At 41.6% G+C, this 51,532-nt stretch overlaps 2 protein-coding genes across 2 annotated transcripts; both read right to left on the bottom strand.

Annotated features, from left to right (window-relative positions):
* Nucleotides 1–3,787: 3,787 nt before the first annotated feature.
* On the bottom strand, nucleotides 3,788–23,125 carry gabrr3.L (gamma-aminobutyric acid (GABA) A receptor, rho 3 L homeolog). Its single transcript, XM_018245970.2, has 9 exons — nucleotides 22,602–23,125; nucleotides 14,193–14,293; nucleotides 12,688–12,755; nucleotides 9,375–9,598; nucleotides 6,562–6,644; nucleotides 5,584–5,724; nucleotides 4,720–4,872; nucleotides 4,332–4,528; nucleotides 3,788–4,174 (listed from the first exon to the last, which is right to left on the bottom strand). Exons 1-9 carry the CDS (start codon nucleotides 22,787–22,789, stop codon nucleotides 3,881–3,883), a joined length of 1,449 nt encoding a protein of 482 aa, XP_018101459.2. The 5' UTR covers nucleotides 22,790–23,125; the 3' UTR covers nucleotides 3,788–3,880.
* Nucleotides 23,126–24,810: 1,685 nt separating this feature from the next.
* cpox.L (coproporphyrinogen oxidase L homeolog) lies at nucleotides 24,811–33,938 on the bottom strand. Its single transcript, XM_041581588.1, has 7 exons — nucleotides 33,478–33,938; nucleotides 33,167–33,310; nucleotides 30,930–31,040; nucleotides 29,888–30,029; nucleotides 27,856–28,074; nucleotides 26,467–26,571; nucleotides 24,811–26,324 (listed from the first exon to the last, which is right to left on the bottom strand). Exons 1-7 carry the CDS (start codon nucleotides 33,884–33,886, stop codon nucleotides 26,237–26,239), a joined length of 1,218 nt encoding a protein of 405 aa, XP_041437522.1. The 5' UTR covers nucleotides 33,887–33,938; the 3' UTR covers nucleotides 24,811–26,236.
* Nucleotides 33,939–51,532: the final 17,594 nt, after the last annotated feature.

Below are 51,532 nucleotides of genomic sequence, written 5' to 3'. Positions count from 1 at the left end.
TCCGAAGTTGCGCACAGGGGTAGCATAAGGTTGCATAAGGTTGCGAAGTTGCGCTAGCGTTGTTTCGCTATATAAAGCGAAGTTGCGCTAGCGAAGGCTAATTTGCATACGGCGCGAAATTCAAATTTCAATGGAGGAACACGTATCTGCACTACAAATGCCTAGAAAACCTTCAAATCAGCCAATAAAAATTTTATTTTGCCCTACACATGTGCCCACTGTCTAGGTAAGTTGCCATGAGTTAGGAAATGTAGGGGGGAGGAAGGGGAGCCCCAAAAAATTTTCGATCTTTTTCAGCCTATCAGCCATCATGTAGAAAACACATGAAACAATCCCTATCTACTCTATTGCGCTTCGCCAGGTCTGAGGTGGCGAAGGAAGTCTAGCGTAAAAGGTAGCGTTCAGTACACTGCGCAAGTTAGTGAATTTGCGTAGTTTGGTCGCTAGCGAAAATTCGCCTGGCGTAAGGTTGCGAAGTAACACTAGCGAAACTACGCCAGCGTTCGTTCGTGAATTTGCGCAGTAGCGAAAATGCCAAACGCTAGCGAATTAACGCTAGCGTTCGGCGCTTCGCGCGTTAGTGAATTTGCCCCATGAAGTGAAACGGGGATGGGGGGGTATAAGTGCAGGTAAAGGGGCAACACTGCAACTAGTGGATTTATTTAGGTGAATAATAGAGGCAGCAATGGGGGTGAAGGATTGGTACTTGGACCCTGTAGTTACCATTCTTATGCTTTGTACAGGGGAAGGATGGGAGCTGCCATATTGCTTCTCTTTGCTCAGGAACTAAGCCAAAAAGAGATGAGACGCATGACATTGACATTTAATAGGGTTATCACATTATAAATTACCTTTTCTAAGATTCAGGCAAAAGCATTGGGAGAGACAGTGTCAGACTGGGACGCCAGGGGCTCACCAGTAAACCTTAGACGGTGGGCCCAAACTACCTTTCCACACTATTATTCCTCCTCACTCAAACTCTCTATTCTCCTAGTCTTTCATTTCTACTTATTATACTATATTATTTCATTATTAAGCCCTTTAAAGAAATAGGCCAAATGTTTAGAAGCAAGAGGCCCCACTGGTATCTCGGTAGGCCAGTCCGACACCGGAGAGAGATAGTAGAGCTCAAGTATGCATTCACTTTTTGCCTTGGAGCTGACTCGACCTGGACTTGAACTTTGTAGCTGGTTTCTAGGTTCCCACTGACCCTAGCAACAGGTGCTGCTGGTTTAAAAGACAGATGAGGAATAGGCCTGAATCAAAAGATAAATGATAACAAATAATAGTTCTAGTACCAGGATGATACCGACTCCCAGTATGAACACGTCGAGATTACCAAGGAAAACTGATGGAATAATTTTGTAATGATTCTTATAAAAACGCAACCAATTACTCACCGACCCCTTGGATGTTGCTCCCAGTGGCCTCAAAGCAGGAGCTTATTTTGAATTCCAGGCTTGGAGGCAAGTTTTGGTTGTATAAAAACCAGGTGTACTGCCAAATAGAGCCTCCTGTAGGCTGCCAGTCCAAATAGGGGCTACCAAATAACCAATCACAGCCCTTATTTGTCATCACTAGATCATTTTCCCTCTCTGTCACTCCCTATCTGCCCCCAGTCACGATAAAGCACAGGAAAAAGGTAGCAAGGGGGCGGCTGTCGTCAGAGAGTACTTTGTGGCCCGGGGATGGTTTGGGGGTCCCCTGAGGCTGCAGGCCCAGTCTGAAGCTGCACATGGGTAAAAAAGGTTGGGGACCCCTGGAGGATGGCTGTGCTAATTGTGCTTCTGTGGTCACTGCTGGGCCGGCTGCTTTGATTGGCTGTGCTTGGTGCAGGCAATTACAATTACTTTTAAGGGGTGCAGGTTCCTGATTTGTAGTTCTGGTTGACAGGGATGCATTTGTATATCTGTGCAAGAAAAAACCCACAATTTTACTGTTATTGGTAAGAATGCCCAATTTACTAGTTTCCATTCTAGAAGGACTGCATTGTGGAACAATAGGATTTCACTGCAGTCCTTGCTTCTGCCAGTCAATCAGATATCCATTAGCTAAAATAGTGTAATGATCTAAGATAAGGAAACCAGTCAACATCTGTCTTGCCAGTTTGGTATTCATACAATGACTCCAGTTTTAAAGTGGGTTGTTCACCTGTGAGTTAACTTTTAGTATGATGCAGTATTCTGAGACATTTTGCAATTGTTTTTTGTTTTTTTTATATAATTTGTGGTTTTTGAGGTATATAACTTTTTATTCAGCATTTTATTCAGGGTCCAAATAACTCTAGCAACCATGCACTGATTTGAACAATTGACTGGGATATGAATAGGAGAGGCCTGAATAGAAATAAAAAGTAATAAAAAGTAGCAATAACTATACATGTGTAGCCTTACAGAGCATTTGTTTTTTAGATGGGGTCAGTGACCCTCATTTGAAAACTGGAAAGAGCCAGAAGACAGCAAATAATTAAAAAACGATAAAAAAAAGAAATATTGAAGACCAATGGAAAAGTTGCTTTGAATCTGCCATTCTATAACATACGAAATGTTAACATAAAGGTGAGCCACCACATTCTAGGCACTTATCGTGTGTATCTTGTTCCTATGCTCATTTTACTGTAGTCTCACTCTAAAGCTGAGCAAATATACTAAGGTTTGGCAAGGTCTCCCATTGAGCTGATCTTTGACTTGACCACCCTCATTCTAGGACATTCTGGAGCATTGAAATATTACCTGATTATGGGTCCACGAGAGCAAGCAAGGCCGTTGTTCTATATCCTATCCCCAAGATCGTCTGGATCCCTATACAAGCAGGACATTGCTGGGCCAATGACTTGGGTTCCTTGCTTTGGCAATAGCTTATAGAGTTAAATGCAACAATTTATTTTAATGTGGGCAGCAATTTTACATCTCATTAGATGCCCGGGGATTAGATCCCCCAGTGTTTCTTGTTCATCTACTCATTAGGGCCCTAAAGGTTACATAGCTCAAGGATATATGAACCTTCTCCGTTGATGGACCCTGTGCCAGGGTAGATGTAACACAGGAGAAGCTCCTGGACCCTTATACAAAACACAACACCAGCCTGTATCCTCTGTGACTTGCATCAAGGTTTCATCAACATTTTCTCGAGGGTCCGACATTTTGTTGGGAAATTGTATCTGTCTTGTTACTTCCTATTCTAATAAAATATTTATTTTATTCAGGAGATATTCTTGACCTACTCTAAAGAGCATGTGGACCCATTATTAGGACTTGACCCCAGAGAGACACATTTTACAGCAATTTAGAGCACTTTACAGCCTTTGGGACTCAGACACCCTAGACATTGCTAAGTCACTAACAGCGCATTTCTCAACTATGCAGGAGTGCCAACCACTATAGCATTCTATAATATAATTAATAAAAATAAAAGAGAATTATGAACTGTAATAGGACTCTTTATCAAATTGCCTGTTACAGGTATGGGTATCCGTTATCCGGAAACCCATTATCCAGAAAGCTACAAATTACAGAATGGCCGTCTCCTATAGACTCCATTATAATGAAATAATCCACATTTTTGAAAATGATTTCCTTTACTCTGTAAAAATAAGTACCTTGTACTTGATCCTAACTAAAATATAATTAATCTTTATTGGAAGCAAAACCAGCTCTTTGGGTGTATTTAATGTTAACTTGATTTTCTAGTAGACAAATATACATAATACAGAAAGATCCACTATCTGGAAAACCCCAGGTCCCATACCTGTATAAATAAAAGAAATTGACTTTTTTTGGTGGCTCCATTGACCCTTTTGCATGAATGTTTATTATTCCTGTTTACAGGGAAAAAAAAATAAGATTGTATGTACATCTTGATATACAAGAGTCTATTATTTTTATAAGTACACGCCCCAGTAGAAAAAGTTAAACACTATATACACAGTGGGGAATATGATCCTGGAATAGGTGTCGATGACGTGGTTGTTCTCCAGGATTATTCTGCCAACGTTTCCCCTGATGGACTTCTTCCTCCTCATGCGCATGGCGTCTAAGGTGACCACGCTGGCGGCACGTCCCCGCGAGGAACTCTCCTCTGAGTGCACAGAAAAATTCAAATCTGCATCGCTGTCGTGGTAGCAGCCATCGAACGCCATGGCTTGTACCGCTTCGAGGTTCATCGTTGCTGAAGACTGAAAAGAAACGCAAAAAGGTTACAATGCTTTCAGCTGAATTGGTGGAATCTCAATCTGTTTGGGGAGCTTAGCTCAGTATATTTTGTTTAACAGAGCCTTCCTTCTAGAACTATGAACACTACAGATCTTGATTCCCTCTCCAAAAAAAACCCACCTTCCCTCTGCGTTTGAGCTGCTTCCTTTCTTCAACGGTGGTTAGATAATTCACAGCGGCGTATTCGATGACGGAGAGGAAAACAAAAAGGAAACTGATCCACAAGTAGACGTCCACGGCTTTAACGTAAGACACCTGAGGCATTGAGGCACTCACTCCTGTGATGATGGTGGACATGGTCAGCACGGTGGTAATACCTGGCAAAGCATCAGAAGGTATAACGCCAAATTAACCTCAAAAGACAAACTCAGTTTGAATTATTTTGTGCCTTTCCAGAAGCTTCATGTAATCTACTTCTTGGCAGCAACTGTTCTTTTTTAGTTTTCACAAATGTATAGGGAGACATGAAGGACATTTGACCCCAATGGTCGTGGTAGTTGAGTCTTACCAAGTGATACTCGCGCTGGTACCGCTCTTCGGTCAATCCAAAAAGAAACCCAGGACAGCATGACCATGAGCATGGCAGGAAAGTAAGACTGAAGCAAAAAGAAGAAAATGTGCCGTCTTAGGATGAAATTGATGAATAGTCTGTTGTACCAACCTGCAGATACAGAATTGGTTGCAGTTAATTGATTTTTTGTATAATTTAAAGCAAATAACTAAATATCAGAGCAGTCTAAACATATTTGTTAATGGAGAACTAACCCTCCTCCACCTTTTAAACCACATAGGCCTAGCCTCAGCTCCATCAACCCAACTCCTCATAGCTGCCCCATTCCCATGGAGCAGCTATAAGGAAGCCATAGGCTCCATGGAAATGATTGCTGACCAGGAGCATACACTCTAAAACAGTGATCTCCAACCAGTGGCTTGGGAGCAACATGTTGCTCACCAACCTCTTGGATTTTGCCCCCACTGGCCACAAACCAGGTGCATATTTTTGAATTCCAGGCTTGGAGGCAAGTTTTGGTAGCATAAAAACCATGTGTAGTGCCAAACAGAGCCTCCTGTAGGATGTCAGTCAAATAGCCAAAACCCTCTGAAATCTCCAGGAAAAAAAATTGGATTTGGCTCACTGGTAAGAAAGGTTGGGACCCCTGCTCTAAAAGCCAGGACACGGTCTGCTTCCAGTGCCCATTCTCATGCCTTCTGATGGCCATCAAGTCTTCTGCTGTAATCTGCATTTGCCAAACAGGTATGTTGGTTAAATTTTCTTTACTGCACCACAAAAAAAGTAAAAAGATGTGTCTCTACTTTGTAATTGTAATATGCTCCCTACAGATAGATGGGTAGGTAGACGCTGGATTTTTACCTGTGCTGCTGTAAAAAGCCAGCCCATTGGATGCACTGAACTCTTCAATGAAGAACTGCGAGAGTGCGATGTGTTCATCGGTTTTCAGTGACTCGTTCCCCTGCTTCCAGTACAGCATTAGATCCTCTTCATTGTAAGCATCTTTAAAAGAAGAGCAGATCATTCATCAAGACTACATAGATGCCTCTACATGCTAGTGATGTGCGGATCAGGAAAAACTAAACCCACACCCGACCCTAACCCGTAAAACCTTTACCCACACCCAGTTCTAACCCACAATATTTTGCCATTGTAGGACCCGCACCCGACCGTACCCACAGCATCTTGCTCTTTACTCTACTTCTGTGTGCACCTCTGGATCCAAGAAAGGGAATCTTTGGGAGCTGTGTTGAGGTTTACTTCTCCAGTCTGACCCAACCCTAACCCACAATGGTCACCAGTACTAATATCCCCAACTACTCAGGGCATCACTTTAATGCCACTTGTTCCTGCTTCTACCAATGCCTATCATGGTCCAGTCTGACCCAACCCTAACCCACAATGGTTGGCCAAATTTGAACCCGACTAACCGGTGATCAACCCACAATTCACTACCCATACTAAACAGTGCTGGTGCCATCAGCCCCTGGGTCAATGCCGGGCCAAGTCAGCTGGGCACCCTAGATCAACCTGGCCGACCATGCCGCACCTCCTTTTTTTTTACTATTTTCCATTTCATATTTTACAGAGAGGACATGACAGCAAATGTCAGTGCAGCATAAGACCAACTTGTGTTGAAAAATGACCAAATGAGACTTCCAACAGCTATGATTTAGCAATGTTCTGGTGTCAATAAAGGGGCTGATATGTATAAGCGGGCAGCTTACCACCCTGTGCATTTACCAGTACTAATATCCCCAACTACTCAGGGCATCACTTTAATTCCACTTGTTCCTGCTTCTACCAATGCCTATCATGGTCACACATAGGGATGCTTACAGCTTTCCAGTTCGAGGGAACAGTTCTGTGTGTCCAGAGGAAACCTGCTGAAATCCATAAAGCACATGGCCGACACGGTTATCCTGCAACATGAAGTAAAAAAAAAAAATGTTGTATACAATGTTATTGTCCGTAGCACAATACCCATACAATTAAACCAATCATCCAAGCATGGCATGGCCAGCCAACACAAAGTCATTGTGACCTTTAATTCATTTCTGGTGAGAAGCAGAAGGACAAACAGGCTACCTGGATAGAGCTGATGCTTAGTCAACCTTTATAGAGACTGCTGGGACACATATGAAGACAAAGTAATGAAGAGCATATATCACCCTCTGCCCTATCAAAGACTGGCTCTGTTTTTCACTTTTTCCCCCTGTTCTCAGTTTGCCTCTACACTGGAAGATCTGGAAGGATAGATCTTTATATTATTACATAAATACTTGAAGTGCTTCATACATCTTTAGATGTAGATAGCCATCAAGATTCCAGAAAGATTCACCGGCACTCTGTAGTTATGCCCCTGGTGTAGAAATCGAGAGAAAAACACTGCTTGCAATTGCAATGACATTTCTAAATAACTTTAAAATCACTGAGAAAAACTGCATACAATTACAGTCTCTTCTATAAAGGGTTTCTGTACACTTTCACATGTACAAAAGTTCTGGGGGGCCATGGCACCCCTGGTTCCGATGCCTATGACAACAACTGTGTCCGTATGTGAATCACTAATACCAGCAGGTACAGAAACTAAAATTGATGACACCAGAAAGGTATTGAATGGGAATAGAGCAATTGTACATGTGAAAGTAGACTGAAGCATTATGGACACGGAATATTATACATAGAGCAGGAGGGTGGGCAAAACCAATGGGTGTGAGACTGAAAAGGTGGGATTTTTTCTATGGAACAGATTAAATACATTTGCAGACATTCACAGAGGAATGGAATTAGTTTAATTAGCAGATTGTCCCTTCCATCAGCAACAATTAATATCAATTATCATTTCTATATAATGCTCTTAGTAGAAACACCACTGAAATAACTGTCCTTTATGCCGGGCTGGAGTGTATGGGAGGACACAGACACGCACTTATCTGCAAGAAAGCTCAGTATTTATTAGTCAGGGGATGTCAAGCTGTTGTTTATCAAAGAGGGAAAAAAGAAATGGGAATTGGACATCTGGTCCATTACTCTGTAAGGATATACTATTTAAAAATAATAAGCTGACTTCCCCTTTGTCGGGGGGCTGCAGTAAGATTAGAAAAAGGATTTTAATGGCAGGGCTCATGGGCGCTGTGGGTAAGCTGAGGATAATATGCAGATAAAGCATGAATATTAATAGAAATCTTTGTCATTTTATATGCCAGAGCCCTTCTAGATGTCATTACCAGAGCACTAGGGCAGATTTATGGTTTGCCAGGACCTGGCCTTTGCTTCCTCCATTAATCTGTTCTACATGTGACTGAAGCGCTACAACTGCTCCCAGGTTTGTATGGCTCAATTCTGGATTATTAAGGACAATAAGGGCTCATTTATGAATCTACGGTGCAGGATTTTAGCCTAATTGCTGGCATTTTCTAAATAGTTCGTGCCACAACTTGCGTGTGATTTGCTAGGACAGATATTGGACCTGTAATCCAGAATGTTTGGGTCCTGTAATCCAGAATGCTCGGGGCCTGGGGTTTTCCGAAGGAAGTTTGACTCAGAGCCACCTTATTTATAAATAAAGATTATCCTACATCATTATCTGCGGCTTCCACTGACCCACATACATTTTGTTAATCTCTGCTTTATCCCTATACCTGAGCGTCCAGCACCAACGATTCTATGTTTCCAGGTTAATGTTTATTCTGTGCCACTAACCATGACCCCTTAAAACTGAAATAGAAGCTAAAATAGACCATTTAACCTACATGCATACATTATATAACACTGATATTTTAGTTAGTTGTTAAAGGGGTGGTTCACCTTAGTATAATGCAGATATGTGATATTTTTTTTTTATTATTTATGCGTTATTTAGCTTTTTATTCAACAGCAAATGGTTGCTAGGATCTAAACTACCCTAGTAACCATACATTAATTGGGATGAGACTGGAATATGAATAGGAGAGGAACTGATTAGAAAGATGAGTAATAAAAATAACAATAAATGTGTAGCCTTACAGAGCATTCGTTTTTAAATGGGATCAGTGACCCCCATTTGAAAGCTGGAAAGAGTCAGAAGAAGAAGGCAAATAATTAAAAAACTATTAAAAGAAAAAGAGAAAACAAAGGCCAATGGAAAAGTTGCTTAGAATTAGTCATTCTATAACATACTAAGGGGCAGATTTATCAAGGGTCGAATTTCGAATTTGAAAAACTTTGAAATTCGAATTCAAAAAGATCAAACTAAATTAAATCTATGTTTTTTTTATAGGTCCGTTTTCGATCTAATTAGAATCGTACGAATCGAAGTAATAGCGCATTTGAATTGTACGATTCAAAGTTTTTCCCCAAAAAAACCTTGGATTTTTTCAAAGTCCAACAATTGACTCCACATAGGTTCTAGGAGGTCCCCCATAGGCTAAAACAGCAATTCGTCGGGTTTTAGATGGCCAATGGTCAAAAGAGACAGTACATGATAAATTTCGTATTTTCTAATTTTTTTCAAATTGTAATCGAATTTGGACTATTCCCTAATCAAAGTACATAAAAATTAGCTCGAAATTCAAATTTTTTAAACTTAAATTTTCACTTCGACCTTTGATAAATCGGCCCCTAAAAGTTAACCACCCCTTTAAGCTAATAGAGTATACAACACATCTTACCTTAGACTGAACAAGACGTTGCCATCAGGATAAACCCGCAACATAATGTTCTCCATCGTTGTATCATGGATAAAGGAACGTTTGGAATGAACAAAGAATACGTCGGGAACCCAAATCTTCTTAATCAGCCGCCCATCAAATGTCATGCTTCTGTTATTGGTACTTTGGAAGGAGAGGCGCTCGTCTTTCCAGTAATGCCTGAGGTAGAACGTCATGGTGAAATCCTTGGGCAGAAGAAATGAAGATGAGAGAATATTAGTTAGGGGTCAGTGCTGCCCCCCATCCTCTCCACCGTTCAACAATCCCTAACAAATAACCCTGTACTCTGGATCACACACATATTCATGTAGAAGGTCCTAACAACAGACCTTGCATGAGAGAAGCCAGCTATCATGTAAGGCATCAGACAGCTCCAACTTTATAACCGTATAAAAAAGTCAGCTCTGTGGTCCAGAGCTTCTGATAAAAAACCATGTAAGACATAAAAGTTACTATTATAAAAGAGAAACTATTATTCCCAATAGGCTCAAGATAAGTCTTGATACACCCAAACAAAATAGTTTTTTCATGCTTTTTTTTTAAATGTACAGAATATTAAGCCATAAACACTCTCAAAGGCTCTCTGAAGACTCGGCCATACTACTGCTTCTACGTTAATTTTTATGTGTTGATGGTGGACTTTTTTTCTGTTTTCTGTCTAAATCAGTGATCCCCAACCAGTGGCTCATGTGCAACATGTTTCTCACCAACCCATTGGCTGTTGCTCCCAGTGGCCCCAAAGCAGGTGCTTATTTTTCAATTCTAGGCAAGTTTTGGTTGTATAATAACCCGGACTTCTGCCAAACAGAGCCTCCTGTAGTCTGCCAGTCCATATAGAGGGTATCAAATAGCCAGTGAGAGTGCTTATTTGGCAACTATTTTCATGCTTGTGTTGCTCCCCAACTCTCTTTACATCTGAATGTAGCTCATGGGTAAAAAAGGACCCCCCCCCGGTCTGGATGATAGGACTATGAATGGAAGAGCCTGGATAGTGCAGGTAATTGGTGCATGATATACTATTAGAGACCTGACCATATCATGTACTACTTTCAAGTCCAAATACTTCATGTTAGTACCAGGTCCAACTCTATTGCAACTGCAGTCGCAACTACAGAAACAATCTGCCTCCCAGTGATGCTTCCTATAATTGAAACACTAAGGGCCTCCTTTTTATGCCATTTTTTAGGGTTGCACAGAATCTATTCTATTTTGGATTAGGCCAAACCCCCGAATCCTTTGTGAAAGATTCGGGCCGAATACCGAATCTAATCCTAATTTGCAATTAGGGGTGGGAAGGGGAAAACATTTTTATTGTTTTGTGATAAAAAGTCATGCGGTTTCCCTTCCATATTTGCATATGCGAATTAGGATTCCGATTCAGTTCCGATTCAGAATCCTGCTGAAAAAGGCCAAATCCTGGCCGAATCCCGAACTGGATCCTGGATTCGGTGCATCCCTATATATTAATTTCAAGTTCAAAAACTTCATGTTAGTACCAGGTCCAACTCTATTGCGACTGCAGCCGCAACTACAGCAACAATCTGTCTCCCAGTGATGCGTCCTATAATCAAAACACTAAGGGGCATATTTATTATGCTTTTTATAACAAAATTCACAAAAAAAAGTGTAAAAAGCTGTGCAAAATAGATGGCGAATTTATCAAGGTGTGTGGAATTTTACGCCATGCGAATGCCGCTGTTATTTTACACTGCTTTATGCCAGTTTTTATGCTATCTTTTAGGGATGCACCGAATCCTCTATTTTGGATTAGGCCGAACCGCCGAATCGTTCGTGAAAGATTCAGCCGAATACCGAACCAAATCCTAATTTGCATATGCAAATTAGGGGTGGGAAGGGAAAACATTTTTTACTTCCTTGTTTTGTGACAAATGTGATTTCCCTCCCTGTCCCTAATTTGAATATGCAAATTAGGATTCGGTTTGGCCAGGCAGAAGGATTCAGCCGAATCCAATCCTGCTGAAAAAGGCCGTATCCTGAATCGAATCCTGGATTCGGTGCATCCCTACCATTTTTTACACGGCGAAGCCTGGCAATGTGTGGTGCATTATCCTGCTGTTCTTTATGTATGCTCCTAACATTATTTATCAACATTACAGCCCACTCCCTGGGGGTGCCATTTGGTAGCCCCTATGTGGATTTGCAGCCTACAGGAGGCTCTGTTTGGCAGTAAACCAGATTGGTTTACAACCAAAACTTGCCTCCAAGCCTGGAAGTAAAAAAAAAACACTTGCTTTGAGGCCACTTGGAAAAACATCCATCTGAGCCACTGGTTGGGGATGACTGGTCTATGGCTTTTTACAGAAGCCCCTCTGGCATTTGCCAGAATCCACAAATTGTCAGTGTGGGCTTGGGCTGAGTGACACCTTGGGTATTATTCCTATTCATAAAGCCCTTACAGTACTAATACAATTGGTTGTGTCTTGGTTATCACATGTCAGTAAAGAAACATAGAATGGACATCACTCTAGTCTATTTTCTTGAATATTTCCAAAATTCATGGCTCAGGACTAGTGATGTGTGGGTTTACCCGAAACCTGAGATGACTTACAGGTTGAACACCGGTTGGGCCGGTTAGGGTTAAATTTGGCTAACCATTGTGGATAAGGTTTGGGTGTGGGTCAGACAAGGGGAAATACACTTCTCTATTCCTGGAGATTCCCAAAGGTGCTCACAGAACTAGCATACAGAGCGGGGAAACGTGGGTATGGGTTGGGTGAGGGTCCAACAAAGGCAACATTTAGGGTCAGATGATGGTTGAGTTTTTCCTGACCCGCGCATCACTACTCAGGATTATGTCTAAGCTATCCCAAGGCTGAAGATTTATGAGGAAGAATTGTCTGTACTATTGATATATAGGATGCTGGTTTGTGTGGTTTATTTCCTCACTAATGACTCAGATTAATATAAGGGTGTCTTGACAGGACCACTAAATAATCAACAAAAGCAGGAGTTCTACCTGGCACCACTATTCACTGTGAATGTACCCTGGTATAAAGATTATTACTAGTGATGGGCGAATTTTTATTGTTTAGAGAAAAATTTGCGAAATGTTGAAAAATTACAAACTCAAATTTTGACGACTGTCAATGGGCGTCCGAATAGTGTTGGCACGCGACAGTTTTGAAGCAATCGACTTTTCTGCCGCGCGTCCAATTTTTTTTTATAGACGCCGGCGGTGAAAAGCCTGCCGAATTTCGCCATCACTAATTATTACCAACTGTTACAGACATTTTGGTAGTGTTCCCCAACTTACCATATCCACCTCTGAAATGCTGTCTATACTTTCAATCTGCACATCAATGCCCACAGGAATGGCTGAACCTGAACAAGCAGAACAGAAATGGCATTTAACAAACACAGCTAGACCCCTGCATCAAATTCACCATTTTTCACTCGATTTAGTCTCTAAAAGGTTAAATGAATAATTGTAATTAATAGAAATTGTAATAATTGTAATAATAGAAAGGCTGTCTCCCATAGACTCCATTTTCTCCAATTAAAGGAATAGTTCAGTGTGAAAATAAAAACTGGATAAATACATAGGCTGTGCAAAATAAAAAATGTTTCTAATATAGTTAGTTAGCCAAAAATGTAATATATAAAGACTGGAGTGAACAGATGTCTAATAAAACGGCCAGAATCCAACTTCCTGCTTTTCAGCTCTATAACTCTGAGTTAGTCAGCGACTTGAAGGGGGGCCACATGGTACATTTCTGTTCAGTGAGTTTGTAATTGATCCTCAGCATTCAGCTCAGATTCAAAAGCAACAGATATGACCCATGTGGCCCCCCTTCAAGTCTCTGATTGGTTACTGCCTGGTAACCAGGGTAACCAGTCAGTGTAAACCAAGAGAGCTGAAAAGCAGGAAGTAGTGATCTGACTGACATAATATAAATCAAATCACTCCAGACTTTATACATTACATTTTTGGCTAACTAACAGTTTTTATTTTTACACTGAACAATTCCTTTAATACATTTTTTTAAAAATGATTTCCTTTTTCTCTGTAATAATAAAACAGTAACTTGTACTTGATCCCAACTAAGATATAATTAATCCTTATTGGAAGCAAAACCAGCCTATTGGGTTTATTTAATGTTCCCATGATTTTCTAGTAGACTTAAGGTATGACTATGAAAATTACAGAAATAATGATTATCCAGAAAACCCCAGGACCTGAGCAGTCTGGATAACAGGTCCCATACCTGTAATTAGGTCTTAACATACAGTAAAGCTACCTGTTGCTATTTGCTATTCATTTAGCCCATTCTTTCTTCACTTTATTTCTCAGGGGACCCAGATTACCACTGGCCAAACGCAATATCTATGGGTATTTACAGACTGAAGGAGGAGACTGGGCAGGTTGCTCTGGGCAGTGGCGTAACTACCAGGGGTGCAGGGGGTGTGATCGCACCGGGCTCCGCACCCCCTTGGGGCCCACCGGAGCCTCAATAATGGTTATCGCAGGAGGCTGGGTAGGGGCAAATATTACAGCTTGCACGATTCATAGGGGGGAGAGCCCAACAGGGGGGCCCAGGTGCACATGCTGTACCAGGGCCCACCGGTGAGTAGTTATGCCACTGGCTCTGGGGTTCGTTAGGAGCAATACTGAGTTCTTTAGAGAGGCAATGTGTGTGTTAAAATCAATTGGACTGGGATTTGTGATATTACTCTAATAATTTTCTACCACATTAGCCCTCAGAAGAGACACTGTCCATTTCCAGTGTGTGCGATCATGAACTTTGAAATCAGCCTTACCTCCAAATCCGGGTCTCATTGCAAAATCGTGGTCATCAATGCGCAGGAGTTGCTCCGATTTCACCTGACGCACTTTGGTGCTGTCTATTCTTCTCATTTTGCTAAACAAAATATACAAACTTCATTTAAATGGAGTTGGGGTGTGGAGTTCTGTAATAAAGCAAGCCGAGAACTTTCCTTAAGGTTGCAGGTCATAAATGGTTGATATTGTATATTCCTATGACTCTGCTGCACACACTGGCATTCAATGGGCTGGACTGGCATTCAAAATAGGCCCTGGCATTTAAAGTGCTCAGAGGTCCAAACAGCCCCCCACCAACCCACTAAATAGTGACTGTCTATGGCAGGAATCACTAGCCTTTTTTACCCGCGAGCCACATTCAAACGTAAAAAGAGTTGGGGAGCAAACAGCGGCGTAACTATCGGGGGAGCAAGGGGTGCGATTGGGCAAGGGCCCGCACCCCCTCAGGGCCCCCCAGCAGCTCGCGCGTCACTGGATTCCGGCTGAAAATAGCGTACGGAGGGGGGCCTGGCTGCACTTGCGTTTCTGGGAGCAACACATGAAAAATGTCCCTGGGTTACCGAATAAGGTCTGTGATTGGCCATTTGGTTGCCCCTGAGGATTGGCAGCCTACAGGAGGCTCTGTTTGGCAGTACACCAAGATTTTTTACCACCAAAACTTGCCTCCAAGCCAGAAATTAAAACATAAGCTTCTTTGAGGCCACTCTGAGCAACATCGAACAGGTTGGTGAGCAACATGTTACTCATGAGTAGAGTTGCCACTTGGCCGGTAAAAATTATGGTTGATCCCAATGTTATTAATAGGGAAAAAAGATAAATATATAGGAAGGCCGGTATTTTTTTCAGAAAAGGTGGCAACCCTACTCATGAGCCATATCACTGGTCCATGGCTTCTTACAGAAGCCCCTCTGGCATTTGCCAGAATCCACAAATTGTCAGTCTGGGCCTGGGCCTGGCACCTTGGATACTATTCCTATTCATAAAGCCCTTTACAGTACTAATACAATGTGACCTTGGTTGTGTCTTGGTTATCACGTCACTGATGAGCATAGAATGGACATCACTCTAGTCTATTTGCTTGCATATTTCCAAAATTCATGGCTCAGGACTAGTAATGTATGGGTTGACCTGAAACCCGAGATGACATGCAGGTTGAACACTGGTTGGGCAGGTTTGGGTTGAAATTTGGCCAACCATTGTGGGTTATGTTTGGGTGCATGCAGACAGGAGGAAATACACTTCTCCTCTATTCCTGGAGATTCCCTGTTTTGGAACCAAGAAGTAGCAAACAGAGCAGAAAGACGTGGGTACATGTTGGTTGAGGGTCCTACAATGGCAAAATTTTGCAGGTAAGGTTCAGATGATGGTTGAGTTTTTCCTGACCCACGCATCACTACCCAGGACTATGTTTAAGCTATCCCAAGGCTGAAGAATTATGCAGCATAGAGAAAGTATTGCCTGTATAATTCATATATAAGATGCTGGTTTGTATGGTTTATTTCCTCACTAATGGTTAATATAGAGAGTCTTTACCCTGCAATAAATTAATATAAATATACACTTGCAAAGATTAAGGGGATGAGTTGTCAATTGTGTAGTTAATGACTCCAAACCATGAAAAATTTGATATTTATTAAATGGAAAAACAATGAAAAATTCTGATTATTCTGATTAAAAAAAATGTCATCTAAAAGCTGGCAAATTCATGTAGAAGTCTAGGGGATCTATCCTTAGCAAATTGTTAAATCTTTCTTTACTTTCAGGTTGAGAAAACAAAGATTTTGAGGTTTTCGGATTCTTTTTTATTTGTGCTTTTTTATTTGGATCTTTTAATAAATAAGTAGACATTCCTGCTTTTTAAAAATGTAGATATAGTCGAGGTTGAAAAAAAACCTCTAAAATAACAAAAAATTTAATTTTGTTAAATTGGACGTGCTACATGTTGAAACATAGGAGAAAGGTGTTCGCTATCCTGTAGAGCTTACAATCAAGTGACATAAACCTCCTAACTGGATTTTATTAGTGTGCTTTTAGATGACATTTGTAAGAAATTTCTGGAGTTACTAGACCTGCAGCAATGTTGGCCTCTGTTATTTGAAGCATTAGACTCGACCTGAAATCCTAATCTTAATTTGCATATGCAAATTAGGGACCAGAAGGGAAAAAGAGACATTGTTTTACTTCCTTGTTTTTTGACGGAAAGTCACTTGATTTTAAGGATTCGTATTCAGTTCGGCCAGGCATGAGGATTCGGCTGAAAAAGGCCAAATCCTGGCCTAATAACAAACTGAGTGTTGGATTCGGTGCATCTAAAATTAGCCCCCTAATTTCAAGGGTTTCATACGTCACACAGAGGTGCAGTACCTGGAGACCAGGCATAACCCCTATATGAAAATGAGCCCCGTTGTATATTATTAACAGAACTGGTTTTTGTCCAGGATTCGGTTCCGGATTCTGCCTTTTTCAGCAGGATTCGGATTTTGCCAAATCCTTGTGCCTGGCCCAACCGAATCTGAATCCTAATTTGCATATGTAAATTAGGGGTGGGTAGGGAAATCATGTGACTTTTCATCACAAAAGAAGAATTTTTTTCCACTTTTTCTTTCCTGCCCCTAATTTGCATTTGCAAATAGGATTCAGATTCGGTTCGGTATTCGGCCGAATCTTTCACCAAGGATTCGGGGATTCGGCCGAATCCCAAATAGTGGATTTGGTGCATCCCTAAAAGGAATGGGGGCACAATGTAAGATGAAGAAAGCAGAGGACCCCATCTTAATGGGCAAAATATATACATATTAGAGTCAGAGCTCTTCAACTGCTTTATGCCCCCCACCAAACACTTATTAGATTTTATTTATAGCGCCAACCTATTCAGCAGCGCCTCTCAGATATTACACATCATTGGCTGCCCCACTGCCCTGAAAAAGTACAGTAGCCGAATCTTCCATGTGCTGGGGGGGGGGAGTGATGGTTCATTGTTTATTGAATAAATGGACCAAGGGAAATAATCTCTCTCTCATGTACTTCAGCTTAATGCCTCAAAATCTTCTTTGGCAGTGAACACAGACAAATGGGTTTGGAGAGGATAGTGGTGGTGGGGGGGGAGTTCCTTTCTGGGCCCAGGGGAAATTGTAGGTTAATAACATTTTCGCTAAGGATTCTTTTAAACATCCCCCCCCTCCCTTCCACTTCTTAGTACCATCTGTCTTTGATTCATACTGGGCACAGTGGGCCGTGCAGCTTACTATCAAATATCCATTTACTGAAATAGGTGGTAAATATAGATAAGAACGGGTAAGGGATCCATTATATGGAAACTAGTCATCCAGAAAGCTCTGATATATGGGAAACCGCGGGTCCTAAGTGTTCCAATAATATGCTTTTTGGACACACGTTCATTTAGGGTCATACTACATGTACTACAATAATAATAATAATAATAATTTTGGAGGCCACTTGGGTTGGCCTCATTCAGCAGACCTACGCCTGACCTATATTCAGTACCTGGCTGCTGACACTTGAACTACAACTGTCGCACAGATATACAGGTAGGGATTAGGAGATTAGGAGATACAGGTCAGGAAGGGACAGTGGGAGAATAATAAAGCTCTGTGATACTGGCAGGTAAATCAATCTCTACCTTTATAGTTGAGCTCCTGCTCTTCCCTGACCTGCAGCGACCGACTTGTTATGACTCCTCCATCGGGTTATGCTGGAAAATATAGTTGAACAGCTGGAGGGCTGCAAGATGGACATCTCCATTAGAGTCAATGGACAAGCATGTGGGGTGACATCAGGTCTCGCTGGAAGTCTTCTAATCCATAGAAATAACCCTTAATCCATTCTAGTTTGACATTTATTCAGATCTTCAGACCAGTGCCTGTGCATATTTGGAATTATCCCCGACCACAGGGGAAAGTGGTGACTACAAAGGCCATAGGCAGCAGCTACTAAATGGGCGTCGGTTTCTAGCCCACAGCATGCCACCTTAAAGGGGTGGTTCACCTCCAAAAACCTTTTTCAGTTCAGTTGGGTTCAGATACTTCACCAGAAATAAAGACTTTTTCCAATCACTTTCTATTTTCTACGTTTGACCGTTTTTGTAATACTGAAGTGTAAAGTTTGATTTTTCACTTTCTAAAGCAGCTGGGGGGGGGTCGCCGACCCTGTAAACTGCTCTAAATTGATACATTTCTTACCCCTTTAACGGGGTATTCTATAACATACAAAAAGTTACCTTTTTGTATGTTATAGAATATCCAATTCTATGTCTTCATTATTTTTTTTTTATAGTTTTTTTCATTTATTTGCCTTCTTCTTCTTCTAAGCCTTTTGAGCATTCTTCTAAAAAAACAAATTCTGTGTAAAGCTACAAATGTATTGTTATTGCTACTTTTTATTACTCATCTTTCTATTCAGGCCTCTCCTATTCATAGTCCAGTCTCTTGTTCAAATCAGTGCATGGTTGCTAGGGTAATTTGGACCCTAGCAACAGCATTGCTGAAATAGCACACTGAAGAGCTGCTGAATGAAAAGCTAAATAACTCAAAAGCCAATGCAAATTGTCTCAGAATATCACTCTCTACATCATACTAAAGTTAATTTAAAGGCAAACATCCCCTTTAATAATGGTCCCCCCAGGGTCTGTTCCAGAACAGTGTCACAAAACAAAAAGGAAAGATCTGTTGGAAGGCTGCATTCAGCATCTCTACACCAAGGGCAGATTTATCAAAGGTCGAAATTAGAATAAAAAAAGGCCAAGTGAAATTTATTAAAAAAAAAAATAATATATATTAAAAAAAAATCTCATTTTTTAACTTCAGGTGAATAGGCTATATTCGATCATTCGATTCGAATTCGGATTGTATTCGATCAAATTCGCATTGAAGTATTTTCCAAAAACCTTATATTTTTCAAAGTTCACCAAATGACTCCAAATGGGTTCAAGGAGGTCCCCCATAAGCTAAAACAGCAATTTGGCAGGTTTTAGACAGTACATGATAATTTCGATATTCGAATTTTCAAAAAATTTTTCAAATTCAATTTGAATTTGGGCTATTCCCTAGTCGAAGTACACTAAAATTTAAAGAATTTGAATTTTCACTTCGACCCTTGATAAATCTTCCCCCAAATAAAAATACATTATATTCCTATGCTTCCCTTAATATGGGGGAAAACTGGTCCAGTAACCCTTGGCAACAAGACATTAAAGTGAGCACGTGGGTTTTAATGAAGCCGTAGGCCTGAGCACACACATATATATATATATTTATATAAATGCAGCATACAAAGGAATGAGTGAATATATAATCCATGATCTGTAGAGACCAGGGATTTACCCTATAATCGGTGACCCAGCTAGTCTTAGCTCTTCTGGCAGATTAATTAATAGTGAAATCTAGCATTTTCTTTTGAATAAGTCTGTCGTAACAGATTTATATTGATATATAGACAGTGTACAGGCTTTCGCCAAATACTCAACCAAATCCAAACTCTAATTTGCTTATTAATAGTTAAAAGCAAAATTGCATAATCTGTAAAAAAAGATAACTCGCCATCTGATAACAAGCAGACCCTATGGTTGTAGGGGATTCTGGGGGATGGGGAGCCCAGAAGATGAGGGTCTGTTTCCTCAATAGTAAAGAAATCCCCCCTTCCCAGGTGATCTTCTACCTGTGGGTGGTGCAAGTGGGCGGAGCCAGGTAAGGGTTGCTGCGCTCAACTGCTTCCAATCCTGATTAGTGCCCCCTCACCTTGTACTTTAAGGGCAGAGACACACGCGAAGATTCGGGGAGATTTAGTCGCCCGGGAACAAATCTCCCCAAACTGCCTTCCTGCCGGCAAGAATGTAAATTTTAACACGAGCAGCAATTTTTTTATACATGCGACTATTTTGTCCAAATGCATTAAAGTCAATAGAGATCTGAATAATTCGGACTTGCGTCGATTTGACACGAGCGACAATTTATATGCGTGTGACTATTTTGTCCCAGTGCATTAAAGTCAATGGGCGTACGAATAATTCTGACGCAAAACTAATTTTATGTGTGCTCCAATTTTTTGATGTGTTCCAATTTTTTTTTGACGCAGCAGATTTTTTTTACCGGCGAATCGTCGCCGCAGTTTCGCTAATTAATTTTCTTGCAGAGAAACACGGAAATTCTACGCAAATTCAAGTCTGGCGAATTTATCCGCTTCATCACTAGTATACAGATATAGGACCTGTTATGCAGAATGCCTAGGACCTAGGAGTTTTCCGGATAACGGATCTTTCCGTAATTAAGTCTACTAGAAAAATCATTTTTAAATATTAAATGAGTCCATTAGGATTGTTTCGGATCAAGTACAAGGCACTATTTTATTATTATAGAAAAAAAGGAAATCGTTATTACAAACCTGAATTATTTGAATAAAATCGAGCGTATGGGAGACGGCCTTTCCTTAATTCGGAACTTTCTAGATAACGGGTGTCTGGATAACAAATCCTATACCTGTATAAATATGCAGGGAAGGAAAGCCCTCCACTCAAGTATTATCAGAAGTAAAATTAGGGAATATCCACTAGTTGTGTCACATCAGTTATTGTTGGGCTAAGGAAGAACTGCAACTCCCTGAGCCCCCAACACTTTTCTCATACTGACACACTGCTGACTTATTCTGATTATATCTGGTCTCTCACTTCAAGTTACACTCTGAAATACTCTCCAGTACCAGTTTTCTAATAAGCCCCTTTTCAATTTAACTCTCTCTACTATGCAGGCTGTTGTCTGGTTTCTAGGGAGAGTCGTCCTAACAACCAGCAGCAGAGCTGCAATACAAGATGAGACATACGAATGCAGCTTGCAGTTGTGCTTATTGCGCAGTACTAGTACAGGTATGGGACCTGTTATTCAGAATGCTATTCCGGATAACGGATATTTCCGTAATTTGGGTCTTCATGCCTTAAGTCTACTAGAAATTCAAGTAAACATGAAATAAACCCAATAGGCTGGTTTTGCTTCCATTAAGGATTAATTATATCTTAGTTGGGATCAAGTACAAGCTACTGTTTTATTATTACAGAGAAAAAGGAAATCATTTTTAAAGATTTGGATTTTTTGGATAAAATGGAGTCTATGGGAGACAGCCATTCCGTAATTCAGAGCTTTCTGGATATCGGGTTTCCGGATAAGGGATCCTATACCTGTACTAGTGTCCAAATCTGTGGAGAGCAGAGGTGTATGCCAATACCCCCTCCAAAAAAGCAAAGGCTAGCTCATAATAAAAGCAGATTTTATAAACAGGAACATACAGATTTGGTTGAAATAAAAAAATGTTCTTAAAGGGGTAGGTCACCAATTTTAGTATGTTATAGAATGACGAATTCTAAGCAACTCTTCAATTTGCCTTCATATTTTCTTTTTTATAGTTTTTTTAAATTATTTGTCATCTTCTTCTGACTCTTTCCATCTTTCAAATGGGGGTCACTGACCCCATCTAAAAAACAAATGCTCTGAAAGGCTACACATGTATGGTTATTGCTACTTTTTATTACTCATCTTTCTATTCCGGCTTCTCCTTTCATATTTAATTTTCTTATTCAAAGCACTGCATGGTTGCTAGGGTAATTTGGACCCTAACAACCAGATTTCTGAAATTGCAAACTGGAGAGTTGCTGAATAAAACGCTAAATAACTCAAAAACCACAAATTATAAGAGGTGAAAACCAATTGCAAATGATCACAGATTATCACTCTCTACATACTCTCCATACTAAAAGTTAATTGAAATGTGAATGCCCCTTTCAATGAATGTGAGTGCTGGATGTTACGGTTAGATTTCTGCACTCCTTAATGAAGCGAATTTTTGTTCAATGGTGATACACTCTAGTGAAACTTTTTCCCATTCGCATACCTCCCCACTATCCTGTTTTTCTTGGGACAGTCCTGCTTTTGACTAGTATTGTTACTGAAATATCCCGACTTTCTCTTTAATCTCCTGCACTGAACAGCCGGAAAAAGATACAAAGTTTCTAACTTAATTGGCGTTTGGCAGAGAGCCCAGAATAGATACTTAGATACTTTTACAACTATATAAGATAAGCAGGTCTCTTGGGAGAACTCAGACTGACAACTTAAAGGGGCAATTCACCTTCATGATCAAAACTGTAATAACACATAAAAACCACAGAAATGTGTTCAAACTTTCATAACCTGCTAAATTTTGTAAAATGGACATGGTAATTAGGGGGCCACAAAAATGGGGTGCTCAATTTTTTTTGCTTTTTGTCCCTCTTTCTGTTTCCAAAGTGTTGGGAGGTATGCAGAGGCAAAGGAAGGTCCAGTTTGGTGCCAGTGGTATCAGTAGGACTTTCTATGGCTATTTTTGGCTTATTTAACATTCCTCACCTGGCATTCTTTCGGTTGTCTCTCATGGGTGCCGGGTGGCTGTGCTCTTCATCTTCTTGCTGAACGACTTGGTGAGGATGATGAAGGTGCTGAGGAGAATAAGGCTTTTGCCTTAGAGAATGGAACCCACTGAGCACAGCTCCTGGCCACAAACTGGTAAGCATCAGCAGTTTAATAATGACAGCCATAGCTTCCAGAATGTTTTGTCCCACTTAAAGAGCTGCCATGCCAAGTCCTGGTTATTGGGTCAGGCCATGCAAGAAGCAGGTAAACTGTGAGCCGCACATACTGCAGCCGGGTTCTAATCTAACACAATGAAATGCTCCGGAACCCACTCATGTCCTCAGATGAAACCCGACGGTATCAGAGCAATAAATCTTCAGCACTTGTATAAGAAACACCAGGTGTTCATCCTTGTCTTCCGCTTCTCTTCCTTCTGCGAATGTATGAAATGTCAGCACCACCCCCCTCCCAAAAAATATATTCTCTCAGGAAAACTCCATCATAGAATACAGCGATTTAATCTCCTTAATCCAACACACACACACCAGGGGGGGGGGAACAACTTTCAATACACAATGAAATCTGGTCTGTAGAGCTCATTTAATTCCAGCTCTGGATTTCAGGGCTTTGATTTCAGGGTTATATGGCCACCTAGTGTTCTACTTGTGTAATGCAGGCTAGGAATAAGGAACAAGAAAAACACAGCGTCTATCTATGTACTGGCAGCCTAATTTGTCCGCTGTGCGAGTTTGCAGATAACAGAAGGTACAGGGAGTCCCCGGACTTTTATATGAAGCCGGCTAGTAAAAGAGAATGGTCTCCTGTATAAAGGGGTATTGGTTAAAAATAGAGGATGAGGGGTTTAGTTACCCTTTGAAGGGCACCTGTTATTATCCCCAACCAAAGGTGGGGCTAGTAAAGCCTGCACTCCAGTACAGTAGTTCTTTTTTTAAAAAATTTCTCCCTCGAGCGCTAGGACCCTCCCACCTGGAGGGCCAACACGTACATAGCGCATGCGTATAATGAGCAATTTGCGGAATTCAATCATTATGCGTGTGCCCAAACACAGCCGCTTGTACCGCGGGCTCCCTCCCTGTGTAGATGGCCTAGCCCTGGCGGTTGGCAATTTAAAAAAAACTGTTACCCCCAACCGAAGTGCAGGCTCTATTATCCCCCACTTAATCATGGGCTGAGATCCCATCCACAGAAAATGTACTTTTAATGGGCATGTAAAGGCAAAAAAATAAAATCCCATTTTTACTTTCTTTAATGAAAAAAAAATCTCAATATACTTTAATTAAAAAATGTGTACCGATTTTATAAGAAACCTGACTGTATGCAGTGAAATTCTCCCTTCATTTACTGCTGTGGATAGGAATTGTCAGACGGTCCCTAACTGCTGAGCAGGGAAACAATCATACTTATGAACAGCAGGGGGAGCCCCCGCCTTACTTCCCAGCCATGCAGAACTCAAGCAGCTTTGTTTATGACGATCCCTAAGCAGCCCAGACCACACTGAGCATGTGCACAGTCTTAGTCTTGCAAAGATGTTTAACAAAGTTACAAGATGGTGAACCCCTGTAGCCAACTTTGAAAGCATAAATTATTTGTTTGATTAGGCTTGTGGTGCAGTAAGTTCATGTTTATATTTAGTATACAAAATACAGCATTTCTAGCCTTATTCTATTTTAGACTTTACATGCCCTTTAAGGAAATCACAACCAATCGCAAACATTTAGAGAGGAATTAAAAGAGACAGTGTCTTATACATGTCTTTAAGGAACCCTGTCAACATATTCCAAACAAGGATTTTCTGGATTTTCAATTTAAAAACAAGGATCCCCCTGGGCATAAACTTAGACTTTGATGTTTCATGTTACCATTGATGAATCCATTACGTTCAAATTTATATCTGTATACATTCTCGCTATGATCAGTTATGTTTGTATTTTGCTTTTAAGAAATATTTCTGTTGGACTCTGTATTTAAGACATGTATAGGACACTGTCCCTTTAAAAACCTCAATTTCTCTCTGTTTGTGATTGGTTGGGGATAATATTTTTGCCCAACAGGTGACCTTTAAGGCTAAATACGTAAAATAAATGGTTTAAAGATTGTGTTCTGGTGTGTTTGGTGTTTTAGTTCAGGGCTGCCGCATACAGTCAGAAAAGCAACTTACAGAAAAGGCAAGACTGAGGGACACCGATTTCTTTTTCATCAAATATATTTTTATTTGTCTTCCGCGACAGACTGCAATAAATATAAAAGTATAAAATCTTCTTATTGGCAGCTTCACAGTTAAAGATATTCATTCAGAGAGACGTAGAAGAAGTGATGATTTTACAGATGAATTCTCAGAGGAAACCAAAGGCAACAAAGGTTTGTGGGTCTGTACCAGAGTAAGGGGCATATTTATCAAGGGTCGAATTTCGAATTGAAAAATTTGAATTCAAAAAGACCAACCGAAATTTTTTTTTTTTTTTTGGTCGAATAGGTCCGTAATCGGCCAAATTTGAATTGTACGGATCGAAGGAATAGCGCATTCGATTTGAAGTTTTTCCAAAAAAAAAAACCTTCGATGGACTCCAAATAGGTTCTCGGAAGTCCCCTGTAGGCTAAATCAGCAATTCGGCAGGTTTTAGATGGCGAATGGGCGAAGTCGAATTTTTAAAGAGACAGTACATGATTAATTTCGATATTCAAATTTTTTTCAAAATTCCAATCAAATTTAGACTATTCCCTAGTCGAAGTACACAAAAAAAAATTAGCTCGACATTCAAATTTTTTCATTCGAAACTTCACCTCGACCTTTGATCAATCTGCCCCTAAGAGTATCATTTAAAAGGGCGGGGGTGTATATATGCACCCCCAAAATCTAATTCTGCTTGTTCATAGTGCTGTTTTTCTTTGCATTTTTGCAAGTTTTATTCTACTAATATCTCTTGGAGCTCTTGTCATGGTGGCTGCAGGGTTAACCAGGGACATCTCCAGTTTATATTCCTCATTGTTCCCCCTGCCTATATTAATTTAGGTTTAAAAAAAAAAAAAAAAAAAAAAAAAATACTTTTGACATTTTAATAGACCCCCCCCAAGGGAGAACAATGGCAGATCATATTGGTGTTATCCCATATTTTATATACAAGTCAAGCAACAATTACCAAATTTCATTAAGGGTCGGGGCACACAGGCAGATTCGGGGAGATTAGTCGCCCGTCGACAAATTTCCTCTTCTTCGGGGCGACAAATCTCCCAGAACTGCCTCCCGCCGGCTAGAATGTAAATCGCCGGCGGGATGGCACTCGGAGCGATTCGTTTTCTGAAGTCCTCCGAAGTTCCCTCGTGAGAAATGGCCAGTTTGACTCTTAATGGGCAGTTTAGGAAGCAGCAGTGCAAACTGACAGATTTGGGGAGTAGCAGGGCAACTATATAAAAAAAAAATATTTGCACAATGAGATAATTGACAGTTTGGGGATATGGACAAACCAAACACAGGACAGGACAACTGCCAGTATTTAGAAGACGGCACTGTTCTGTGTCCAGTTAAGCAGACAAGGCACATCATCCACTGGCTGACAGTCAGGAGATCCTGCAGCCACCCAGGAACCCATAGATTAGCCCAGCACCCCTGGCAGTTAGTGCACCCAGTCCCGGGGCTCACGCAGAACCTTCAGGATTTCTCCTTCTTTGGAATCTTCGGCCGGTACATGGTTGTACTCCCACCTAATCAAAAAGAGAACTATCTTTATACAGCAGCAGCAGAATGGAACATCGAATAAATGTAATATCGATTTAAAGGCAAAGTCTGCCATATTTATAACAATACATTAGAGTAAGTGCCTATGAAGGCATTAGCAGTACGCACCTTGCAGTGAGTGGCAGGGACATGAGAATACTCTCAATTCTGGATCCCGGAGTGGCGAGGCCAAACTTTGTACCTCTGTCATAAACAAGGTTAAACTCCACATACCTGCAGTGTGAGAGACAAACCCGACATTAACTACTAGAGGACGACCCTTAACCCTTACATAAACGGCAAAACGACTGACCAAGCATCAAAGCTCTCAGGTCCTTTAAAGGGGCAGTATTGACCTGTGTTTAACTGGCCCCAAAATATATATATATATAAATAAATATATATATATATATATATATATATATATATATATATATATATATATATATATATATATAAATAAATATATATATATATATATATATATATATATATATATATATATATATATATATATATATATATATATATATATATATATATATATATATATATATATATATATATATATATATAAATAATCTTCAAGATGGACCAGCACTCCCAATTCCTTAAATCACCGATTTTTATTGAAACATCACTTGTGTATCCAACATTGCAGCCCTCATTGATAAAGGCCCCAGTGAGGCTGAAACGTTGGATACACAAGAGATGTTTCAAAAATGATAGTTATGGGACCTGGGGTTTTCACAGATAACGTAATTTCTATACACTATATTTATTCTGTAGAATGCTTTACCATACAGCTTTAGAAGCTCTCTGTTTGTTTAGGATAGCAGCTGCCATATTAGCTTGGTGTGACCTCACTTTCTGTCTGAGTCTCTCCCTACTCACTCATAGCTCTGGGCTCAGATTACAGCAGAGAAGGGAGGGGATGGAGAGGAGCAAACTGAGCATGCTCACGCCCAGGGCAAGGAGGTTTATGCTGAAAACAGGAAGTCTGATACAGAAGTCCATGTGTACACAATAGAAGGAAATGAGGTGTTTCTTTTGACAGAGGACTCAGAGCAACATTACTTTGGAGGTTTACTGGTGTATTTATATAGACCTTTCTGATAAAGCTTACTTAATTTTAGCCTTTCCTTCTCCTTTAAGTCTACTAGAAAATCATATAAACATTAAATAAACCCAATAGGCTGGTTTTGCTTCCAATAAGGATTAATTATATCTTAGTTGGGATCAAGTACAAGCTACTGTTTTATTATTACAGAGAATAAAGGAAATCATTTTTTAAAAATCTGGATTATTTGATTATAATGGAGTCTATGGCAAACAGCCTTTCAGTAATTTGGAGCTTTCTGTATAATGGGTTTCCGGATAACAGATCCCATACCTGTACTATTATATACTCAACATTTATTGGAAGGTTTAGGGTAAAGTTTATATTCATATAGATGTTTGCTGGTGTGTTATAGTGCCCTGTGGGATCACAATCCCCCCCGCAGGTCCATTACTCACCGTCCTCTTCTCAACTGTTGCCACAGCTTTTCCTCTGGGGTGAAGGAGTCGTTCTTGTGCTTTTCCACTATGGGGAGGTAACAGGGAACAACTGCCTTGGCGCAGCTCTGCACAAACTCAAAGAGCTCTTCCTTGGGGGCGGAGTCCAAATCATCAAAGAAGATGCCGCCGACCCCTCTGCTCTCACCGCGGTGATTGATGAAGAAGTAATTATCACACCTAACCAGGCAGAGACAATGAATTGCAGTGAATTGTATTATATCTAAGCTGCCTGACCTTGGGGCCAAATGTATATTATATGAAGAATCCTCCAAATAGAATCCCAGTTTATCTGTTTAAATCTGGTTCCATGATCTTTGTCCCTGCAGCTGGAGTTGGAAACAGTAAAGGGGATGTAAAGGCAAAAATAAAATACAATAGAAATCTCTACACTGTCGCCAACTGTTCTACAGGGAAACAAACAAAGCTGCTTGAGTTCTGCATGGCTGGGAAGTAAGGCGGGGTCTCCCCCTGCTGTTCATAACTTTGATTGTTTCCCTGCAGAGCAGTTAGGGACCGTCTGACAATTCCTATCCACAGCAGTAAATGAAGGGAGAATTTCACTGCATACAGGCAGGTTTCTTATAAAAACCGTACACATTTTTTAATTAAAGTATATTGGAGATAGGTTTCTTTTTCATTAAAGAAAGTAATAATGGTATTTGATTTTCTTTGCCTATACATGCCCTTTAAAGTGGTTGTTCACCTATGATGTAGAGAGTGATATTCTGAGACAGTTTGCAATTGGTTTCCATTTTTTATTATTTGTGGTTTTTCGATTTATTTAGCTTTTTATACAGCGGCTCTCCGGTTTGCAACATCAGCAGCCTAGTTGCTAAGGTTCCAATTACCCTAGCAACTGTGCATTGGTTTGAATAAGAGGCTGGAATATGCTTAGGAGAGGCCCTGAGTAACAAAAAGTAGCAATAACAATAAATCTGTAGCCTTACAGAATATTTTTTTTTTTTGAAGGCTGAAAAGAGTAAAAAAAAAAAAAGGCAAATAGAAAAACTATAGAAAAATAAGTAATGGAGACCAATTGAAAAAAAATGCTTAGAATGGGCCATTCAAGAACATAATAAAAGTTTACGTAAAGGTGAAACACGCCTTTAACCCATTGTTGGACGTGCTTTAAGGATACTGAAGGCAGCAGAAAGTTGCAGTATAAGTGGGAGCCTCCCCTAGAGATAAATGTGGGTCAGGTTGCTGCACTCCACCCTCTTTATCAGGGAAGCTCAGGAGAGGCCGTTAGAGCAACAGCTTTATCTTCCCCCAGATGGAGGCTGTCTCTCATAGAGTCCTGCATGGCTCACCCCAGATAAATCTTCAAACGCAGCCATTGTCTCGTCAGCTACATTAGAAACCTATGGCTACACCATGAGCAAAGGAATCCCCAGCGAGCTAGAATCTCAATCCCAGAGTCTGCCTAGCAACATACCCCCAAGCCCAGCACTCAGAATGCTTCTCTGCTTTGTATACAGTAGGCAAGTACTATAAAGGTGACTGAAACCTAAAAACTGAATCAATTTTTTGTGGTTTCTGGGGCATTTTAGACTACCGATAGCTAAAAGCTTGGTATAAGTAGTCCAAAACTGCTATTGTCTCAGAAACGAATAGAAAATTAATGTAAATGACAAAAGGCACCACTGACAGTAAGTTTACATCAATGCATTGTTTCATTTTCAATCCCCCTTTAAGTGTTACATTGGGGGAGGGGGGTACCTTTACTTGCCAAAGTGGGCCCATCCCAACAAACAAAGCAGGTGCTGCTACAACCTCTGCACTCCTAATGACCAATACCTTTCTGCATGTGAATGGAAACTGCCCGTCACTATTTGGGTTGCAGCCATAAAATAAACAGCTGCACATTTTCGCCCATGTTAGGGTGGTTTCAAGTGAATGGCATTTCTCTCCCAGCAGAAAGACATCATGGGTGGCACTGCCAAGCCTTTCCGAATGCCCAGTGACAATGACAAGCCATTAAGGGACGTACCATTTTTTATACTTGGGATAAAAGGTAGGGCTGTGTTTATCGCACGCCTCCTTCAACGTCTGGTGAAAATGGATGACATCCTCCGGGTTGAGATACGTTGGGGTGAGGTCTGTGCCCCCTCCAAACCACCATTGCTTGTTTCCTATGGGATGAGAAGCAACAATGAGGATCATTCACAGTTAAACTCTATTTTACCCTGAAATTAATTACAGGTCAATATAATTTAAGGGCTTATTTACTAAACTGCATTAAGCAAATTGCCTTTTTTTACCCATGATGCATTTCTCCAAGAATTCCAGCGTAGTAACAACTGACCATTATGGAAGCTAACTCAGTCGCCTGCGCGGGGGGCAACTGCGTCGCCTGCGCGGGGGGCAACTGCGTCGCCTGCGCGGGGGGCAACTGCGTCGCCTGCGCGGGGGGCAACTGCGTCGCCTGCGCGGGGCGCAACTGCGTCGCCTGCGCGGGGCGCAACTCCGTCGCCTGCGCGGGGCGCAACTCCGTCGCCTGCGCGGGGCGCAACTCCGTCGCCTGCGCAAAGGGAACCCTTGGAGTAAAGCTTCCTCTAGTCTTAATTCCAGGATCCCCTTGCGTCAGGCCTGATCCATAAAAGCAGAAGCAACTGGGATTTGGGCACAAGTAAACAGGAGCCTGTATAGCAATAGGCTCGTGAATGGCATTTAACCCTTTGCCTGCCAATCTACATTGCTAGCAGGAAACTAAAGTGCCAGCGACACAGATTCTACGTTTGTGGGTTGCGTTCAAATGAAAGAAACAGTGGAGACTGGCAGCAGTGAGAGACATGTGTGTTTGTTCTCCCCCTATGCAGCCGGGACTTTGAACTCCTACCTACTTGGCCGGGTCACAGGTTCAGAGACAGACAGACGGGAGGGGGCAGGACAGACAGATAGGGATCCCATGAGCCAGTTTGGGTCAGACAGAACTTTAGCTGAAGAGCAGGAAGAAATCACCAGGACTGTATATGTTACCCTCCCCCTCCCATGTAGGAACGCTGCCTTATTCCCCTCCCCCGAGTACCTACCGTCTGCCTCCTCAATCTCAAAGTATCTGTAGTTGAAGTGGATGGTGGGAACATGGGGGTTCTTCGGGTGGATAACAGAGCTGACCCCCATCGCGCAGAAGGGCAGCTTCCCTATTAGAATAGAATGAAAATAAATACAGGAATATAGTGTAATCACCCCAATACAGTAAGGTCTTTATATACATTCAAATATCTCCCTGCAGCTGCCTTCGATTATATTTTGGGACCCTTTATGGGACCCCATACTACTAAGTTAGCTGGGCTCCCCGTTCTCCAATTTATTAACCCATGAGTCACCTGAGTGTGAGCTCTACCAACAGGCTTAAGGTGACCATGCACAGGGTGAGATTAGCTTTATCCAATGTAGAGAATAATGTACCCCCTGCTGTAACAGATAAGGATATTAGGTCCTATGGCCATATGAAGGCTTGGGCCCAAGTGCTTATATACAAGTTATGTAACTCCAAGGTGAAGTCCAGCATCCTCACATTTTGCAACAGGCTATAATTTTTCTTACAATAAACCATGTCACACAAGTGACATCACTAAGCACTGTGTACAAGCGATGACATCACCAAGTACCATGTCTTAAGATATAATACACAAGATCTATGAATATCCTGTAAATTATATAGTGAATAAAGTACCCCCTCTTGTAAATTATATAGTGAATAAAGTACCCCCTCTTGTAAATTATAAGGATATTATAAGTAACCGATGAGATTCATGACCATATAAAAGTACAAGACAAAAGGCCAAGTGTTTTTATACAGGTCATGAAACTCTGAGGTGACTTCTAATATCCTCATATTTTGCAACAGGGGGTACTTTATTCATTATAATACACAAGTTTCAGTGAGTCATGTGACAAATGACATCAGAACTCACAGTTTATAACTGATGACATCAGAACTCACCGTTTATAAGGCTATAACTTACAAGATTCATGGCTTTTGTGTATTATATCCTTATAAACGGTTTTCAGTGACATCAACGGTTATAATCGGAGCTTAGTGATGTCATTTCTGTCACATGACTCACTGAAACTGGGGTATTATAATAAATAAAGTACCCCTTGTTGTAAAATATGAGGATATAAGAAGTCACCTCGGATTCCATGACCTGTATAAAAACACTCGGCCTTGGCCTTGTGTTTTTATATAGTCATGGAACTCATCTGTCACTTATAATATCCTTATATATTACAATAGGGGGTACTTTATTCACTGTATATTCAGGGCTCTTGAACATTATGTATTTATAATAGTAAAGAGCCATAAGAGTCTTTGGCCTGGTACCTCTATGTGGCCTTGGAACGCCTTTCTAATATCCTTATATTTTACAATCGGGGATACATTATTCCCTATATATTATATATAGGGAATAAAGTACCCCCTCTTGTAAATTATAAGGGTATTATAAGTTACCGAGGAGTTTCATGACCATATAAAAGTACAAGACCAAAGGCTGAGTGTTTTTATACAGGTCATGGAACTCAGAAGTGACTTCTAATATCCTCATATTTTGCAACTGGGGGTACTTTATTTATTATAATACACAAGTTTCAGTGAGTCATGTGACAGAAATGACATCAGAACTCACCGTTTATAACTGATGACATCAGAACTCACCGTTTATAACTGATGACATCAGAACTCACCGTTTATAACTGATGACATCAGAACTCACCGTTTAAGTAGTGAATAAAGTACCCCCTCTTGCAAATTATAAGGATATTATAAGTTACCGAGGAATTTCATGACCATAGGCCGAGTGTTTTTATACAGGTCATGGAACTCCGAGGTAACTTCTAATATCCTTATATTTTGCAACTGGGGGTAATTTATTTATTATAATACACAAGTTTCAGTGAGTCATGTCACAGAAATCGCATCACTACTCACAGTTTATAACTGATGACATCAGAACTCACCGTTTATAACTGATGACATCAGAACTCACCGTTTATAACTGATGACATCAGAACTCACCGTTTATAACTGATGACATCAGAACTCACCGTTTATAACTGATGACATCAGAACTCACCGTTTATAACTGATGACATCAGAACTCACCGTTTATAACTGATGACATCAGAACTCACCGTTTATAACTGATGACATCAGAACTCACCGTTTATAACTGATGACATCAGAACTCACCGTTTATAAGGATATAATTCACAAGATACTCATGGCGTGTGTGTACTATATAGAATTGACGCACAGACGTACCGTCTTTAGTTTTCAGGGACTTCCCCCGGCTCTTCATTTGCCGTATGGACTCCTCCGACAGGTAACCGTGAACGACGGACACGTTGACGCCGGCTTTCTCGAAGACCTTGCTGTCCTGCAGAACGCAGCTAATGCCACCGCCGCCTGCACACAAAGTAAATGGCAATATAATGCACGAGTGCAACTGTATGGGAAGTAGTTTCAACCCCAACAAATAATGACAATGAGTAAGGAATAATAAAGTTGCGGGGGCTGATGGGAGATGTAGTTCAATGGCAGCCCAGTGCCCATAGTAATACTGTTGTACCCACCTTCTGCCCGCTGCCAGCGATCCACAGTGAAGGAGGAATTGCCATCAGCCTCTGCCAGTGCCCGACACACCTCAGCCTGAGTTCCCATGATCATCAGCTCCATGCGGCTCTTCATATCGTCCCTGTGATCCCGCAGCTCCTGCACCGGAGTGATGGGCAGCGCCATGAACTCAGCGCAACGCTCCTCCACTTCATCTCTTTGCGCCGGGGGGATCCGGGCTGCCAGCTCCGCTCTCTGTAAGTGACTGTAACCGGCTGTCAGACCGGCCACCAGGGCAGCTCCGGCGGCTGCAAACACGGAAGCTCTGCTCCTGCCCGCCGGGGCTGCCGAGCCATGGAGAGTCCGGACACAGAGCTGACCCCGAAGGGCCCGACAAGAGCGTAACACTGGCTGCCTGAGGAACGACATCACACGCGTCTATCTGCACGTCCTCTACCTGCTCCTCTGACAATATACTATGTGCGTGGGCGGGGACAGCGCGTTGCATCTCGGGACTTGTAGTTTTTTTCCTTACAATTCTACATTCACTCCTGCTCATGAGAATAATATCACAGGAACTGCCCTTTATTATGAGGAAAATACTATTTTATTCATCCACACATACACTTTGCCCCTCTACAGCCGCCTGCTTAAACTGGGGGCTGGTTGTTAGGGACATTGCCCGTAGCAACCGTAAAATCGCTCGAATAGTCGGATACCACTTTCTTGAATATGTGTCGTAGTGATGGGTGACTTTATTCGCCAGACATGGATTCGTGGTGATTTTCCGGATTTCACCGACTGCAAATGTTTTCCCGAAAATGCAGCGAAAATTGGAAAAATTTCACACGTTAAATTTATTCACACGCCCATTGACTTTAATGAATTTGGACAAAAGAATTGGACGTGTAAACATTGTCGGGCGCCTAAAAACTGTCGTGCATCAAAATTATTTGGACGCCCATTGACTTTAAAGGATCAGTAACATCAATTTTTTTTATTAAAAAATCCGTTAGTGTAGAATGAAAAAAAACCACAAAGACATATTAAACTTTTAAATGGCGAAGTCTTTATTAAGAAATAACTTACTGAAATTCCGCTTGCGCTCCTCTTCAGAAAAGGGCGACAAACAATTTCTCCTCCCTGGCTATCTCCTATAAGGAAGGCAGGGAGGAGAAATCGAGCGCCGCATGATGACTCGCCGGATCGCCTTTTCTATAGAGGAGCGCAAGTGGAGTTTCGGTAAGTTATTTCTTAACAAAGACTTAGCAATTTAAAAGTTTAATATGTCTTTGTGGTTTTTTTTTCGTTCTACACTAACGGATTTTTTAATAAAAAAATTTAATGTTACTGGTCCTTTAATGCATTTGGACAAATGAGTCGCACGTAAAAAAAATTGTCGAGCGCATAAAAATTGTCGTGTGTCAAAATTATTCGGACGCCCGTTGACTTTAATGCATGTGAACAGTCGCACGTATAAAAATTGTCAATCGTGTCAAAATTGTCGCATGTCAAAATAATTTGGATGCCCATTGACTTCAATGCGTTTTGCTAATTTTTCGCTGTTTTCAGAATTTTTTCAGACTTTTGCAAATTTTTCGGCGAAACAGGACAAACAAAATCTGCTCTGTGTAAACTACATGAAACATTTGCCATAAAAACTAAAAAAAAAAAGAAAAAACTGATGATGTTGGAAAGACTTTTTTTTTCTTACTGAACTACAACTGACTCTTGGATGTAAACGTATGAACAAAAGACTCCATCTGAATTTGTCTGATCCAACATTACATTTCAGCTGTGGGGGATAAGATTTTGTACAAAATCTTGTGCTGTTGTGTGATGTGTGGCAAGATTAGATAAAATATGACCCGCAACTCCGCGATTTAGATTCTAGCCGGCGGGAAGGCAGTTCGGGGAGATTAGTCGCCCAAAGAAGAGGTGATTTGTCGCCGGGCAACTAAAATCTCCCCAAATCTCCATGTGTGTCTCTGCCCTATGGGAAATCCTATCAGATTCAGAATGTCAGCAGGGTCGGACTGGGCCCACGGGACACCGGGAAAAAACCCAGCTGGCCAGACCCTCTATTGGTGCTGCCCCCCCCTCCAACCTCCCTCCTGGCTCCTGGTCTGGCTGAGAGTAAGAAAAAAAGTAGGTGCGTGGGTTACATAGTTATATAGTTACATAGTTAGTTATATAGTTACATAGTTAAATCGGGTCGAAAAAAGACAAAGTCCATCAAGTTCCTCCAAATGAAAACCCAGCATCCAAACACACACCCCTACCTACCTTCACATAAATTATATATACCCATATCTATACTAACTATAGAGTTTAGTATCACAATAGCCTTTGATATTATGTCTGTCCAAAAAATCATCCAAGTCCCTCTTATAGTCATTAACTGAATCAGCATCACAACATCACCCGGCAGTGCATTCCACAACCTCACTGTCCTGACTGTGAAGAACCCCCTACGTTGCTTCAAATGAAAGTTCTTTTCTTCTAGTCTAAAGGGGTGGCCTCTGGTACGGTGATCCACTTTATGGGTAAAAAGGTCCCCTGCTATTTGTCTATAATGTCCTCTAATGTACTTGTAAAGTGTAATCATGTCCCCTCACAAGCGCCTTTTTTCAGAGAAAACAACCGCAACCTTGACAGTCTCCCCTCATAATTTAACTCTTCCCTCCCTCTAACCAATTTAGTTGCACTTAGTCTCTGCACTCTCTCCAGCTCATTTATATCCCTCTTAAGGACTGGAGTCCAAAACTGCACTGCATACTCCAGATGAGGCCTCACCAGGGACCTATAAAGAGGCATAATTATGTTTTCATCCCTTGAGTTAATGCCCTTTTTTATGCAAGACAGAACTTTATTTGCTTTAGTAGCCACAGAATGACACTGCCTGGAATTACAGAAAGAAATTGTGATGTTGTGACATTGACCAGCTGCCGTAGACACCACTGTCCAGCGCTCAGTCTAACCCACATTCTGGAGTTGACCAGCTGCCAAAAACGATAAAAAGCCAATATTTGTACACAAAGAGAAAGAGAACATTTGCCAGCTCTCTGTTTGCCTTTAAAAAATACTTACAAAAAATGAGGTGTTAGTACCACACTTTGGCCAAAATATGTAAGCTCACGTGCCACGTTGAAGCCTCTCATTGTAAGTTAGTCGTATACTGTTTGTGAGCATTATAAGGGGATTAGACATCGTGTTATCTACCAAAATCCTCAGATCCTTCTCAATTAAGGAAACTCCCAACACACTGCCATTTACTGTATAACTTGCATTTATATTATTTGTGCCAATGTGCATAATGTTGCATTTATCAACATTTTCCAGTGAGCTTGGGGTAGGGGCCTGAGATGCCTAATGTGTCTTTGTGGCTGGAGGGGGGGCCCGGGGGGGTGTAGGGGCCTTGGGCCCCCCAGTCTGTCCCTGGCTGTCAGTAATGCCAGGGTTTTCTGCAGTGATGTGCAGGTTGGGCCAAAACCTACAGGTCTGCTTGGAGTCAGGCAAACCAATTGTTATGGACAGAGGGTTATCTGAGTTTGTTGCCACCCAGTCGCACCCCAACCTTCTCTCAACCATTCCAATGGGGCCCCAGTTTAAACATGTCCTTCTACATATACAACACCTGACCAACTCCCTTTACACCCTAACACAGTCCAATCTGCCTCAGCTCAACCCCATTCCTCACCGACTTTTTTAGGGATCCACAAATGTTTGGGAGGTATTGGGAGGTGTGAATGTATCCAGGTACCCCATGAACCCAGGCCCCTGTTTGGGCCTCTGTGTACCTGAAATGCCAGGGCCTATTTTGATTCTCAGTCCAAACCTGCTGGGGTGTCCTGGGTGGGACAGGGCTACATTGTTCTCAGCCCAGCTCTGCACTATCCATATTTGGTTTTTAATGAAGTTTCTGGATGGTAAGCCAAATCCAGCCTTAAGCTGCCCATAGACACAAAGATCCGATCATCTGAATCCTCGACCGTGTGAGGAGAGTCCCGACATTTTTCGTCCCACGGAGATCGGTCATTCTGCTGATCGGACAGTTTAAAAGATTTCTGTCGGCTGCCGATAATATCTCTGCATGTATTGCAGATAGGACGATTTTCAGTGGGAGACAGCTTTGGCGGACATAACTTTTGTACGATCACTGTCAGGGGCAGATCATCGGCTGATCTGTTCTTTTACAACTTTATTTAAACTGAAGGTTAGTGGCAGGTCGGGAGATGGGGAAGTCCGATCGTTTGAGCCAGGATTCGAATGATCGGATCTTTGCGTCTATGGCCAGCTTTATACTCACTCACTATTGCTGACGCCAACGATTAATGAAGAACATTTCACCCATATGTAAAGTGTGATTAATGCCTTGTTGTCCTTTTCTTTATCAAGTGGCCGTAACTGTGAATATTCAAAGGCTGACTGGAAGGTGCGGCCCTATCAATACATGGCTTTAATCTTGTTATCTTCTATACTCCTAGTGCAGCATGGCTTCCCTTTAGGCACAATTGCAGAGGAAGTGGCCCTGTATCTGTCTCTGTCTGTCCCCGTCTGTCAGGAGCTGATAAGCCCAGTATCATCCTTGTGCATCAGAATCAGGGCAGCACAGCCCCAGCTCTGGCTCAGTACAGACTATATGGCACGTATCTCATATACAAGAGCATATATTGAGTGTTATACACTGGCTAGGGTCTACCTGCAGGTTTTCACAGTTGGACCCAGTCTGTGGGTTCAGGCAAATGCCAGAGGGGCTGCTGCAACGTCCCATAGAAAGTTACTATTTCGTGGGCTGGTGAGGACTGTTTGGGCCACTGTGTGGGCTGATCTGTGTACCTGAAATGCCAAGGCCTATTTTGACTCTCAGTCCAGACCTGGTTGGACCTCACCCATCTAATTGTTCTCTGCTCTCTGCAATCAAACACCTAAACACTCCAGCCTGCCCCGTCACACAGGGGCATATTCATTGCATAGAGGTGCCCAAATCCTGACGATTCATTTAAAACTGCCCGACAGGCTAGAGAGTAGCCGCAGAAGATTTTTTGGATGGTCCTCCCCATGCTAGAAGCAACAGCAGTAGCCGCCCTGCAGCCTGTTAAACTACAACCCTCAGTATCCCACCAAGAACCAAATAGGGGGATCTGGGAATAGTTATTTATTAATATTATTATTTATTATTATAATAGTTCACTGCCAGCTGAAGGGCCTAATTTTCATTTGTGACTTTTTGAAGCCCTTTGAAATCAAGGGGTAACTTGTGCAGTGTAGTATCTGATATGAGATATCTTCGATTTCCAAAAGTGCCAGTTACTGCACAAGTTTTCACTTTGCCTATATGCAAATGGGGATGTAAATAGTGGATCTGGGAGTGGATTTATTTATTATAAATAGGGGCCTGTGGGAGTACCTGCACTCAGTATCATTCAAGTAGAAGAAGATACAGATATGGGACTTGTTATCCAGATGCTCGGGACCTGGGGTTTTCCTGATAATGGATCTTTCTGTAATTTGGATTTCCATACCGTAAATCTACTAGAAAATTATTTAACATTAAATAAACCCAATGTGCTGGTTTTGCTTCCAATAAGGATTCATTATACAGGTATGGGAGCCATTATCTGGAAACCAGTTATCCAGAAAGCTCTGACTTACTGAAAGACCCATAGACTTCATTTTATCCAAATCAATCCCAATTCCTCCTTCTCTGTAATAATAAAACAGTAGCTTGTACTTGATCCCAACTAAGATATAATTAATCCTTATTGGAAGCAGAACCAGCCTATTGGGTTTATTGAATGTTTATATGGACTAGAGAATTATGGATAACAGGTTCCATACCAGTATCTTAGTTTTGATGAAGAACAAGGTACAGTTGCATAGTTAAATCGGGTTGAAAAAAGTCAAAGTCCATCAAGTTCAACCCCTCCAAATGAAAACCCATCCATACACACATCCCTCCCTACTTTTTAATTAATTTCTATATACCCATACCTATACTAACTATAGAGTTTAGTATCACAATAGCCTTTGATATTATGTCTGTCCAAGAAATCATCCAAGTCCCTCTTATAGTCATTAACTGAATCAGCATCACAACATCACCCGGCAGTGCATTCCACAACCTCACTGTCCTGACTGTGAAGAACCCCCTACGTTGCTTCAAATGAAAGTTCTTTTCTTCTAGTCTAAAGGGGTGGCCTCTGGTACGGTGATCCACTTTATGGGTAAAAAGGTCCCCTGCTATTTGTCTATAATGTCCTCTAATGTACTTGTAAAGTGTAATCATGTCCCCTCGCAAACGCCTTTTTTCCAGAGAAAACAACCCCAACCTTGACAGTCTACCCACATAATTTAAGTCTTCCATCCCTCTAACCAGTTTAGTTGCACTTAGTCTCTGCACTCTCTCCAGCTCATTTATATCCCTCTTAAGGACTGGAGTCCAAAACTGCACTGCATACTCCAGATGAGGCCTCACCAGGGACCTATAAAGAGGCATAATTATGTTTTCATCCCTTGAGTTAATGCCCTTTTTATGCAAGACAGAACTTTATTTGCTTTAGTAGCCACAGAATGACACTGCCTGGAATTAGACAACTTGTTATCTACAAAGACCCCTAGATCCTTCTCATTTAAGGAAACTCCCAACACACTGCCATTTAGTGTATAACTTGCATTTATATTATTTTTGCCAAAGTGCATAACTTGCATTTATCAACATTGAACCTCATTTTCCCTGTTTTCTACCCAGTTTTCCACCCAGTTTTCCAGTTTAGACAAATCACTTTGCAAAGTGGCAGCATCCTGCATGGAACCCATAGTTCTGCACAATTTAGTCTCATCTGCAAAAATAGAAACCGTACTTTCAATGCCCACCTCCAGGTCATTAATAAACAAGTTGAAAAGCAAGGGACCTAGTACAGAGCCCTGCGGTACTCCACTAACAACACTGGTCCAATTAGAAAATGTTCCATTTACCACCACTCTTTGTAGTCTATCTTTTAGCCAGTTCACTATTCAGGTACAAATACTATGTTCCAGGCCAACATTCCTTAATTTAACCAGTAACCTTTTGTGTGGCACTGTATCAAATGCTTTAGCAAAGTCTAAGTAAATCACATCCACTGCCATCCCAGAATCGAGGTCTCTACTTACCTTCTCATAAAAAGAAATTACCGTATATACTCGCGTATAAGCCGAGTTTTTCAGCACCCAAAATGTGCTGAAAAACTCGACCTCGGCTTATACGCGGGTCATACGCACATACTGTAGCCAATCCCTCACCGGATACTGTAGCCAATCCCTCACCGGATACGAGGCTCCTTCTGCGGCCCCAACACACCTCCCTCTCCCATAGCGCATCAGGACTCTGTGACTGACTGTCACGATCGCCGCCCGGAGCAGGTCCAGGAGCTCCGGGCGGAGCGTCCTTCCCTGCCGGCGTCCTTCCAAAATGGCGGCGCCCATGGCCGCCACGTGGGTAGAGGCGCCGGCGCCGCTACCCACGTGGCGGCCATGGGCGCCGCCATTTTGGGAGCGACGCCGGCAGGGAAGGACGCGCCGCCGGAGCTCCTGGACCTGCTCCGGGCGGCGATCGTGACAGTCAGTCACAGAGTCCTGACCATATTCAGGCATGGAGGTAGCAGGACCAGGGCCCTTTTGTATAAAGTGTTGTGTTATTTCCCAGCACCCACTGCTAGCCCTGTATTCTATATGGATTATCTTCTCCCTACAGGAACCAGCATGGCAGCACCAACTGCTAAACAGGGGCTTATTTATAATAATGGGATTATTGGACCCCCTTCCCCCATCCAGGCCATATTCTCCTAGAAGAGTTTGTGACCAAAATAAGCAGAGGAATTTCAAAGCTCTTGCTGCGGACTGTAAACATTTACATGTGTCCTGCACACTGTTGGGGCCGCAGAAGGAGCCTCGTATGTAGTTGCTGCATCTCTCCATCTCTCTGCCCCTGGTTGAGTTATAAGTTATTTTACTGTGACTGGTGTGCTTACAATTTTTTTTTTTAAACTGTGGGCAGGCCTACCTTTCATTGTTATTCAGTGGGTGCAGGTACAGATTGATTTTCAATCAGCCCCTAGGCTTATACACGAGTCAATAAATTTTTCCAGTTTTCTTAGGTAAATTAGGTACCTCGGCTTATACACGGGTCGGCTTATACACGAGTATATACGGTAAGTTAGTCTGGCAAGATCTATTACGCATAAAACCATGCTGGCACAAACTCATAGTATTGTGATTTGCTATGAAGTCCAGTATCTTATCCTTTATTAACCCTTCGAAAAGCTTTCCTACCACTGACGTCAGACTAACTGGCCTATAGTTTTGAGGCTGAGAACGGGATCCTTTTTTGAATAGAGGCACCACATTAGCAATTCGCCAGTCTCTCGGCACTATTCCAGATCTCAATGAATCCTGAAAAATTAAGTAAAGAGGTTTGTCAATCACAGAGCTAAGCTCGCTAATTACCCTGGGATGAATACCATCTGGCCCTGGACCTTTGTTAATCTTAACATGTTCAAGTCTCTTTTGAATTTCTTCATGTGTGAACCATGCATCATTAGTTGTATTACTAGAATTGGGACTGTTAAGAAGGAAACCTTCACTTACTGGTTCTTCATTTGTGTAGACAGATGAAAAATATGAGTTCATAATCTGCGCTTTTATTTTGTTTTCATCAACCAGCTGACCCCCCTCTGATAGTAAGGGTCTCACCCCTTCCTGCTTAATTTTTTTACTATTTTAACATATTTAAAAAATAATTTTGGATTTTTTTTACTGCTTGCTGCAATATCCTTTTCTATAGCAATTTTAGCTTGCCTTATAGCTTCTTTGCATGATTTATTGGCCTCCTTGTACCTTATAAATGATTTGTATGTCCCAGCTAACTTGAAAGCCTTAAAAGCACGTCTTTTCTTACCCACCTCAACACCAACGCTTCTATTGAACCAAAAAGGTTTTGCTTTACAACGACGTTCCTTGCTTACAAGTGGAATATACTGACAAGTATATTTATCAAGCAGCATTTTAAAGACTTCCCATTTTTGTTCTGTGTTTAACCCTGTTCTATTACAGAGAAAAAGGAAATCATTTTAAAAACTTTGGATAATTTGGATAAAATGGAGTCTACGGGAGACGGCCTTCCCAGGACCTTTCAGCATAATGGGTTACCAGATCACGGATCACATACCTGTACTCGTTTTACTGCATTAGAGTCAACTTAAAATTTCTGTACCAGCCCAAGGCAACCACAGCCCTTTAGCAGTAAAGATCTGTGTCTCCAAAGATGCCCCAGTAGCTCCCCATCTTCTTTTCTGCTGATTCACTGCACATGCTCTGTGCTGCTGTCACTAACTGAGCTTAGGGACCCACTCACAATATACAGTACACATAGAATAGAAATGTCACAATATAAGGCTGATTAGTAATTAATACAGATAAATACTACATGGCAGCACAGAAACCAGTGCAATTAGCATCAGAATTTAATAATCAGCAAACCTGTAGCATCAGCTTATATTACAGGGGAAGCTCATTTTCTGCTGGATAATTAGTGACGAGCCCTAAGCTTAGCTTCTCAACAGCTGCTCAGAGCCCACTGAGCATGTGAGTGTCACAGACACTTTCCAAGATGGTGACCCCCTGTGACAAGTTTGAAGTCCTGGATCATTGCTGCTATCTAGCCCTATTTATTTTTAAGGTTTAGTTCTCCTTTAAAGCTAAAACAAAATTTTAAATAGACAAGGATTATTCCAGATCAGTAATGTAACATATTTGGTCCTGCAGCATTACCATAGAAGCCATGTTATTCCTCACAGAGACAGCAGGTGTCACTCGTATCTTAGTTTATCATGGACACGTAACAGTTCTTTACAGCAGTGAAAATGGGTTTTGAGCACGGGCACCTGGCTGTTCGGTGTCTAATTTAAACCAATGGCACTGTGGGCATTTAAATGGGTACTATTTATTTTACTAATGGGTGTTGTTTTCAGTTTAGGCAAAGGCAATAGCACAAGGGGCGAATTCAAGGGTTTTGTCACCTGGGGTTTTTATTAGGGATGCACCGAATCCAGGATTTGGTTCGAGATTCGCTTTGGGATTCGGGCAGGATTCGGATTCGGCCTTCTGCCTGGCCGAACCGAATCAGAATCCTAATTTGCATATGTAAATTAGGGATGGGGAGGGAAATTGCGTGATATTTTGTCACAAAATAAGGAAGTAAATGTTTTCTCCTTCTCACCCCTAAGGGTAGGACTACACGGACGATCCGATGTGCTGTGACAAATCACATGCGACGGAAATAAGGTAAGTGAATGCATTGTCGCATGGTGTTGCATTGTTGATCCGACGTGGCACGACAGTCGAATGCAGACGCTGCACGTTACGTCTGCATCTGACAGTCACGTCGCGTCGGATCAACGCTGCGACACCATGCGACAATGCAGCCGTTTTGTTGCAGCTCATCGGATCACGACAAAATCGTCCGTGTAGTTCTACCCTTATTTGGATATATAAATTAGGATTCGGATTCGGTTCAGTATTCGACCAAATCTTTCACAAAGGATTCGGGGGTTCGGCCGAATCCAAAATAGTGGATTCGGTGTGTCCCTAGTTTTTATATTGCTTCTATATTCATTTTATTGGAAATTGCCTGAAAGAGCCCAGTGCACTAGGATATATATATGTATACATAGCTCAGCACCATTCCAGCAGTTTGCTCTTTATATGTATGGTCTCTACAGTGTTTATTATGCAAGGGGCAGTCTGTTTGCTGAATTCAGTCTCCCATGTCTCATCTTACAGAAAAGAGAGTGATCCATAAAGTTAATCTTATCTGCAGCAAATATTTGATGACAGCGCTGAGCGAGCATCACTGGGGAGACCTTAGCAGCAATGCACACAGTCTATTGCCCCCGTACTATAGGCTGACAGAATGAAAAGTATCTGGGGCTGCGGGATGGGAAAATCTCTTGCTACTTAAAAAAACCAGCAGTCGAGCACAGTGATGTATATAATCAGCAAAGGCAGGCCAAGAAATACTCTTATTTATGACTTAAAAGGAGCTAACTCACTTAGACTGTAAGCTCTGCAGGGCAGGGTATGTAACCTTTGTAAGTGTAAATATTTATATTTATTGCAATGTTTGTTTTCCTGTACTACTATTGCATTGTAAAACTATACAGCAGTACATATACAAGTATATATATATATATATATATATATATATATATATATATATATATATATATATATATATATATATGGCATTATGTACCCCCTGTCATAAAATGTAAGGATATTATAAATCACCGAGGAGTTCCATGACTATATGCTTTTATAAAGGTCACGTAACGCCTAGGTGACTTCAAATATCCTATATTATTTATTATTATTATATTTATTATACATTATTTATTATAATACACATGTTTCAGTGAGTCATGTGACAGTAATGACATCACTGAGCACTGATGACATCACTAAACATGGTTCATAAGGATATCATTTACATACCTCCCAACATTTTGGAAATAAAAAGAGGGACAAAAATTTTGTCCTGCACAGCACGGCGATTTTTGACCATGCCCATTTTTGTGACCACACCCCCTAATTACCATGTTCATTTTACAAAATTTGGCAGGTTATGTAAAATTTGAACATATTTCTGTGTTTTTTTTCCAGTTATTACAGTTTTGCAAATGAAGGTGAATTTCCCTTTTAGATGTGAGGGAGCTAGCACACGGGCAGATTCGGGGAGATTTAGTCGCCTGGCGACTAATCGCCTCTTTTGTGGGGCAACAATCTCCCCGAACTGCCTTCCCCCTGCTATAATGAGAAAACGCCAGCGCCAATTCACTCGAAAGTCGCCCGAAGTTGCCTCACAAGGAAACTTCGGGCGACTTCAGAAATTGAAGCACCGCGAGTGCATTGGCGCTGGTGTTTTCTCATTATAGCAGATGGAAGGCAGAGGGAATGCTGTTCTGGGATATTGTCGCTCCGCAAAAGAGGCGATTCGTTGCCAGACGACTAAATCTCCCCGAATCTGCCCGTTTGCTTGAACTCTAATTCTCCCAAGGGACCTGTTATCTTATATTGTTACAATTACATATTTGCTTATCTTGAAGCTGTGGCTGTTCTGGGCTCTCTGCTAAAACCAATTAAATTAGAAACATGGTTTCTTTTTCTGGCTGTTCAGTGCAGAAAAAAATCGTGACTTTACGGTACAATCGAGGGACTGCTGGTTGAGCTGTCAAAAGAGGGATTGTCCCTCTGAAAACGGGACAGTTGGGAGGTATTCATTTACAGGCTATTATAAAGATATTCCTATTGAAATTGTTATTGCTTCTTTTTATTACTCTCACCTATTCATATTCCAGTCTCTTACTGAAAGCAATGCATGGTTGCTAGGGTAATTTGGCTCCTGGCAACCAGATCGCTAATACTGGAAAATGCAAACCAATTGCAAATTGTCTCAGAATATCACTCTCTACATCATACTAAAAGTTAACTCAAACAACCCATTTAATTTCAGGTGTATATGTGTATGTTTTTGCAGAAAACCAGAAACACACCCAGTTATTAATACATCTGTAATGTAATGAGCAATCTATCTGGGCTATTCCCATTCTCCCATGTGCGGGGGGAGACCGTCAGACAAGCACAGAATTTATTGCTCCGTTCCAAATTGAAGGAATACGAGTGATTGGTGGCTGTGGGTTCTCAGCACCTGTTTTAATAAAATAAAATGCCACGGCAAGATAAACAGGCAAATGAGGCCAGGCTGTAATTCTGATAAATAATGCATTTCCTGGTATAGCTTTCATTATAGGATCTGCATTCTCCCTTCTTTTTTTTCATATTTCCATCAATAACAACACTGGCACGGTAGATTAGTAAAACTTTAAATCAGGGATATCCAGATGCAGTCCCCATTGGGAGAGATACCTGGCAGCACTGTGAATTTGCATGAATCGCTCTGCATTAATGAGCTCTCGCAGGTTGCTGCTACCGATAGGATCTTTTCTCTCTTCAGATCATTATTCACAGATGCCTGTAGGTAAAATGCAAAACTGCTGACGGTTCCCTGCCTAGGAAATCTAGATACACAGAGCAGCCAAAAGTCCTGGCAAGAGATATAATAATAATAATAATAATAATAATAATAATAATAATAATAATATCATAATCCAGGGGAGAGGGCAGGGCAGACAGATTATACAGTGGAAGCATTTTGTCTGAGATGTCCAACCTGCAGACATCCAGGTGTTGTTGAACTACGACTTTCAGAATGATGCTGACAATAATAGTAGGAATGATGGTTACGGCTACTTATCATGGACCCCCCCCGGTTTCACCTGTACTGTAACCTTCACATGTAGTTTACTCATCCCTTCGGTCCAGTTCCTTCTGTTTCAATAGGTCATGCGCAGGGTGTCCTACAGGCTGGTGTATTGTTGTGCATCTACTACTCCAGAAAACCTGAAGATAAATGTACGAGATTACATCAAGCGTCCTGTTTACTGCTTGGACCAATGAAAAAATGTACTTTCAATGTATTTCATTCCTTGTAGTAGACTAAAGAACGAGAGAGCAATCCTAAGTGAGAGTTTATCTTTGAGGTGTCTTCCTGTAAAAGCATTGCTAGTATTTTACTTGCTATTACAGCTCCCAAATGCTATTATCCCACTGCTACTATAGGCACCATCTCTCCCTACTATACCTGCTATCCCACAGTCACACTCCCTTCCCAGAGACTATTATCCACTGTTACTATAGGCACCATCTCTCCCTACTATACCTGCTATCCCACAGTCACACTCCCTTCCCAGAGACTATTATCCACTGTTACTATAGGCACCATCTCTCCCTACTATACCTGCTATCCCACAGTCACACTCCTTTCCCAGAGACTATTATCCACTGTTACTATAGGCACCATCTCTCCCTACTATACCTGCTATCCCACAGTCACACTCCCTTCCCAGAGACTATTATCCCACTGTTACTATAGGCACCATCTCTCCCTACTATACCTGCTATCCCACAGTCACACTCCCTTCCCAGAGACTATTATCCACTGTTACTATAGACACCATCTCTCCCTATTATACCTGCTATCCCACAGTCACACTCCCTTCCCAGAGACTATTATCCCACTGTTACTATAGACACATCTCTCCCTACTATACCAGCTATCCCACAGTCACACTCCCTTCCCAGAGACTATTATCCACTGTTACTATAGGCACCATCTCTCCCTACTATACCTGCTATCCCACAGCCACACTCCCTTCCCAGAGACTATTATCCACTGTTACTATAGACACCATCTCTCCCTACTATACCTGCTATCCCACAGTCACACTCCCTTCCCAGAGACTATTATCCACTGTTACTATAGACACCATCTCTCCCTACTATACCTGCTATCCCACAGTCATACTCCCTTCCCAGAGACTATTATCCACTGTTACTATAGGCACCATCTCTCCCTACTATACCTGCTATCCCACAGTCACATCCCTTCCCAGAGACTATTATCCCACTGTTACTATAGGCACATCTCTCCCTACTATACCTGCTATCCCACAGTCACACTCCCTTCCCAGAGCTATTATCCACTGTTACTATAGACACATCTCTCCCTACTATACTGCTATCCCACAGTCACACTCCCTTCCCAGAGACTATTATCCCACTGTTACTATAGGCACCATCTCTCCTACTATACTGCTATCCACAGTCACACTCCTTCCCAGAGACTATTATCCCACTGTTACTATAGGCACATCTCTCCCTACTATACCTGCTATCCACAGTCACACTCCCTTCCCAGAGACTATTATCCCACTGTTACTATAGACACATCTCTCCCTACTATACCAGCTATCCCACAGTCACACTCCCTTCCCAGAGACTATTATCCACTGTTACTATAAGGCACCATCTCTCCCTACTATACTGCTATCCCCACAGCCACACTCCTTCCAGAGACTATTATCCACTGTTACTATAGACACCATCTCTCCCTACTATACCTGCTATCCCACAGTCACACTCCCTTCCCAGAGACTATTATCCACTGTTACTATAGGCACCATCTCTCCCTACTATACCTGCTGAAAATAAAGAAATAAGATTAACAGTATAACTGAAACCTTCTATGTTATTGTTTTCTTCTCCTTATATTTACAAGCATTTCTGATTCACTATCCATTGGATGAATGGCTGTTCATCATCCACTAGAGGGCGCTTCCTACCTTTTAGACCTGAAAACAATCACAGCCACAATAAAACAATACACAATCTTTTATATAGCACTTTATTTCTATTTATAACACATCTTTTAAAAACACTTGAATATATGAAACATGAGCCTAAAACCCTAGGTATAAAATAATATATAATAAAAATAATAATAATGATAAAAAAGTAGATTACTTTCAGTAACAGTTTTGCAGCAGGATGTTCTGTACTGACCCGGGGTCATGGTCGTTGCTATTCCCTGAAATATGGAGAAACGTCATGTACAGAGAGAAGCAGTGCACTGACCCGCAACCTCCGACCAATCAGCAGCAGCCCTGCCCAAGGTACCATTCATTTATTCTCCTCTGTGCCAGAGACAGATTGCATGAAGCAGGAGGGGGAAGCATCCGTGCCACAGTATTAAGCATCAAGGATCATATTATACAGTGTTTCCCAGTTGCTAAGCAGCACACATTTCACATAAAACAATGATGTGGCTGGTGGAGAAGCTGTTATTAATCTATTATATCTGTTTAGGGTTTATCCATGGCACATGCTTAGCTGAGTTTAAACACTACTTAAAGGCCAAAAATTTACCACATTTGACTATGAAGCCTTCATTTGGATTGGTCAGGTAAGAGTCAAGGCAGACTTAATTAAGAGCTACATATTGTGATCTCTCACGTCTTAGACTTTCCTTATGTTCTCAAAAACAAAGGCCGCATTTGAGCCATTCTCTATTGAATAAAGGCACTTATGAAAACCCGTGACCTCATATGACTTTGTAAACCCAACCAATGAATGGCCACTTCCCACCCTAGGGAATTCCCAGGTCAGCAGATCACATACCTGTGGTATTCCCCCAAAAAAGCAACCACTGAATGTATTGTGTGATAGACATGTGGGTATGGCTTTGTGTGATGTCACTTCTTATGATATGGTTTTGATTATGATTACGTCTGGGTTTATGATGATGTCACACCCTGGGTTCATGGTGGCAGGTCGGGTTGCAGATAAAACACTTGCACGGTGGAGGAGGTCGTGGTCCAATAGTGTGGGTAATAGTGTGGGTTAGTGATTTGGGTGTGGGATGGAACGTACACACTTCTCTAACTCAAGAGTCAACATTGAGGGTTTCCCCATATTCCATGTTCTTTATCTCTGTGAGAGGGGTATGTGTTGCCATTATGCACTGCAGTATAAGTATGTGGGGAATGTGTGCTGATAATATAAACCTCCTGCCCAATATAGCGCTGACTCTCAGCTCTGCTTTATTCCATCTGTTTCAGAACAACACGTTGACATGTGACAGCTTTCCATTGTGCCCACCCTATTGAGCTGAATGACAGTCAGCCTGTCTCTGCTGATGTAAAATACTGTCGAAGCCCCCCAGGAAGCCCCTGCCTGATAAAGATCCTTGTACGGTCCCTAAGGCTCCTTCTTTGTGTGCAGCTGCTGCATGCCGTCAGCTGTCTCCTCACATCCATCCCTATATTGCCCTATATATTCCTCTCTCTCCCTCACTGAATACAAGGGACTGACAGTTGCACTGTCCATATGGGATGAGCATCTAATTATAACACAGTAGGGCTAGCATTGCCCTCTGAAGGCTGACAACTGCTGTTCTGGAATGGGCTAATGCCACATGCATTGGCATAACTTCCATACAGACAGACCCTACGACCACGGAAGGCTCATCTGTTATATGGTTCCACCTCCCACCAGGCCCGGACTGGCAATCTGTGGGTTCTGGCAAATGCCAGAGGAGCTGCTATAAGGTCCCATAGAAAGTCAGTATTTAGTGGGCTGGTGGGAGCTGTTTGGGCCTCTATGTGGGCTGATTGGGCCTCTGTGTATCTGAAATGCCAGGGCCTATTTTAATTCTCAGTCCGGACCTGCTTCCCACCTTTAACTTCCAGCGCTGTTTGCCGAGAACCAGCATACGGGAGGCCCAATGAAACTCCTTACCAGTGATAAATGTGTTAGAGACTGGAATGTTGCAGATTTGTAATGCACTTTAATAGTGCAAGATGTATGTAAATTATATAAATAAGAGGCTTATTACAGAGGTGTGTGCCTTCTCTTGTGTGGCCTTTATTGCTCCTATTTATACCCACAAAGCTGAATGTGTTTTTTTGTGTAAAGTCAGCAAACCAATGATTAAGAGCCTATGTGCATGAAACGCATAAGGCTTTGTGTATAGCTACTATTTGCCTAAAATAAAATCTGCAGTACCTTTACTACGCCTGTCTGTGGGATCCGTGACTGTCTGCTGTTCTTTCCATAGTTTGATACCTCCACCATAATCATCATCATTTATTTATTAAGCACCGACAAGTTACGCAATGCTTAACTTTAGTTTATAACAAATGGGGAATACTTGGTGAATAACAAACAAAGCTTAGAGAGTACAATAGGATGAGAGGAGAAGCGAGGAGCAGGTTGCAGTAATCAAGGCGGGAGATGATAAGAGACTGAATAAGTGTTTTGATTGATTCTGAACTGCGATGTGGTCGTATTCGAGGCAATGTTGCGCAGCTGAATAAGACAAGATTTTGAAAGTGTTTGGATGTGTGGTGAAAGAGACAGATGTGAGTCTAGGATAACTCCTAGGCAGCGTGTGGTGGAATGAAAGGTGGTGTTGTTTACTGTTAGTGATATCTGACGGACAGGGGAAGATCTTGGAGGAAATATAATGAGTTCTGTTTTTGAAAGATTCAGTTTAACATCCAGGAGGAGACAGCAGAGAGACAGTATGTAACTTGGGAAAGGACAGAAGGAGAGAGGTCAGGAGTAGTCAAGTAGAGTTGG

Source organism: Xenopus laevis, chromosome 2L (genome assembly GCF_017654675.1).
Source record: "Xenopus laevis strain J_2021 chromosome 2L, Xenopus_laevis_v10.1, whole genome shotgun sequence".
Classification (NCBI taxonomy): Eukaryota; Metazoa; Chordata; class Amphibia; order Anura; family Pipidae; genus Xenopus; species Xenopus laevis.
This window is presented reverse-complemented; position numbering and strand designations above follow the sequence as displayed.

Bases quoted from the DNA above. Each gene is read 5' to 3' on its own strand.
- cpox.L (XM_041581588.1), bottom strand. From the start codon at position 33,886: ATGTCGTTCCTCAGGCAGCCAGTGTTACGCTCTTGTCGGGCCCTTCGG. The intron at 33,311-33,477 runs GTGGGTACAACA...CTTTGTGTGCAG, and splicing joins TCGCTGGCAGCGGGCAGAAG to GCGGCGGTGGCATTAGCTGC. The intron at 26,572-27,855 runs GTGAGTAATGGA...CTCACACTGCAG, and splicing joins CAACAGTTGAGAAGAGGACG to GTATGTGGAGTTTAACCTTG.
- gabrr3.L (XM_018245970.2), bottom strand. From the start codon at position 22,789: ATGGCTGTCATTATTAAACTGCTGATGCTTACCAGTTTGTGGCCAGGA. The intron at 12,756-14,192 runs GTAAGGCTGATT...CTGCTTGTTCAG, and splicing joins AATGAGACCCGGATTTGGAG to GTTCAGCCATTCCTGTGGGC. The intron at 9,599-12,687 runs GTAAGTTGGGGA...CTTCTGCCCAAG, and splicing joins GCATTTCAGAGGTGGATATG to GATTTCACCATGACGTTCTA.